Raw genomic sequence first — 58,633 nt, 5'->3', positions numbered from 1 at the left:
CAATTAATACTGAGGGGGAATGGGGAGCCCCACGACAGGTGAAGAGGCAGGAGCAGGGCTGCTCTCACCCCAACGAGTTAAAGCAGCCCTGGTTTTACACGTGCTTTGGGCCACGCATTCCTGCACATACACTCTTGCAGAGCCAGCTACAGCCCCCAGTTTCCCAGAAGAGAGCAGCCTACAAAGCCTTGCCCCCCAGACTTGACAGCAGCTGCCATCCAAGCCAGCCCTCTTCCTTTGCCATAAGCTAGTGGGTTGGTTACAACGTGGTGATCTTAGTGCCAGCAGGAGCACTCGATCTCACCCTTACAGGCCTCTGCTAGGATATGCTTTGAGCTCAGCTTGGAACCCAGAGTCCTGCATAGGACAGTTCAGCAACCAGGTGAAACGAGGACCAGCAGTCAGAGCAAGGCCACACTCAGCCCAGAGGCCTCAGCCCTGCCAGGTGTGAATATGGCACAGTATGCTTTAACATTTGCCACAGGAGGCCCTGCCTGCAACACACTCAGGTGACAAAGCTTCACAGTCCCAAGTGAGTCAGGATGCAGAGTACTTCACAGAACACGTCTTTGCAGGAAGACAGTGCCTCTCCCAACTATGGATGTGCAATTAAAAGAATAACTAGAACAGTCTCAGACCAAGCACAGTCTGAGCAAGATTCATTCCTTCCAAGTGTGCAGATAAAAGTGCAAATATGCATTTGATGTTTCTTTTCTAGTGAGGAAGCTCTGGTGCATTTAGCTGCCAACATCTTGAAGACCAGACCAAGAAAAAGCTTCCAGAGAGTCAGCTTCACTTTTGCTACATGGTACCTTAAAGTCACAGTTCTCTTGCTTACTGCCTGCAGCTGTAGGCTCAGTCCTGCTTACAGCTGCAGCAGGTAGTGGAATGTTTGTCAATGAATTAGATGCTTCAGGGAAGAAGGAAAGAGAAAACCAGGTTACAATCCTATACATGAATGCCACTTCTGGGAAGAAAGGGACCTCGCAGCCTCTTCAGTTCTGTGGTGCAGGGTATGAGCTATGGTGATTATTCATCTCCGAGCCGCCCGCGGCAAAGAGCAAGGGGGCACTGTCTGTAGCGGTTCCGCCGAGATGGGGACCCACCGTGTAGCTGTCATTCCCGGCCAGGGACCCATAGCAGCCAGAGGACTGAGGGGTGGCCAAGCTGGGAGGAGAGACAGAAAAAACAGACATGGACTCTTAGAAATAATTTGGCTGCAGCTAGTCTCCACTGCTAGGAAAGACTTCTGCTCCCAGCACTGCTCGGGGTGTCCAAGCCTGCAGAAGCAGGCTATGACATGCAGGCACAGCATCTCCAAGGAACCTGGCTTTGACAAAACAGGTACAAGAGTACCAGGCCCTACAACACTGATTGAAGAGCCAGAACCTCTGAACCTCTCATTAACCCCTGGGCAGGCACTGGCCTTTCAGGTTTCCCTGTCCATTTTGCTGGGGATACCTGACCATTCTCCCCCACACCAGGCATTCCTGCAGCGCTCTGCCCAGTTGGCTCCCAGGGGTCATGTCCCACCACCTCTCACTTTCCAGTGGAGAAGCTCCTCTGGGGGACACATAAGAGCCCTCTGCCCCCACAGCTGAGGGAGGATCCTAGTGAGATCAGCCATCCTGGATGAGGCCTCCTGTCTGTAGCCACTGCATATTTCTACCTCTGAGCACCCAGTGCAATATCGATCTCAGAGCTGGTCACTCCTGTCTAATAAATACAGCTCCTTGGGAGCTGCAGAAGGGAACAAACAAGCTCAGTCAGGAGGCTCCCTGCCCCATCCACCTTGCCCAAGCTGCCTCTTATAATACCAAATTTTTTTTCTTAAGAGCAGAAACCAAGAGCTTTGTTGCTTCCACACAGGACAGCAGAATGGCAGCTGTGCTTTCCCATGCCCAATACAATGCTTACCCTCCTTCTCTGGCCCCAAGCCGTGACAAGTCATCATCGCTGTCGTAGCGCCTCGGATTGTCAAAGAAGTAGGCTCTGGAGCTGTAACTGTGACTGTTGACCATCCCCGCTGGAGTCTGTGACAGAGAAAGGAGTTAGGCCAGAAGTGAGATATTTTGGACAGTCTTCCTAAAGGCCTGCCCCCCCCTCCCAGCCCTTCAGAGCTCCTCCTGGGGTACTCACTACAGGGCTACTCAAGCTACAGCAGCTTGCTCAGGCCTACCAAGTTCTGACTCCGTCTCTGAGCCCGGAAGAACAGCACCACAAAAGTCGTTGGCACCAGCTCCCAGAGGAAGAGGACCACTCCAAACACCACATACTCCTCACTGCTCACTTCCATGTGCACCTGTGGACACACATTAGAGGTATCTGTATAATCCTGGCCATCAGCAGGGCTACACAGTTCCCAAAGCTGGGCACAGCACACAGCTTGGAACTAGGAATGCAGAGAAACTCCTATGAAGGCAGGAGTCCCTAAACCAGTCTAGTGATCCTTACCTGACTGCTGCTACTGGTTTTAGTGAGATAGTTCTCTTCAGCATGGTACCAGGGTACTTCTAGCTCCCTCCCCACACCATCAACTCTCCCTTGCAGACAGCCATGCCTTATTAAGCATTGCTTTTCTGCTCCAGTTGACTTGTTCCTCCTCTCCCCCAAAAGAAGAGTTGGCAGGCTACAACTGAAGAGCACAACAGGGAATCCCTGCCGAAGAAGTAGCCACCAGATGAGGAAGATTCAGGTTTGCTTTGAGGGAGACAGCAACTAGGGCTTCTGAAAGCAGAAAGCCAGCTCATCCAGGAATTCAGCTAAACAGACACCCCCACATAGACTCTCCTTTTCCCCTACACATGCCCTCACAGGACATTAGAGTAACTGCCTCTCACTTTACTAGCTCTGATGGGGGGCACCGACACTTACCTTGTCTGAAAGGTTGTCCCAGCCATAGTTAAAAGGACCAGGAACATTGTCTGGAGATATGGCCACAGCTACCAGGTTATAGCAAGCCCTTGAGGAATACAGAAGAGCGACTACAGATCCCACAAGAATAGCCTGGCAGACAGATGTTCCCTAGGAGAGGAAAAAAACCTCAGCTTTAATACAGACCTTCCTACAGAGCTGCAATTCCCCCCCCTTAAATGCACGAGAAGCTGCACAGGCAAGAGTGACCTACAACATTTGCATGTTGTTGCTAAAATATTCAGAGCTGGTTAAGAGCTTCCTTGTGTGATGAGTTCACTGCAGAGCTACACAGCCAGCATCGCCAGGGAAGACTCAAGGCACAGGACTGTCATTCTCAGGATCTTTCCAGTTGCTTCACACTGCTAGTCCAGAGATGCTATCCCACTCACCGCCCTTCTGTGGCAGTCTCCAGAAGGCCAGCCAACAACCATTAAAAAAAGAAGTCATCTTGCTGTTTCTACACCCTGATCAGTCTCTACAGCAGAGATGTCCACCCAGCTCATTCACTCTGCAGCACTGTGGCACCCCTAACATTGAGCACAATGTTTGTCTAGGAAAGAAGGCCAAATATTTGGGGTGGGCAACTGAGAACAGGCAGAAAGACCCAGCACCTGAACTCCAGCACTGCTGTGGGACAAACCAGGCTTTGCTGTGCACAGAGCAGTGTACTAAAGGGTGGCTAGATGTTGCAGGACCTCTGCCTCCTGCTAGCTGCCCTGTGCTGGTGAAGAGCTGCTGCTTTCTCCACAATGTTTCAGATGCAATGCTGTCAGAGGGATAGCTGCACGAGGTACCTAAAGGTACCTTTCCTGGACAGCTAGCCAGTAGAGAAGCAGCTACTTTTAGATCTACAAGTGTCTCCATTTCTTTGCTAAATACACCCATGAAGACTTTTAATAGGTACTAATAACCACAGCAGAAGCCAGTGGTAAGTAAGTGGGCAAACACACCACAGCAGCTGACTTGCTTTTGCATTTAGAGAGACAGTCTGCTCAGGAAGCTCATCTCATTGACCTGCCCCACATCCAAGCTACAGGTACACGAGCTCTGTTTTCCTAGCTTTACAGCACTTGCTCAAGACAGCATCTTGGAAGAGAAAGCATGAAGTGCTGCTAACAGACAAGTCCCTGTGACATCACTGAAGTACAAGAACACAGCCTGCTCTAGCACCGTTAGCTGAGCCCTTGGTATTTACAACAGCAGAATAAGAGGCAGAAAGGCAAGTGAAGCAAGTCTCCAGCTGACAAGGACCATGGTGTAGGATCTGGCAGCAGCTCACTAGCACAGCCTCCTTCTCAAGTGTCAAATGGCTCAAGCCTTCCTACCTTCCTTGGATGCAGCAGCCTCACCCAGCCCCTCCAGCCTAGCTGTATTGCTTTGAGTCAGCAGGTTCACATCTGGAGTTCAGGAGACAGGACAACCTTTTCAGGCATTTGTGTAACACTTCAGCTCATCCCCACCCTATTTTTGCAGCTCCTCCACAACACAGTCAGAGGATGCCTCCAAGGCAGGGAAGGGAGACAGCATTTGAATGCAGGAGACCTTTACCAGACAGTCAGGCTGAGTATTCAACCCCAGAGCAGGCTTCTCTAGAGCATGTTGTACAAGAGCAGAGCCCCACAGGCAGCCTCGGGTGTGTAACCAGAGGAACTTACCGCATTCATAAACTACTGCTGGGTGAACCTGATAAGTTAATAGTGTCCAGAGCCAGTCAGAGCTGGATACCTGGCCCATTCAAGCAGGATGTGAGCAGGTTCTCAGCTTAGTCACAGCTCCTGTCTCAGTTCAGATCACCTGGCTGCAACTGGCAGCCTCCACGGGACAGCTCTCATCTGAGCCAGGCATGGCAGTGGCTTACACCCATATAGATTCACCTGATTGAGGGCACATTGGAAATAAAATCTCTGCAGGAGGCCAGAGCCCCACCTTCTTCCCCCTGGAAAGAGGTGATTCAGAGCACACAAGGTGAGGAGCTGTATTGCTGGGAAAAGGCAGTAGCTCAAGAGTACCAGAGCCAGGCAGCTGGCTTCCCTGAGCCTGACTATGCTCAGGAGCTCAAGTTTTTCTATAGGTGTTTCCAGGCTCATCAAGAGACTGCTGTCTGCCTTTCTCAACAGGCCAGGGACTCACCCTGGGATCACTGCCTTTGATAGGGGCCATATGGCTTCCCAGAGGAAGAGGAGGCAGCTCAAGTGCACACTTAATTGCAGCCTACTGCTATACTAAGATAAGACTGCTGGTGGCTTATCAGCTTTCTTACCTGCTTGAGAAGAGCTGTGTATGTTCAGACCCTCACCTATCCTTCTGCCTTGGGGCAGAACATCAGCAACTTCTCCCCTTCTAAGATGCTCATCTCAACCAGGAGAAGTGAGCACTGTTTGGCTCAAGCAAGCAGGCAGCTAAAGCTAGATTGCTGGGGGGATCCCCTTTGCAGGGAATCATCAGGCATCTGCCAGAGGTAACAATATGCTGCAGACTTCACTGTCCTTAGTGACAATATACTGCAGAAACTGCATCTGCTACTCTTAGAAAGCCCTCTCCCAGTCAAACCCTAAATGATACTTCTAAACCTGAAAAAGCATAAGCAGCTCTTAAGTCTCCTGCTGTGCCAGCAAAGCTGCAGACAGTGTATTCCCCTAAAACATGCAGGGTGCTTCATTCCTACAGCAGGAGCATGCATTTCTGGAGGGAGGAGTCACCTCCACACTGGAAGGAATATTTCAGCAAGAGTAGCTCAGGTGCCACCAGGCCAGCATTGCTCTGAGTAAGCACACACAGATCCAGTTGAGAATCCAACTGATGATTGTGCAGCTCTAGCTTAGATGACAAAGCATTTACCTACCTTAGACTCGAGGTAGACATTCGCTGAAGACATCTTTCCCAGTTTGCACATGCAGCAAGCCAGCGAGATGGCACAGAGGATGAAGAGGCTGTCGTTGACTAGGGCGCGGGCAAGGACTGTCCACCTCAGCTGGTTCTCCGGGACCTCACCATGGATTAACATTGCACAAGTTAAGTTCACAACTAAGAAGAGGAGGCTGGTAAATATGGAGCCCAAATACAACAGGACCCTGGAGAGATGGGGGGGGGGGGAAAAATGGAGTTCAAGTCAGACAATTCTGCACAGCCTCCTGTCTCATCGGGCAAGAGAACCTCCCAGCATGCCCACTGCTCTGCTTGCCATGAAGATCAGACATTCCAGCAAGTTTCAGTGGTTGTATTGACAGCCCAAGTCTGCAGAGTATTTGTTTGAGCTGCTCTCATAATGCATGAGCAGTGTAAGTAGTCATGAGTTACAAGACTCATCTTCTGACAGTCAGGTTCTTATCTTGCAGATTTTAAGTGTTGCTCTAGCTCTGCATTAACTTCAGTCAATAAGCTATGAGTCATCACAACCACTGCAACTTCTTTATTGAAAGCCACTGGAGCTTGCATTGTCCGTTGTGGGTTTCCCTGGAAATGGGCTGGAAGCACATAGGCTGGAAGCACATAGGCTGCACAAACACAGGTCTCACCTATTGCTCAAGCCTTACCCTGCAGATCTTTTCTGGGGGTAGGGCAGCTCAGAATGACCTCAAGAGTTCAGCTAGTTTGCTAGCAGCACCAGTATTGGGATGCTGATGACATGCATGGAGGCACGCAGCATATGCTTTAGCTTCCTCAGTACCCTTGAAGTTCCCAGTCCTGCTCCAAGGCACACCACTGATCCTGCTGTCAGAGCACAGCTAGGTAGGGCATGAGCTCTGTTCAGTCTTTGTCGTCTGACGTTCCCATTCCGAGCACTGCAGCATGAATTCAGACCTTAAGCCAGCTTTTAAGGTAGCATTAGAAAATATCACTTACTTGTACTTGTTGAATTCAGCTGCACACTTCACTTTGAATATGACCTAGAAGAAAGATTTGCACAGCATTATTTCACATGACCCACAGCTCTCCTTTAAACTTAGTAAAGATATATACAACCAGGAAGCCAGCATCCACTTGGACATCTTGAAGGACTCTAAATTATCTGTTAGCACCAGTCTTGCACTGGACCCACTTGCAAGAAAGACCAGTATTCTTTTTCCTGCAAGAGCCAAGCCCAAATGTAGGTGTCCAATAAGCACAGAGTCATAGAATCATTTAGGTCAGAAAAGACCTTTAAGATCATCAAGTCCAACTGTCCACCCAACACTGCCAAGTCCACCACTAAACCATGTCCCTATAAACACATTTAACATCCCATATGTGACAAGGACTTTAATACATCAGACCTAAGGACTTCAAGAAAAAAGCCAGGAGTTCAGCACTCAGTAATCACTAAGAACATTCAAAAATACATCTACTTTGCCTAGTGTTCTGTGCTGCATATTTTAGGACCTCAATCATGCTTGATTTCCCTGTTAGAAAAGGCCACTTCAGCTGCTGTGCTTTAGCAAGACAAATAGCTGATCTAAAATAGCCCTCTGGTATTGGATTATGGACCTGCAGGCTGTAACACGCATTTGGAGCTCACAGCTCCTCCACCTGTAAGAAGTTGGTATGCCAAATACACCTGAGAAGTAACTCTGAGATGGCAGGAAGACCTCCATGGGTAGAAGGCCCAGCATGCCAAACTGCATGGCACACTCGACAGACAAGTGTCTTAGTCTGCAAATAAGAGACTGTCATCTATTTCACTCTTCAAAGCAACACACACTCTGTCCAAGAGTGGATCTGGGTTCTGTGAATCTCCTTACCGCACAAGGTATTAGGAGACTCAAGCTGAAAGTTGCACAGGAAGGACCAGCGCTTCAAAGCAAAGGGTTATAAGCCTCTCCTCAGACCGCAGGTTCCGCACCCCTACCTGCACCCCCAGCCATTTGGGGTGCATAACAGCTCAGATGTTACTTGTCCTGCTCCAAGGGGACAGCTAACCATGCTCACACACAGTCAGGATAAACAGCAGAAAGCAGCATGCTGGCAGAGCTACACGGAGCTCGCTTGTCACACACTGACTGCACAGCCGTGGCAGGAACTGGGTTTTGTCCTGTGAAAGATGCAGATCCTGGTACAGACCCCACCAGGAAGGATCCCAGAGCTGAGGTCACAGCCTCAGACAAAGCTCGTGTCCTGACTACAGACTTTGAAGAACTTGGGAAGAGGTAGAAAGCCATCTACCCAGATCCAGCAGACATGTACTTGTGGTCAACACAAGACCACTGTGGGATCACCACACAGACATAGAGGTTTAGTTTCACTGCTTCTGCAAGGAGCCCTCCCTGTCAGCTTCCAGGCTGTGGCTGCAGTGAAGGATCACTCATCTCTTACAAGACACCCTTAGTCAGCTTTTTCCTGATGGAACGACTTCGCTCCCACCTTCCAGTCAGCACCGAGGTAGCAATGGCACTCTGAAGCTTCAGAAGTCAGGCTCCTGTCAACAGGACTTCCAGAGACATTTCAGGATTTGAGGGTTGTCTGATCCATTATAGTAGTTTTAAGCATTTGAAAGCCTTCCTACAGGGCATCAGGACAGCTTCAGCAACCCTGTTCCAAAAGCTAGTTTCACTGCCTGGCTCCTCTCACCCAGTCTGAGCAAGGATGAACTCAAGAAACACTTAGAAGCAGGGAATAATACATGGTACATCAGCAGAGGGAGGTACCCAGCCCTCATGGCTGAAGGGCACAGCACTACAAGCCATCTCTGTAGCCCTCTACCCTGTTGTCCTGGCCTATATCAGCCCAGAGAAATACAGAACTGTGGCATAATCCACACTGAGCCTCAAAGCTCATCTGAGTTACAGGAAACCTGGGCCTTGGAAGGACCATGTGGTAACTTCACAACAGAAAAAACCCTGAATCCTCCTGTCCTTAGTTTGCCTGTAGGCTACATTCAAACACTTTGCAAGTGTCAAAACAGACATCAAGGACATCCAGCTGGGAAACCTCTTGGTTCAGGACCCACTTGCACAGCATAGAAATCCATCTGAGGTATGTGCAACTTCTGCTCTGACTCCCAGAAGAGCAGTCTGTAACCACAGCCTCTGAACAGCAGTGCTAAGGGAGTCCCTGGCTTGTGTTCCAGCTGATTCCCCCAGGTGAGAACAGCCCCTCAGCTGAGCAGGGAAATGCCACTGGCTAACAGAAAAAAGATGCTGGCTTCTGCAGCAGCCCTGTGCAAGGCAGTCTCCCAAGACCTTCGGCCCTGGGGACTAAGGCACACAAAGCTGTCTCAGGGTTAAGAGTGCAATGGCAACCTGAGACTCACACTTGGACTGCTGCCACAAAAAGCAGAGGGAGACCATGGCACCTGCCTTACACTTTTATTAGCCCCCCAGCTATTTAGTCCTATAACTTCAGGAAAAGAACAAGCATTGCTCAGTTTACAGTGGTTTTAGTTATTAGACATGATAACTTATCTGAAGGTTGCTTTTCCCCCCCCCCCACAGAGGCTGGGTCAGGAGGTGACACCAGTAGTGTTCAGGATGCACCTTTGGGTTCCTATCCTTGAGACAATCTTGCAAGCCTTTCAGCACTGGACTATCTCTGTTGCTTTTGAAGCTCAAGGACAGCTGATGCAGAGGGTTCTGCTGTGAAAAAAAATAGCAGAGAGCTCAGGAGTAGTCCTATTCATAAAAATAGGGAATAGACTCCTGCCCTCAAACAGGTGCATTATGCCAAGTTGCTAGTAGCAGCCCTTGCAAACTGAACAGTTCTAGGGGAGAGGCCAGCCCCAGAAGTCATGCAGTTGCCTACTGACAGCAAGGAACAGGGGTCCCTGCTAGCCCAGAGCAGCAAGGCTTGAGAACATTTACTCCTAAGCAAGCCTTTTAGAACAGTTAGGCAATAGTCAGTTGTCTTTCTGGAGCCACAAGTCCTTTGAGCACTTCATATCAGCCACAGACTTGGGAGGGAGGCAAGGCCAAGAAGAGCTGCAGCCTCGAAGTCCCCTGTGATGCTGGAGGCTTTTGGTTTTGTGAAATATATCCACTCATCACAAAAGTGAATACCTTGTTCACATCACTGAGCCCAGAAAGTAAACTTGCTAAGGGTATGTTCTCAGAGCATTGTTTAAGAAACACACCCCTTCTTAGAAGGTTTACTGGAGGTGTCACAGCTGCTAAGAGAAGGTGACAAGTGACAGACACCATATCCCTCAGATAGCTCTAAGGACCACGTTCAGCACTTGTACAAGCCAGGACCTTAGCCCTAACATTGAGCCTCAGATAGCACTTGAGCTTGGTTTTGGTACAGCTGTCCACAACAGATCTGAAAAATCCGGGAGAGCCAGAAAGTTGTTATTGTTTGATGGAATCAAAATCTCTTTTGCTCCATAAAGAAATCATGGGTTTGGGCTCTCCAGATACAAGGCAATCACATCCTGCCTTGACATGAACACAGCCCTCTCAGTTGCAAGAGCACCCACAGAGATTCCTTTTTCACCACAGTCATTCAGTAGCAAGCATCAGAGCAGAGCACAGACTATTTTGGGACAACACCCCATAACAAATGTTCAAGGCCCCCCCACCCCACCCCAGAGAAAAAGTTGGAACTATCTGTGAGGAGGATCTCTCACCATCTCCACTAATACTGAGATCATCCTATGCCACTGTGAACACAGGGTACAACTACATGTACCCTCATTTCCTAGAATAGCTGGTTGCTGGCATGGCCACCTGCTCATTCAGGAACCATGGGGCCCATTGGAATCATCAGCTATGGGATGGAGTAGTTTTGAGTTTAAGTGACCCCTTACCAGCTGTCCCTCTGAGGCAGAGGGCACAGGCTAGGTGTCTGCTAGACAAGCAAGGTAGAAGAGTGCAAGAATGGATGGAGGCTTTTCCAGTTTCCCATCTGAGAAGGCAGGAAGATACAAGACAGCAAGGGCAAACAGCTCCCAGGTTGGATGCTCCTTCCATGCATGTCTGCTCCAGTGCAATTAGAGCAGCAAGGGATGAAAAAGGCTGATGTCATCTAGTCAGATGGAGCACTTAACGAAACCCAGACAGGTTAAGGGTTATGGCCACAGCAGTCTGGCAGAGCAGCCCGTCAGAGCCTCACCACTCCAGCAGAAGGCCTTACTCATTGTTGCACACAGTTGCTGACTCCCAAGTGAGACAGGGATGCCAAGTGCTCAAAATTGTCTTTGAAAGGGTAAAGATGGAGGTTGTGGCTACATTTCCACATGCTATGCTCCTGACAATGACCTGGGGAAAAGCAGGAATTGGCAGACCCTTGGGAAAGGTAACATTACTCAAGCAGATGTCTAGCTGGCAGCAGAGGAGCTATTTGAAAAGCAAGGCAGAAGCACCCTGGATTGGATATCTGAGCCATTGTTCTGCCCATTTCAGGCAAGAGTGGGAGTGGATCTAAGGAATTCTGACCCGATGCACCGTGAACTCCAGAACTGCTAGAAAGGAACTCGTTCTGTTACAAGCTGAAGCAGAAAGGAAGACATGCTCCCAAGCATTACACCTTTTGATGTTTCAGGTGGAAATAAGGCAGTGACAAAAAGAAACTGTCACCACCAAATAAGCATTCCACACACATTTTGTCAGGCCTTCACATCCCCTCAGGAATCGCAGGGTCAGGAGGAAATAGGAAGAGGACAGCCTCTCCCCAAAAAACAGAGGAACACTAGCAGTCTCACTAGTTTGAATTTCAGCCCCAGAACAGCCTGAGTGCAAAATAATGCTAGCTCTCCACGGGTATTTGTTGTTTCCTGGAGCTCTTTCCCCACCCAGCACCATTTCATTCTCAGCTTGTACACAGCCTGAGGAACTCCTTAAATCAAGCAAGATTAGCTCAAATAACAGCACAAGTCACATTTTCTTCCACTGCTTAGACAGATGCCATTTCTCCAGCATCTCCACAAAGGAGGCACTGTGTACAAAGACAATTAGCCAGGCCTTCAGCACAGAAGCAGCCTATGCTTTTATCTGAGGACATACGAGACCAGGATGACACCCTCCAAGTAGCAGAAGCCCAATGCCCTTCTACAGGTTGCTGCCAACTGGCCTTTAAGAACTGGGAACGGATAGGCCCACCACAGCAGGTTCTGCTTGAAATCACACTCAAACATACCAGTCATCTCTAGATCGTGAGCCACTTCAGCTTAACTACTGTGGTTCCACTGTAGCTTCTCTCCTTCTTCCAGGCACTAATAATTCGTGTTTAATTACACCCTAAGCCCCCTTAACACAGCTCCTCCTGGGCTTTAAGAGAAGCACTGAACACAGTCAAGGCAGGCACACCTCAGGTGGCTACCAGCACATGGCACCCTTCTGTTCAGAGAAGGATGGGCTAATTTTACCAGCCTGTTGCCCAAGCAGATGAGGCCCAATATCACTACTCAGCATCATTTCTTTTGTTAGAAGCCAGAAAAGCACCAAAGGCTTTCAGTCCACCTAGCTGCACTTTCTCCAAACCTCAGGAGCTACAGCTCTTCACCACTTATCACCACTGCGAGATCACCCACAAACACCACCACGTGCTGGACACCCGTTCTGCTTGCAACAGCCAAGTGTCAAACCCTCTCTGTAGCTAAGCATGCACACCCATTTTAATAAGTCATTTTATCCTTCCCCACTCTAGATTCTGAGCTCTTATTTCTTCAGACAGGATTCCCTTTGGCTCTAGGTCTTCAAGGAGAAAGAAATGGAGTATATTCAGCCAGACTCCACTGCAAAACAGATAGTGGGAGGAAGGGAAGCCTCAACCTATGTGAATTTACTTTGCTGTTCTTTAAAGGAACCTTTTAACAAGCCTGCAAAGAGGCAAGTCTGCTGTCAAGTCCAGTGACTTAAAGGAAAACAGAAATCCAGCCACTTTGTGGTACTGGAACACAGGATCCCTTCCTCATCTTGCCTTTCAGGGAACACACAAACACCTACTGGCTGGAGCAATTGGGAGGTCAGGCTCCCTTTAACAGACAAGATGGATTATGCACACTATGCACCATTTGTTATTTTGCTGCCACTTGATCGGCAGCATATCTAACACCAACAGCTTTTGCAATGGACAGTTTGCCCCAGCTTCCAGGTGTTTGTGTCGGAGGGGAAAGAACCAAAACAGCTGAATAACCCAAATGCTCCAAATCTCACATTATCATGTGAATGTTGATGTCCTCGGGAAAATGAAATCATAACTCCCATTGGTGACACATCGGAGCGATGGAGCGATTTCGCTGTGTGTTAGCGATTCCTTTGTGAGGCTGGTGAACAGCTGAGAGCTGCACAGCAAAGAATCTGAACAACAACAACAAAGCTGGAAGGAAAGTACTGCCTATTTATGAAACAAGTCACCAAACTGGAAGGCAGGCAAGCAAAGGGCTGCTCACGAGAAACTGGAGCAGAAACAAAATATTCCAACGAGGAAGGGGAGGGGAGAGCTAAGGCTTTAAGAGATAAAGACAAGTGAAAGGATGAGAAAAAAAATATCACAAAACAAGTGATGGGAAACCCAGAAAAGGAGGAATATGTAGCTCAGCAACAATAACAAGCAGCTCTGCACTGTCCCAGTAGCGATCATTGTCTGAGGAAGGGGCCCACCTCACCAGCCCCAGGCTGTTGTCTGGGGAGGCAGAGAGATCTCGGGGTTTTTGTCTGACAACAAGCTGCAGAACAACAAGCCCAGTTCACAGCGGAGCGGAGAGATGGAGAGAAGGAGGGAGCGCAGCAACAATAGCAGAAGAGGCTCTAGCTGGTGACGTAATGGTTGGCATCACTCCAGGCCAGAGCAGCCCCTGCTGCTGCCACTTTCTGGTCCCCTTTACAGAAGGGGAATCAATTAAAAAAGATGCAAAACAGTCCTTCAAGAGGCCCCCATAGCACTGCCACCCCTCATAGGGCTGCAAAGGGGAAAGCCCCACCCAGGAGCAGGGCACATCTCTACACCCCCAAACCCCAGATTCAGGGCATGTGCCTGTCCCCTCCCCATGCCACTCCACAGAGTCTGCATTCCAGGCACTCCCTGCACCCCACCATCCTGACACTAGCATTCAGGGCACACTTTTTACTCACGCACACCCCCCCCCCCCCCATCCTTCCCCACCCCCAAGCCTGGATTCAGGACATAATCTCCATGCCTGCCCCCAAGCCTGGATTCAGGGCACACCCCTGCATCTCCCCAACCTGCCCCAAAGCCTAACTGAGGGCAGACCTCTCAGCACCCTCTCCCACCCAGCCAGGTAAGGGTACACCTCCGCACACACCCCCCTGCATCCCACCCCAAAGCCCGCCTTCAGGGCACACCTCTGTGCACCTCCAAGTTTGGGGGGGGTGGCTGAAGGGGAGCCTTTAGCCCCAGCGTCCTGCAGGGTGGGGGTTTGGTGTGTCCCTGCCCCCTCCAGAAAAAAAAAAAAAAAAACAAACCAAAACTTACCTCAGCGAAATAGAGGTTGAGGAGGCAGAGGCTGGAGAAGAGCAGGCAGCCGGGCAGGCAGTAGAGGAGCCAGTGGGCGAAGGGCTGCTGGAGGCGGAGGGCCTGCAGGGAGTTCTGCAGGTAGAAGGAGAAGAGGGTGGTCCTGAGGGCTGCCCAGAGCAGGCAGAGGAAGAGGCAAAGCGTGTGGTAGCTCAACCGCCGCTCCCGGTAGTAGAGCAGCAGCCAGAGCTGCAGGTAGGCGAAGAGGAAGACGGCGGCGTAGAGCGCCGTGTGGAGCACGGTCAGCCCCAGCTCCACCGCGTAGGGCACGGCGGGCCCCTCAGTCAGGGCCGCCCCCTCAGCGAGGGCCGCCGCCGCCGCCGCCGTCGCGCTCATGGGGCAGCGGGAGGCAACGGCCCGCCAACGGTCGCCGCGCGCGCCCGCCCCGCCCCTCAGCCCCGGCTGGACACCCCCATGCAACAAAGGGGAGCGCGCCCACCCCCCCCCCCCTCCCGCCCCTTCCCCTTCTCGCTCGCTCGCTCGCTCGCCCGCCCTCCTGGCTGCGCCGCGCTCCCGCCCGCCGCCAAACAACTCTCTGCCGGGGACAATCAGCTGAGCCCGATTATTTGAGGCGCTCGCTCCTGACAGCGCGCGCTCCCCATTGGCTCCTCGCCGGCCCGCCCCCACCGCGCCCATCCGCCGCGCCGAGTGGTCCCCGTCACCTGTCACTCAACGGCCTCCCCCGCTGAGCGCCTCTTGCTTCTTGGGTTGCCGCCGCCGCCCGCCTTCCCCTCTTTCCCCGCCCCGCCTAACTTCGAGGGGCGGGCGGAGGCACCGCCTCCCGCACTCGCGGTACCGCCCCCTCGCGCCCTCCCGGCGGTGGGGCGGAGCGCGAGCGGCGGGGCTGGGGCTCGCGCCGCGGGGCGCGCGCGGTTGCCGGAGCCTACGGGGCCGGTTACGGGGTGCGCCCTGTAACGGGGTGCAAACAGCTCCAGGGGCGGCCCTGGGGAGCCCCCAGCACCTGCGGACAGCTCTGGGGGTCCCCGCAGCAGGAGGGGCGGCGGGCGGCGAACCTTGTGGGCTCGGCTCTAGCAGCGCTCCACCTCCGGCGGCAGGTCCGGGGTGTCTGTAGGAAGCAGGGGAGCTTTCCCAGAGGGGTCCCTGGGGCTGTCCGGGGGGGGGGGGGGGGGAATCCGGGCACCCCCAGCGGCCTGCGTGGGTGTGCGGGAGGGAGCCCCACTGCTGTAGGTGCAGGTTGGGCCTCCGGTGTTGTCTCTTCGCCATGGCTGTAGGGAAAGCGAGGGGTCATTAGCAGCCCCGGGGAGCAGCTGAGAGACCCCCGCTACCAAGAGATCTCAGCCCCGGTCTCAGGGATCCCACCGCTGGCAGGGCCGGGCCGCCGCTGACCTGCCGGCTTTAGTTTTGGCATCCCATTGCCGCTCCCAGATTCTCCAGCCGGACCTCAGGGGACTGCTGGGGCCGAGGGGAGACCTTGAGGTGTGATGCTCTCCTAGCAGCCGCGGCGGAGGGACAAGGACTTCGGCTCAGGACACCAAGGTAGGTGACATCCCTGAGCCGTCCTGGGGGCAGCTCAGCAACGTCCGTCGTCACAGTGCCGGCTGCTCTCCAGGGACTTTTGGGGGGCTGGTCCCCAGAGACAGACTAAACGGGGGCAGCGGTGCAGCAGCAGCGGGTGATGCTGCGGGCTGGCTGCTCTGCGCAGGCGTCGAAGCGCTTCTCTCCCGGTGCGGCCGGAGGGAAAGGCTACAGCGTGTCCCTCCCGCAGCCTTAGCTAGCAAGCAAGGCCCAGCAGGGCTACTGGGTGCTGCTGGGAAGTGAGACCTGGAAGTGAAAATGAAAGCGAAACTCTCCGGGAAGTGGCAGGAGCATCACTGCAAAAACCCCAGCGTGGGCAACAGGCTGGGGTACGCTTTGATGCCGATGTGTTTCCTACCTCTGCTGCTGATCCTTGAGAAGGATCCCTGCGCTGCGAGATGCTGCTCCCGCAGCTCACCGCAGCCGCCCCCGTGGGCACGCTCGTCCCCTGACTGCAGGCCCCTATCTTGTATTTACACCGCAAATCAGACGCGGCTGGTGCAGGGGTCAGAGGCTGGGGGAGAGGCGGCGGCGGCGTGGAGAGGAGCTCCGTTATCATCCGACATGGCGTGCCAGATGTGCCTCCGGTCTCGTGAGCTGCCCCAGCTCGGATTTGCACGGCGGGCTGATTACGCAGCAATCTGCAACGTCCTTAAAACGCCGCCGGTTGAAAAGTGCGCCTGCCTGTACGCAAAAGGCCTGGCAGCGCTCCGCCTTGAAGCCGTTTGTGGATGAACACAGGATAAATCCCTCTGCAGCGAAGCTCTGGTTTCTGGCTGGAAGCAGTGCATGAATCTGCTGTGGGTCCCGACATCATCCAGCACGGGTGGAAACATCTTCCCGCAGCCGTAGGGTCACGGCCGCGGCAGCACACGATGAGGGGGGGACCGGCTGTAGGGACCTCGAAGTCGCAGGTTGCAACCCCTGCCTCCTCCGCAGGCTGCTGGGGAGAAGGGACGGGTAGGAAGGGCCAGCAGGTCTTTCCCTCCCATGATTTCGGACCCATCCTGAAGCGGTGGAGAACAATCTCAACGCCGTCCCGGCTTTAAACGTTGAGGAACTGCAGTTTTTTGACCTTGTTGAAGTCATCCGGATCAAAGAATTTGCTTTTGGGAAATTTGAAAGCTGGCTGATGAGCCGTTTGTTCCAGTAAAATGGGGTGGTGATAATTAACCTGACTTGTCTGCTGCTTAGGAGAGGGTTGGTGCTGGCCACTTTTTCAAAGGTGAGCAGGGAAGGGGAGTGTGTAGTGAAAAATAGGCAAAATAATGCAATATCTGGTAAGGAAGTGAGGTTATTGCTGGGCAGCCATAGGATTCCATAAAACTAACACATAACCTCACCCAGGGGAAAAAAAAAAAAAAAAAGACTTAAATATTGCTTGACATAAGCAATATTTCAACAGTTGTCAGCAGTATATGTCAACAGTTGTCAGGCACGTGACTTGGGGCTGCATGGTGTTTTGATGAATTAAAAACCCGCAGGCGGTGACACGGCCACAGGGTGACAGTTTCACATCGCGCGTTGTCACCGGAGGGTCAGCGTCATCCAGATACACTTCGGTGGGATCCCAAGGATGCTTTCTTTGGCCCTGAAGAGCCAATTTATCATCTCTTCAGGAGAAAAGAAATTTGCAGACAATAAAGCTGTTGGGACAGCTTCCGTCTTCGGACGAGGTGCCTGCAAGCGAGTTGGATGCGTTTGGGAAGGGCTTGCTGATCGGGCTGGAGGGATTCACGTGGATCTGGAGAGCAGGAGGCTGGAACAAACAGCTTTTCAGGGAATTTTTTTGGATCCCCTGAAGGAAACCTGTGTGCACAGTCCAAAGTGCAAGAAGAGCCGTCAGCGTTACGCTCTGCCTTGCATTTTGCAGCAGCAGCAGGTATATTTGTGCTGGGGCATCCAGCCGGCACGGGGATGGGTGGAGCAGCACGGGGTGAATGTCCTGCTGCACCAAAAGGCCTGATTTGTGTCGATCGTCACAGGAGTGGTGAAGTGACTCCATGTGGCAGCATCCTAAATGCTCCTGGTTTACGAGCATCTACCTAGGGATTTAAAACTTGCCAACTGAGGGCTCTGCAGGCTGGAAGATACTGACATAATGAGGTAAAACCATGGGGAAGCAACAGTGTAACACAGTTGGACCAGACATAAAGCGTAAGTTTTTTGCAAGAAGGTTGGTGGTGGTTCTCCTGGGTTCAGGGAGGTCCATGGATGGTGAAGATGGTACCCAGCTGGCTGTGCAGTCCGTGATTCCAGTAGGAAAGTTGTTCTTCGTTGTCTTGTGAAACTTAAAAACTATCCGACATCATCCTCTGTTGAAAGAAATGTCCTGTAGCTTCATAGACTCGTAGAATCCCAGACTGGTTTGGGTGGGAAGGGACCTCAAAGATCGTCTAGTCCCAAACCCTCTGCCATGGGCAGGGACACCCTCCACTAGCCCAGGTTGCCCAAAGCCCCATCCAACCTGGCCTTGAACACTGCCAGGGAGCCAGGGGCAGCCACAGCTTCTCTGGGCACCCTGTGCCAGGGCCTCAGCACCCTCACAGGGAAGGATTTCTGCCTCACATCCCATCTCCATCTCCCCTCCTGCAGCTTCAGGCCATTCCCCTTGGCCTGTCACTCCCTGCCCTTGTCACCAGTCCCTCTCCAGCTTTCCTGGAGCCCCTTCAGGGACTGGAAGGGGCTCGAAGGTCTCCCCGGAGCCTTCTCTTCTCCAGGCCGAACAACCCCAACTCTCTCAGCCTGTCTCCATAGCAGAGGTGCTCCAGTCCTCAGACCATCTCCGTGGCCTCCTCTGGACTCTCTCCAACAGCTCCATGTCCTTCTTGTCCTGGGGACCCCCGAGCTGGACGCAGCACTGCAGGGGGGTCTCCCCAGAGCGGAGCAGAGGGGCAGAATCCCCTCCCTCGACCTGCTGGTCACGCTGCTGGACACGCAGCCCAGGACACGGTTGGCTTTCTGGGCTGCCAGCGCACATTGCCGTTATTCCTCATAATAAATATTGGCAGGCAAGGACTCTGTGAGGCAAGGTGTCCGGGAAGGCAGTGGAGATCACCGAGGTGATGCTGGGATCGCAGAGGTGATGCTGGGATCCCGGCCCATGGTTACCGCTGCAGGATTCCTGCAGAACTGCCGTGACACGAACAATTTATGCCAACACAAGAGTTTGCGCTGGGTGTCTCTGGTGTATTTGGTTTAGTTTTAGGTCATCTGCAGTAGACTTAACCACCTTGCCTGGCTCTGTCTTGGAAGTATGACCCTGAAAACATGAACCAGGTCTTGCATACCATCCGTGCCGTGCTGGGCTGCCCCGTGGCCCATGGCTTAAGGGTTTCCCAGCAGTGACACAAAGCTGGTTCACGCATCCCTGGTATTTTCACACATCTCTGGTAATCCTGCAAGTGGCTGCGGTACAGGGTTCTGGCTCTTTCCAGCCCCACGGTGTTAATTTTCCGTTGATGGAAAAGAGGTGACAGAGGAAATGACCTAAAAGCTGAATATTGGAGTCTGGATTGATGGGGCACAGAGGGAAGCTGCTGGGCAGGACGGAGTAATTGAGGAGGTGAGAGGACGGGAGTAGGGAAGGGATGAGCACACAGTTTGGTGTGAAGGGCGAGAAAAACGTGGGGAGGAGCGGGGCTGAGGGTGGTGGGACAGAGCGAGGGGCCGTGGCGGGGCAGAGGGGCAAGGAGAAGAACGGCAGAAGTCACACAGGGGTGTGAAATGCTGTGAAATCTTTGAGTCGTCAGAGGCTGCTCCTCTTGCCTCCTTGACGGTAAGCTCTTCCATTTGTCCCGGGCTGGTTCCCACATGCCAGGATTGAGTTTATTTTTCCATTCTGCTGTAGCCAAGTTTGTCATTTAATAAACATCGGCCCCCCCCACCCCGATCTCTGTCCCCTCTGTAAGCCAGAGGAACAGATGGGAGGGCAAAGGACCAGAAATGCCTGGCACTTCCCAGAGCTGGAAGGGAGAGAACCAAAGATTTTTTAGATTAAAAAAAATAAAAATAAAATCATGCCTTTCTCAGCTCTGTCTTTGTTCCTTTGTGCCGTTCGATCCTGATCCCAACGCCTCACCTGCATGGGAGCGAGCCTGTGAAGGGTGAGCGTGCCTGGCTGTCACCACCTCCTGGCTCTTGGAGCAAGGCAGAGGGACTTTGCCCGCTTGTTTTTGAGCATTTGAGTCTGGGTTCATCACAGAGCAGCGATAGTAAGCTGACAGCATCTGACAGGGTGTTGGAGGGGATGACAGTCTATGGACACAGGGGCATTTGTTAACGAAAACAGCTGCAGCTCATGATGCAAAGCAAACAGCTTCTACATGGCTTCAATTCCAGCTTTGTCTCTTTGTTGACCAGGGACCAGCCATGCTCCGGCACACTCAGCAGCAAAGACCAATACCTGAGGGGCAGGCTGCGAAGGAACCCGCTATTAAACAGGGGAATGAAGTGAGCGGAAGGTGTTTTCTCATCCTGTAGTGGTTGTCCACCCGAAGCTCTCCTGAGCCCCTCAGTCTGAGCAAGAAGAGTTAAACGCAGCGGCAGGGCAGCCTGGGGAGGGCTGCTGGTGAACCCTGGCAGCAGGCTTGCACGCTTGGTCTTTGCCCTGTTCTCTGAAGCATCTCACAAATTTCCTTGGCTCCTCTCCTAACCAGCTCCACGTGAAGACCCGGTGTGGAAGGGAGACTGCTGCCGGGACTGCCCCGCAGCCTGGTGCCGCTCGTGGGGTTTGGCTCCCGTGCCACCGATGTCACGTGAGGCTGGACCGAGCGAGGCGTGACGAGCCGGAGGAGTTTGCAATAACCCTTCTCCCGTTTGGTGCGGCTGAAACCTCGAACGGCGGAGAGGTGGGGCAGGCACTAGACGACCAGCCGTGTGTTCTGACAGTGCTGAGCCTTCCACCCCTGTAAAAGTCAACTTATTTGCATGCTAACGCAACAGCGTCCGAACATAACCGCTCTCTTGCTTGTCAGAGCAAGAGATGAAAAGTTCAGAAGTGGAGCCTGTGTTTGGTGGCACAGATCCTTTCCTTTGCAACTGACTGTAATTTCCTGGAGGAAGACTACGAAGTTGAACCAATTGATGCTTATTATGCTGAGCTATTTCCCCACCCTGGAACTGATTTTCTAAACAAGGAGTTACGGCAGTGCTGGAGAGGGGGAAGCGCACGTCAAGGAGAGCTCGGTGCGACGGTAACGGGTTTGGTTGAACGCTAAGAGATTTTGTGTTTGGTTTTTGTGAAAATCACCCAGCAGTTAACCGATTCCTGTAATGCTTACCTATAGAAAATGGAGTTTGTGATCAGCCTGTGAGAATTCTCCCACCTTTTCTACATTTGTCGTCACTAGTGGTTGCATATTCCCATCTTCTGGCAGAAGGATTTATGAAGCAAGTGGCTTTGCATTCTTATATTCAGAGAAGGACAGTCCCTGTAGCGAACCACCAGCTTCTTCCCAACCATGGTGGCAAAAAAAGCGTGGTTTATTTCCAGGATCTTAAATCGATTCGTTAACTGCGATGCTGTGACGAGCGCTCTTGAACCTCCCCGCATCGTTTGAAGTGAGCAATATGGCCCGTCTCTTTGTGAACACCACCTTCCGTAGCACATATAATGCTAGTGGCATCCTCAAAGCTTTTTAACAAAAATTCAAACAGTTTGGGTGAGGGTTTTTTTGTGCGATACGGCCACTGCTTTCTTCCTGCGCTTGTAATTTCTGTTTGACTCAGAAGGAAGAGAAAGGAGGGAAGGAAAGCAGCCCTGCACTGAAAGCACCGAGGGTCCGTGCACTTGCAGATACCGCTCGGAGGAAAGGGAATCGCCTTTGCTGTCATCTTTACAGGTGTCTGAATCACCTGCTGTTCTAGTGACTAATTCATGACGTTCTCGAGATATTTGTGTCACACCTGGAAATTACAGTCACGCTGCACCTACCTAAACAGCAGACACTCTTGTATATATTTGTGCGTATATGTATCTGGTTTTGATTTTTTTTTTTTCCCCCCCCAACTGTGACTCTCCCGTGCCTGTAGCTGATAACGACCATGTCGGCCCCAAAGGACGGATGGGTTTCTTCCTTCTCTTTCCTGCTCTTCTGTGCTTCCTCCATCCCGACGTGGGGAAGTGCGAGTCTGCTGCAGGAGCTGAGCCCCCAGGAGTATTTCAGTAGCCTGCAAGCGGGCAGAGCATCCCTGGCTTATTTCAGCCGTAATGGTATGTATTTAACAGTATGCATTTCTGTCAGCCCGGGTTTTCAGCAAAGGGTGGGTGTGAAAGTGGAACAAAGAAGAAGCAATTCTTGAGATTTTTAAACCCAAAGAGATTTTGGCAAATTTGAGTTTGCAGAGCCCTGAGTGCTTCCAAGCGTCAGGGACATGTTGGGTTGGATCTTTCCTGGCTGTGTCCCCAGGCACACTCTTTCAAGCCTCTTCATTCATTTTCTGGATTATTTTCTGGATGTACCATGGAAGAGAAACCCAGCCTGGTAAGGAGTTGTCTCCTCAAAGGGACTGGGTTTCTCTTCCATGGTACCTCCCTGGGAGAGGGGGATCCCTGGCATACGGGGGAACTAAGGGCTGCCAAGAATTACGGGGAGATCCTTGACCTTGCCTCTCTTGTCCTGCTCCATCGTGAGCCCCAGGTATGGTTTCCCAGAGACATCTGGGACCAACGCAGTTCCCATGTCAGCACTGAAGGCTGGCTGTGTTAGAAAGGAAGGTGGGCGGTCCCTGGCCATTTGTGTTGTTGCCCATAGTTAGTTTTATTTCAGTAAATACCTTGTTTTTTGAGTAAGAGCAAGTCCATATTGTGTCAAGCGCTGTCTCAGCGCGTGGCAGGAGGATGCTCGTGACTCTGAGGACCTGCAGCCCAGCCCAGCAGCACCCGTCTGACAAAACCAGTCCCAGACCCTGTGTCCCCGCCAGCCGCGTCCCCGCAGGCACCTCCGCCAGCAGCACGCCGCGGCTCCCCGTTTGCCCTGCTCGGGTCTGCTCAGATGTCCCAGGGGTGTTTGCATGGGGACCTTAGCGTGCTGTTACCCTGAAGGTACTCGCATCTGCCTCAGCCGTAAGGGGAAGGGATGGAAACCAGCGGGTTTTGTTGTTGTTTCAGTTTCTCCTGGTGCCCAGCCCTTCTTGGAGCAGATTGGGAACTCGGCCGAGGCCCTCCAGGACTACGGCATTTCGGTGGTGAAGGTAACTGGGGATGAGGAGCAGGACGGGCTATTTCTGCAGATTATTTCTGTAGGACTTCTCTCACCCCGCTTTGGGGACTGACAGCAGTGGGACCCCACCAGAAAGCAGGTATTGGCAGACCAGGACATCCCATTTTATCCCTTGCCCTGGCCTTACATCTGCTGCCTGTGGGTTGCGTCACCCTTTTTGCCTACGGGACACGAGCAGGCTCCTGTGTCCGGGAAAGGCTCGATGTTGTGCCTGTGTCTCCAAACAGTGAAGCAGAAGACTGGCAGTGCCCTGAGCTGCTCCTGGCCTCCCAGTTCAGTCTCAGTAGATGAACCCATGGGCTTCATGTGCATTCACGGGTTGAGGGGACGTTCAGCTTCTCGCATTTTTTCCCGCAGATCGGTCTTTTTCATGGGCTACCCCACGGTTCAGGTGTAGCCGGCTGATCTAGTCTGGCCTCCCAGCAGCTGCACGGGGCGCGTGGAGTTGCCCGGCCGTTGCTGTGTGCCCACAGGCACGGCGCAGGGGACGGTACGATCGCCAGCGCGCTGCACAGGACGGCATCAGCCCTCGGTCTCAGTCACAAGGTGGGATTTACCCCACTGCCTCCCTTTTTCATATTTCGTATGAAGGGGGTTTTAGCTGAAGTTTTACACAGATTTAGGTGAGGGAATTACAAATTCAGGCAAGTGTAATTAGATTATAAGAAGTGCTTACGTATACGCGTGCATGTATTTAATTTCCACCAGATACAGGCTGAGTTTAATAAGCAAGCGGCGATCTGTCCCTTTGAATATGCCGGGCAGATCCTAAGATCTCTTGATCCCGTCTGACCCAACTGAAGCACAAACTCCAGTCCACAGCTCTGGACTCCATTTTGTTGTGTTTTCTCTCCCAGCAGGTTTGGAAAGGCTGTATTTACACTCTGGAATGGAAGAAAACCATAGTGCTGTATGTTTGTAGTCATTTGTGGAGCTGAATGTCTAATTACGTGCTTTCAATGTCTAGGTTAATTGTCCCAAAGAGGATGTCTCAAGATATTGTGGAAAAGAAAATGCATTAAGGAAAGCCTACCTGTTCAGGTGAGGCGAGGGCTTTCTGGGCACCACACTGTGATTACTCCCCAGTCCAAACGTTGGGGGAAACGCTGTCGGTGATCAGAGAGATGTCTGCACAGGGAGAGAGGAGCCACGAGGACAGCAGTGACATACAGAGTTTAGCAAAAAATACCCCCAAAAGGTCCAACACAGACAAAGTAGGTGCTTTGTCCTCATTGTGAAAGCTCCCATGCTGCCCCACGTTCCTCTGAGCGGCAGAGGGTTGTGCCGCTACGTGAAACCATGAGAGAAATCCTCCGTCGGCGTTATTCTGTCCCTGTGGGCTCCCACCACCGGGTCCTCCGGAGTTGCACTCAGTCCACCGGGTTTTGGATCTACTCTTAGAAAGAAACACTCTTTGGTGCTCTTCCTGTTGGTGTGGTTAGCTCATCTGCCCTGGATGAGAAGGTTTAGCTCTTGGTCTCTCCATGGGTCGTCAGCTGGAAGCTTCTCCTTGCATCAGCTCAGTTCTCACTGACATGTCTCTCGTTGGACATGTCCCACAGAAACATTTCCTCTGGTGGTAAGGGTCTACAGGATGATGCTTGGTATATAGAGACCTTCTGTCAGTCTGTGCTAGGCTTCTCATCAACAGAGTGAAACGGCGCTGACAGAGGTGACTTCACTAAAACAGCATTGCCTGGACGCCAAGTCCTACAAAATCCCCAAATTCAATCCTGACATTTTCTTTCCAGCCATACCTGCCAGCAGACATCTGGAGGTATTCGGCAGAATGAAAATTAATTTAGCTAATCTTTCGTCATTTCTTTGGTGATACTCTTTCTTCCCTCCGCAGAGGTAACATGCTGATCAGAGAGTTCCCCACCGATGCCTTGTTTGACGTGAACTCCATTGTTGCTAACGTTTTGTTGTAAGTACAGACCAGATGCATCTCTGGGAAATCATTTCCTTTCCATTTTCACTTGTTGATACAAAGTTTTGCATAAATACGAACCTCACGTATTCCAGAGGCTGCTCTCAGCCAAGCAGAAGGCTGCTCCTCTCTTTGCTATGGTTTGACCCTGTTACATCTATGCCCTTGAGATGACTCACCAGCACACATCTGGGCAGCTGTATTTGGCTGTGAATCTTCAATCTGCCAGCAAGAAGCTGGAATTTTACCTTGTTTTTCCCATCATGGTTATGTGGCTGCAAATTCACTCTTAAAACAGTTGCTAATGAGGTTTTTTCTGACTCCTCAGTGCCCTGCTCTTTAATGAAGTTAAATACGTTGAAACACTGGCGGATCTTCAGAACATTGAAAATACGCTGAAGGGGAGGTCGAACATGGTCTTTGCCTATGTACCAGCTACCGGGACAGCAGGTATTAGCACTCAGCTTTTCATCTTTTCTCTCCTCCCAGCGCTTTTTTTACTAAGGTGGAAGGGAGCTGGGTTTCTGACCCAAACCCCTGCAAAGGGACAATCAAGGAAACCTGAAAGGGCCACCTAGACCCAAGTTCTCCACCTCTGTCTGCTTTGCTGTGTTTCCAAAGGGATGAGGTGCACCAGAAAAGTTTTGCTGGGAGCACACAAACTTTTGGAAATGGACTTGAGAGGGAAAGGAAGCCAGCGGTTGCTGTCTTAATAAATAATTAGACCCATTGGTAGGTCTCTGGTTATGCAGTAGCATGGGTTCACTTAGACCACGTGTGTGTGGATCAGCAACTGGGTTCAGCTCCAGTTACTCAGTTACCTTCACAGTGAGTGTCTTCAGACAGCTGTGACTTTTTACTGAGAGTTTCTGAGAGCCTGGGCATTGATATCTGCAACTGGGAAGGATGAAGAGGGAGATGTGGAGGGAACTGAGATGAGTTCATCTTGCCTTTTTCTTTCCAGAGCACAGAGCCGTGATGGAGGTGGCTTTTGTCTATGGGACTGTCCACCAGTTTGTTCTGACAACTGAGGCAACGCTGTTGAAAGACACTGGGTATGTCCAAACCGCACACACACGTGCAGCAGGTACAGCTTCTCCCCTGCACTGTTTGCTCTATTCTTGGTTTCTCAGCTTCCCAGACCAAATCTGGGATGGTATTAGGATGTTATGCCAAGGGTGGACACTCAGATCTGTTTTGCTTTTCCAAAACCAGTTGCTGCTTGTGTTTCTAGACTTGGACTAGCCATGCCATTTGTGACTGTTCATTGAATGGGATTTAACAGGAGAAGAGCCCTCTGGCTCCTTTCCATAGCTGATGGATCAAACCTCAGCCGTGGGTTTTCAGGGGGGCTGATACAGCTGATGTTACAGTCTTCAAACACTTGGCCTTGTGCGTTGGTGAGCACGTCTGGCCAGCTGAGAAGGGTTAGGACTGTTATGGTGGGTCAGCGCAAAGGCCACCCAGCTCCGTATCTTACCTCTGCAGTGGCCATAGGTGCTTACCAAGGGGTATGAGGGTATGGATGTATGTTGCCTGCAGCCTCCCATCTTCTGGCAATCAGAGGTTTCAGGACTCTGAGAGATGGGAGCTGAACCTGCATCATGGTGTTAACAGCCACCAGAAGTTTTTAAACACATTTTTATTTTTCATCTCAGCAACTTCAGGCAGCAGTGAGTTCTGCAGTTGGGCTGCATGAGGCGCTGCTGCCTGGAGTGTTGCATTTGGGACTTCCCACCCCATGGCTTCACTGGAGCTGGTCAGCTCGGGCCATCCCCTTTCCGCACAGGAGGACCTGCATTAAAAGGGCAGATCCTTCAATGTGACCCGCTGCAGTCGGGAAGCTGAGAGGGAGGAAGGTGGGAAGACCACTTTGCAACTTCAGCAAAGCATTTATGCAAGGATCTGCCTGCTTTCACAGCGGTCCTTCCCTGAGGTGCCATCCCATCCTTGCAGGACCAGGATTGTGATCGGGGATAGCATTTTGTGGCTGCCACTAGATGGCACGGTTGTCATTTGGACAGGAATTGGCTTCATTCTGCTTAAAACAGAGAGGACACCAGCAAGCCATCTCTTTAGCTGATGAAATGGTGGTAGCTTCACCAACATGAACAGCTTTCAGCCAACCGGGGCGTCAGGCTTTGGGGTCTTAATACTACACACAGCTCTTCCACAGAGAGGTCTTAAAGCCTTTACAAAGAAGGTGATCCCTGTTTTAGAGGTGGGGAATGGGTGCGTAGGAAAAGAAATGTGACCTCCCAAAGCTGACCAGTGATGGTGTCAAAGCAGGAACCACTAACCAGGGAACCATCCAAGCAACTCGATCTCGCTGCGTCCTTTGGCACAGCCAAAACCAATGCTGTTCAAAAGGTGGAATATTCCTTATATGGTCTGTAAGATGTCATTGGTGAGGTAAAAGACATGAGCAAAGCTGTAGACATCAGCTCTCCTCCTCCTGCCAGGGTCTCCACTGCAGTGGCTTGGCTGATCCCACTGAGAAAAGCTTAATTTGTGTCCTTCTCGAGCTGGGTCAACTGTTCTGGGGTTGGAGTCATTTACACCTGGTGAGCCAGGCTCTTCATTAGATGTTCAGCACAGTTCTGAAAGGTACCTGGACACAATTGTACCCATCAGTAGTAGGGCTCTTGAAGAGGTCCCACAAGCCTGCCAAACCCTGAACTTGAGGATCACCTGACCTGTAAAACATGTCAACGAACATGAGTCATCCCATCAGGGCGTTTTAAAACCTGGCAGTAGATCCCTAGCTCACCATGGTTTTTGTTTTCTCTCTCACAGCAATGATGAGCTTGATGTGTCATCTGCTCGGCTGTTGTTCTGCCACTGCCAGCAGGCCACAGACCTGGCACAGCCCTGCAGGAGGACAGCCATGGAGCAGGCTCTGACGATGCTCAACATCCACAGGCACCTCAAGCTCATGGGGGCTCCTCTGGTGGTATGACTGGGGAAGAGGAGCCACTTGGGCTGCGGGCATGAGGGCAGTTGGGGTGGATGTGAGGATGAAGGAGGTGTGAGTGGAAGGTGAGAATCTGCCCCTTCCCTATGAGGTTAATGACGGAGCTCCCAGGATGGGTCCAAGCAAGGAACGGGCATGGGGCTGGACAGGAGCGACACTGCATTGCACTGCTCAGCTTGCTTAGACCTTTCCAGGGAGCCCTGGCACCAATGTATGCTCCTCCAGTTGTCTGTGAGCACCATGAGTGGGAATGGGGTGGAGGTGTCCCTTGGACTTCACTGGGATATATAGAATAGCATAGTATAGAATAGAATGGATGGAATATTTCAGTTGGAAGGAACCTACAGTCTGGTCCAACTGCTTGACCACTCCAGGGCTGACCAAAAGTTAAAGCAAATTATTAAGGGCATAGTCCAAATGGCTTTTAAACACTCATGGGCTTGAGGCATCAACCATATCTCTAGGAAGCGTGTTCCAGCATTTGATGACCCCCCCTCTCGGTGAAGAAATGCTTTCTAATGTCCAATCTGAACCTCCCCTGACACAGCTTTGAGCCATTCCCACGTGTCCTGTCACAGGATACCAAGGAGAAGAGATCAGCACCTCCCTCTCCACTTCCTCTCCTCAGGAAGCTGTGGAGAGCCATGAGGTCACCCCTCAGCCTCCTTTTCTCCAAACTAGACAAACCCAAAGCCCTGAGCTGCTCCTCTAGTGTCCCCATGGGAGTCTCAGCACCTTGGGGAGAGGGATATCAGTGATTCATGCCTTGGGGAGCACGGGGAGCAGGAGGCTGCCTCCCATCTCCTCTTCCCACTGGGCAGTGAACTTCAGCAAGCCTTCGGTTCCCACTGGTGACATCTCTGCCCAGCTGGAAGGACGGGTGGATGAGCTGGAAAGTGCCTCCTTCAGCTGGGCTTCTGGGTTAGGCCCATGCAGGGAAGGCACTTCGTTAAGCAGGTCCGTGCTGTCATGAAGCAGCATGTCCAAGGCAGGAAGGGAGAGGATGCCAGCTCTTGCATGTTGTGGCCAAGATTTTCAAACTGCTCTGGGGAATGGGTGCCAGGTAAATAAAAATTAATGGAGATTTGACATCTGGAGTTGCTAAGTCACAAAGAACATGCATAATAAAGCCCAGGTTTTTAACAGGGAGGGTCATGACAGGTTGGGACAGTTTAACCAGGGTTGTGTGGGTTCTGCTTCGATGGATGTTTTAGAATTGAGGTTGGAGGCTTTTTCTTGAGGTTATCCTTATTTCTGTGGCTGCGAAACACATGGTGGCTTGGGCTCTGCAGAAGAACTGAGGCACCTTCAACGGTGTGGAGATGTGCTGCAGTATAACCATGTCTCTTCTCCAGACAGAGGTTGCTGAGGACCCAGAGAAGGTTTCCACTGTTCACTTACAGCTTGGGCTGCCACTTGTGTTCATCCTCAGCCAGAAAGAGACCTACGAGGCTGACAAGAGGACAGCAGAGTTTGTGGCCTGGCAGCTCTTGGGGAAAGCGGGAGTTGCCCTTTTGTCTAGGTATTTGATCTCAGGTGTTTTGGGGTTCTCCTTCCTTTTTCTGATGTTTCCGAACTCGGTTAACCCACAGTCAGTGGGCTTATTCAGATTTGTGTGAGAGGCAGTAAAACTAGGCTATATCCTGCGAGAGGATGTCACATTTAAGGACTTGTCCAGAATCAGGTTAGTTTGGTTTCAGGCTGGCTGGAAGTGTAGAAATGTTTGAATCTCTTGTTGAATTAGAAGTGGAAAAGCAGTCAGACTAAGAGAGATTTTGGAAAGGAATCTTGGCACGGATGGAAGGCTTGTATTTTGCCGTTGCATTAAGGGCAGAAGGAGATCCAGTAAAGGAGGTGGACTGTGGGTGCTGGGATGTGGCAGGGGTCTCCACTTGGTATGTGGTGCCTCCTCAGTCAATGAGGGCTCTCCCAGTTAGACCAGCACACTTGTTCCCCAGGAGGACAGGAGGCACGCTTGTGGCTGGCCATAGGGCAGCTGTGCTGTGGAGATCTGTTGACTTCCTCTGCGGTTGACCACCGGTTACTCATCTCTGCTCCACGGGATCAGGAGCAGCCTGCGTACACCAGGCTGCCTTGTGTTTGCAAATGCTTCCATGATGTCTTGCCAAAGGAGGTGTGTAGCCCCTGTAGGCACGGCTGTACGGCCTTTGGGGATGTCTGCTGGCAGCCGTGCGAGTGGGAGGAGATGGAGGAAGGGTGGGGGTGGGCTTTCTTCTTCCAGCTTTCTGCCACCCTGGTACCTCCCTGTGTGGAGGCACTGCTTGGATGCATGTACTCATGAGCTGAAGTCCACCAGCAGATCAGCTGCGCTGGGATGTGGCTACCAGTGCTTGAGCAAAGACCCAAATCACAGAAAGAGAATCCAAGCCCCTTGCAAAATAGGCACACTATGCAGTGTGGTCCCACCAGAAGGTCACTTGGAGCCTGTTTCTCCCCCACTGACATTGATGGATTCTGGGTTCCTGCAAGTTCTGAGGGACTCTGAAGCACAGCTCCATGAGGACGTGGTGCTGCTGAGAGAGGTGGGCTTGCCAGCCAGGCAGGCTGAATGGAGGGGGTGAACACGCATGTCGTACCAGCTAATGTTCACTTTGTTTTGGAAGGGACCTCGTAGATTTGAACATTCTGCTCCGGTCAAACGTCGCTCTCAAGACGCCGGATGAGGTTAGATGCTGGATTTCTTTATTTCCCTACTGGGGCATGGTGCTCTTCAGAGGTGTTGGGGTGTTGGTCGGCTCCGTTGTATTTGACAGCCTTCCCAGAAGCTCAAGGGAAAATGTCTTTCCCCAGATGCACGCACGGATTTGGAACTGCCTGAGTTCGATACTGCCGAGCAATTGTGCCTGCTTACAGGAGACAAAAGACAGTGTTTATTTTGGGTATAAAATGTAGGGTGACATCTCCAGGACACCTTAAGCCAACACAAGGTTGTGAACTACCTAAAGTAGTAGTCCAAGTGCAAATTCCCAGAAGGTTTGGACTTGTAAAGGCCCTTGCCCCCTTAGGAAGGGCGTTATAAAAGATGGGAGAGGAAATGAATGTGAAACCAAGAGCAAACTAAAGGCAAAGAACTAAAGGTCTGCGCCAAACTGATGTAACCGAGTGCCGCTGGCAGTGATCTGGGAAAAGGGCAGGGTGTCAGTTAAATGAGGCTGATCAAGATGAGCTAAACTCTGGAGGGACCTGACCCAGCTTGTGAGGCAAGATGGAATTCAGCACCGGCAAATGCCAGGGAGCACACGTTGCCCCAGATTACCTGAACTGTCACACTTGTGATCACAAAGATACAGGATCAGACCCGAACCTGAGCATCCCCCGAGGGCTTCCCATGCCCTGGTGAGAGACGTGCATGTTGCGTTTCTCCTCTTAGAGCCAAGAGGAGGTGCCAGCAGTTTGTCATTTCTCTCAGTTCATTAAAAAATTCATTTTCTCTGAAGTGCCTTCTGCTGAGACAGTGCCAGAACTGGTTTTAAGGTCTCATTTCTGAGAAATACATTTTGCTCTTTTCTTTCTGTGGGTTGGCAGCCCATGTACACTTTGGAACACTCTTCTTTGTTGAGCTCCATGAGAGAAAGGATTTTTTGGTGCCAATTTCCCAGGCTGTGATGGGCTGCTCTGACCCAGCCCGACCCCTTTAGAGCAGGGGAAAGCTGAGGGGACCCTGTATCTCACCACTCTCCTTCACTGTTTGACCACTGGGCGTTTTCTTGCAGTGGTGGATCCACGTTAAGATGCTGGGAGGTGGAGCGAGTGTTTGCTCTCACCACTCCAGGCACCGGATCCCGTATAGCCACAATTACTTCCTCGCAAGGACAAGTCAGTCTGGAGTGAGAAAAACTCATGTGCAGGTGAAACTGGGCCAGAGAAACATACCCCAGAAGCTCCCCTGTTTGGCAGCTTGTACCTGAAAATAAGGAGTTGGGTGCTGGTGCCCCATCAGCCTTGAGTTTGGTTTGCGGACAGCATAGGCAAAGGGTGAAGTTTTGCTCCCACTGATTTATTCTGTTTGCTTTAGGGAGTGCCAATCAAATACCTGGTTTTGGAAGACACTGATGAAGTTATAACCCTGGTGGAAGATAAGAACAAGGTTGAGCAAATCCAGGAGGATGATGAGGAGGAGGAAGATGAGGAGGAGAAAGAGAATAACAATCAAGGTGTGCAACTGAAGAGTGGAAAGCTGATTGTCACCGGTTAGGACGTGCAATCAGCATCTGCTAGAGCCAGCAAGCGTATGGTGAAGCGCTAGAGAACACTTTTGTAAATCCGAGGCAAACCGTCACAGTCAGATCACAGTTGTACAAAGCGGCTCTTTTATTCTCTGCATATCACTGGGGTTTTGTGACAGACAGGCATAATTTTTAGGGGAAACACTAGGGAAGGAAATCAGCAGCTGTAAGAGGAACAGTCGCAGAGGTGCTGCGTGAGGGACAGGGATGCTTCTGCTTGAATGCATCCAGCTTCAGGGGCACGAGGGGTTTAAAGTGTACCTGATGCGATCTCCTCTTCCAGCATCAGACAAAGAGCCTCAGAATTATCAGTCCCTTTGGAAAGGTTTGACACAATGTTTTTGTAAGAGTTGTTCCAGACTTGCCTTCCTCAGGGAGAAAACACTGGCCCCTGCAAAGCTTCCTTAAAAACACATTTGTTTTCCATGCAAAATTGGTTTTGTTTTCCAAAAAAAAAAGCAGCACAGGATCCAAGAGGAGCTAACATGCTGAAAGAAGAGTGTTGAAATGAGGGGGCAGAACTGGCGTGAGATGGCATAAGTGCATTTCAGTGAGTTCATATGTCTGTCAGGGAGGGTGTCCGTGCCTTTGCCTCCACGCCTGCATATCACGCAATTACTTACCCCGCTGACAGTCGCCACGTCTCTGCTGAGAGGTGCTGCCTTACCGAAACATGCTGATGGGGTGGCACGGGGGGCTGCCGTTCCCTCTGTCCTGCCTCTGCCTACCCGTGTTCACGCGCGCCTGTGGGTCCCTTGCAGATATTCAGGATGATCAAGTGGTGGAAGCGATTTCCAGGGATAAGAAACGAGAGCTGCCCCTGGAGCAGATCCTTGTCCTGACAGAGGAGACCTTCCACTCGACCCTCCTGGATTCTGCCCGGACGGTGGTGCTGTTTTATGCCAGCTGTGAGTATCAAATGTGGCTTGGCTGTTCCTTCTCTAAGCTTGCGCTGCTCACCACGCTTTCTGTACTATGGCGATCCTGTAGACAAGTTGAAATGATAAATAAGTGCTACATCCTGTCCCACGGGCCTCCACCCATGGTTAGCAATCAGATTAAATCTGTTCCTCTCATTGACTGATACTGCGTGAAGATATCTCTCAGTATAAAAGATATCAATGTTCGTAGGTTTTTAACCTTCATCTTACAGGGACCAAATGTAGGACAAGAGGGGAAATTGTGATAGCATGGGCCCATGGGATAGCCTGGACAACCTAGTTGCTGTCTGCTGCGCAGAAGTATAAAGTCCAATTTTCCTTATTTCTTTCGAGTCCTTCAGAGACTTGAAGGACCTCAGGATGCAGAGAATCATAACTTTGTCAGAGAGCAAGGTGGGGCTGGTCCATCACCTGTATGTCCCTCAGGGCTGTGTCTCTCCTGTGTTTCAGGGGAGGCAGTGTCCCTGACAGTGCTGCGGTCTTACACCGAGGTGGCCGATCTCCTGAAAGGTAAGGTGCCACAGGTCTGAGTGCTTTACAGCTGGCGTGCACCTGCCCTGGCAGTAGGAACCAGGAGACTGTGAAGATATTGGTGGTACCTCACTCCCTCACCCAGGACGTACTCATTTTTCCTTCCCAAACTCTTAAGGAAGGCGTACCCGCATCAGGTTGCTTAGGAAGAGTCCTTTGTTTCTTATTTAGGGATCTTTGCCGTCCATTTGTGCCTCTGTAAAGTCACGGGACTGGGAATGCAGCCTTCTGCAACCACCTTCTGTTGTTGGTGTAAATTGGTACACACCAGCTGCCCAAACTGCCTTGCAGCTGCGATGGCGATGTTGGTGGGCACAGTGACTGCGTGATGAATGGTGGTGATGATGACGGTGGTGGGCAGAGTGACCACGTGATGAATGCCCAGCAGCATGGGGAAGGCCAGGGCAGAGCACCAGCAGCAGTGGGTGACACAGGGTGGGCTTTGGACCAGGGAGGGGCAAACAGCCGGTGCTGCATCATGGAAATGGGGTCCTGTTTGTGCCCCTCGGTTCAAGGAGACATACTACATGCTGCAGAACAAATCAATGTGCTGGGAGGCATATCAGATCTGCCCTTGGAAATACTTGATCTGGAACGGAGCAGCAATTGGCCCTGGTTTTGGTGGAAAGCATGGCAGACAGGTGTGGGCAAGTCCAGATCCACCAAGGTAGGACCGTGTCAGAGGAAGAATTTACAATGATGGTGCCTTCAGGGCCTGGAGACTGGCTTAATTACATGGGAAGTCTTGCAGGCGGCCATAAATACTCCATAAATAACACGTGATGGTGAAGAATCTGCAACACTTAAAGAGCACACACCAGGTAGTCTGGTAGGAAACACAGGAGGGACTGGTCCTTCAAGAAGGTCTGTGATATTTCCTGAGCAGTGTAAGCCCCAATTCAGCTTCATTCAGGGCTTCAGCCCCATCCCTCTCTGTGGTCAGTGGAGAGAGGTGGGTTCTTCTGCACATCCATCAGGCTTACATGAGCTGAATCTCTTCCAGAGGTGCCTCTTTTTTTGCCTGTCTGCAGGGAACACTCAGTTGGCTTCATCCCCAACTCATGTCAGCACAGTGGGGAAGTCGCATGGCTCTGGGCCAGAGCTGTTCTGGCACCCCTGGGAGTGGCTGGTGTCTTCTCTTGGTTTTTTTTTTCTTCATCAAGGCTCATTTGTCCTAGCGATGGCACTCCCCGGGGACTGGGCACAGAGTACAAGCAGGATTCAGGCTGAGCTTTCAGCAGAAGAGACATTTATAGAGTCTGCAGAGCACCCAGCCAGCTTTCTGGGAAGCAGATGCAGTGGGAGTTGCTTACAAGAAACCCTCCTGGGAACGCTGCGGACAGTGCTGTGGTTTGGATGAAAGCAGTTCTGCACTTACAATTTGCATGAAGGGAAAGTCACCAGCAGCTTTGATCTGGACTGAAATCCCGGGAATAAACAGCAAAGCTCAGGGAGGGTTGTTGTTGTTAGAGATGTTATGGCTGTTGATGGTTTGGGGTTTCTTTTAGACTCCCCAGCAGTCAGACCAGCTAGAGAAGCAACCTGGGAGAGTCAGTGGATGAAACCCTGCTTCTTCCTGAGCCACTGGCCAAACCTTGGCTGGTTGTGCGCGGCCAAGCTTTCACCATGTTTTTCTTGAGTCATTTGATAACAATCTCAGTACGTGGAAGAGCAACGGGCAGATTCTCAACACAGATGAGGAACTGATTGGGGTCAGGGCCTTTCCTCTGCAATCAGCGAGGTCCCACCAAAGACTCCCAGGCCAGATGTGACCTGTGGAATGACTCCAGCCTGCTTTTCTTTCTCCGGCCTAAGAGAGGATGGAGAACGGCTGTGTTAGTGGATCTGGAGATCCGGAGATTTGGAGATCTGGAGATCCTTTGTCTCTGCTGCTGAGGGAGCCTCAGTTGCAGGCAGGGCTACAAGGGGAGCTGGAAGACCTAAAATGATGGGGGTCCCCAGGCCCTCAGTTATGGCCAGGATGAGGGAAGATACACCAGTGCAAGAGGAAGAAGCCGGGATCAGCAAGAAGAGCTTGATCTGTGCAGGACTGAGAATAAAACATCCGATATGGCTTTGGGGCAATCTCTCAGCTCCCCCAGAAGTGCGGGTATTCCTGTCTGCTCTCTGGGCTGGAGCTCTCTTCCTGAGGGCTGAGAAGCCAAGACCAGCTGTCTGAGGCATGAATCACCTGCTCTAGAGGCACATTTTGAGTTGCAGAACCAGGTCCCACTTTTGATGCCAATTCTCCGTGCTGAGAATAGGCCATATGAGATCAAGCGCAAGGCAACGGAGGAGGTTGGAGTCTGGAATGGGCCCATGAATCATCCTGTAACAGATGTTCAGCAGATCATCACAAAATTAAGTTTATAGCCCCCCAAGAGTTTTCCCTTTGTTGCGAGAGCCAGTCTAGCGTGAGATAAAGAGAAGCAGCTCTGTCTTGCTGCTGAACGGAGAACATTTTCTGCTCTTGCAGCAAGTGCCATTCTCACTGCCACTGGGGCTAACTGCTGGAGCTCCTGTTTTCTTCTGCAAGGTGTGAATTTCTGGGGCAGGAGAAGAGGATCTGAAGGTGAGACAGTGCTGAGCATTTCTTAGGTGTGTCATTGGCCTTTTTTTTTTACAAAGAAGAGAGGAAACCAGTATCTTAGAAGAGCACTATACTGTGACAAAAAACAGTTCTGCTTCCCTTTTTTGTGCTTGTGGAGTCGTCTTTACCAATGACTTCCAAAGACAAGGTTCTGAAGGTGTAGTTCAAAGCATGAAAATCACTTGCATGATTTAGCAATGTATATTCAAGGATTCAAGGAACCTAAATCTGAAGTAAGGGTTTAAGAGCCCGTTGTGTGATGCCATCCTGGTAGTCGTTTCCCATTCTGTATTGGATTCCTCCTCTTGAAGTGCAGCACTTCAAACATAACTTACTTCTCCTTCATGTTGTAGCCTTTGGACCAGCTCTTCAAGTCAGCTGTTTCTAATGCCAGTCCTGCCCTCCAAAGAATTAGAAGTTTAAGGGATTCTTGATTTTTCTTGTTCCTTACAGCCTTGGTGATTTGTCTTGTCCTGGTTTTCTAAGACCCCTAGGACAGAGGTTTTCACTGTTGCTGGTTTTAGTAGCACCTAAAATCACAGAACAATAGGATCTTGTGTTTCTCTCTCACCTTTTTTCCCATCCAGCAGCTCAACAGTCACCACAGGGCTGAAGAGTCTGTTGCTGAGTTACTCAACTCCTGAAACTGCTGCTTGTCCAGTAATTAATAATTAATATGGTGCAGCTTGGGATAGGAGAGCGATCGTCCTGTACAACGCATTCCTCAGGCCAAGTGGGGCTCCCTTGGAGATCACGGTCACGTTTGCTACGTAATCCCCCAAGGCAGTATCCAAATACCGAAACTCATATTTAAGGGACCTTAGAGCAGCCTTGCAACTCGATTTTAACAAGACATCAAAGCCCTCTTTCTGTGTCGTTATTTTTCAGAGTTGGGCAAGACACCAGATTATGTGGTAACAGATGATGAGAACCAGTTACACTGAATCAGAGGTGTGAAATAAATCCAGGGGCAGGCTTTTAATTTGAGATGTTATTTCAGAACCTGGAGAATGACACAAACCATTTCTGCTCTTGTGGAGTGTTTTGACAGCTCCTGACTGAGTAGAATTGCAGACCTTTAGCTCCGTGCTGCCGCTTGCTTTTTCTGTACATGTGTTTGACACAAGGCAGACCAGCAGCGAACTCCTCGTGTGAAAGAGCTGCAAAGCAGAACCTAAAATGAGGGTTGCAGAAAATGGTCCAGTGGGATGCCAAGGAAAAGGGGATGGGAACAGAAGAGAAGGTCACCTCTGCCTGCGGGGATGCCTTGGCCATCCCTGGCAGGCACGTTTCTAACCTGTGATTAAAACCCTTCCACAGCTTCTCTGCCAAAAAGACTCAGCTGTGCTTGGTTCTCAGTAGTTTGTTTTAATATTTGGTCAAACCTCCCTATGTGGGAATGGGTTGTTGCTTGTCCTTGCCCAGCTGGCAACAGACAGTGATCTCTCTCACTGTTGCCTCCAGAGCAGACTTTACGTATTGTTAGGTTTTATTGTTTCTTTCTTCCAGGCAGTTTCCCATCAAAAGAAACCCAGTTCCCTCAGGAGACATGTCTTCCAAACATCTCCCATCTCCAGATTCTCTCTCATCTGCTTACACATCTCCAAAATGACGTTTCCCAGCCTGACTTGCTGGACTCCTCAGATGTCTCACCGGGACAGAAGAGCATCATTTTCCTCCCATGTCTTGCAGACTCTGTTGAGAGTCCATCCCAGAATGAGCTTTGCCCTTTTCTGCAGCACTGATGATATCTCTGCACCCTGCTTCTCGTTACAGAACGCAGCTGTTATAACGCTTTGGCCTTTAAATTGCTTTCTGCCCCTCTGGGCTTGGGCTCATTTGCAGATTGGATGTGTGTGTTTTATTCCATCAGCCACGCATTTAATGAAAATAGTGATCAGAATCAAACCTGGGACAGGCAGAGAAGAAAGTTTGGCTGTTTTGATCTACCGTACTCTTGAGAAATCCTCATCACCTGCCCTGACCCTGGTTTCTGAAGGACACTTTGCGATGGTCTGCCTCCATACTTGTCTCTAGGTTTCATCCCATCTTTCCCATGTAACTCTTGAATCCTGTTCAAACAAATTTAGGGAAGGCATGAAGATTTCTGAGATAGGGCATTCCTGCAGCGGGCATGGATGAGGTACAGCCTGAGGACTGTACCCAGCCCTGCTGTCCTCGGTCAAGCCTGCAAGTAGGTAGGAGGCAGGTTAGGCGAGGCTGGCAACCAAGGGGTGGTGGCTAGTGAAGCTGGTGATGATGGTTCACCTGCCAGCTGGTTAGCACACACTTAGCCATGGACCAGCAGCAGCGCATGCTGGTCATCACCCAACCTGCAGATGGAGGAAAGGCTGATAAGGACGCTGTGTCTTGGGCTCAGCAATGGAAGGAACCAATCTTCATTTGTCTCACTGCTTATGAATCCCTTGAATTTATTGCTTTGGTGAGACCTGTAAAAAGCTTTTTTGTACCAGGAACCAAAGTTGGACTGACCATTCTGTAATTCCCAAGTGCTTTCCCTTTCCCTCTCCCTTACCTGTGGGATCCCAGTCTCTTTCTTAAGGTCCTAAAGGTACCTGCTGGTGGCTTGGGGATGAGCAGCTTGCGTAGGCAGGAGGGGGTGAATGCCGTCAGACTGCCAGCCTCTATTACACCTGTCCTGTTTATGTGACCGTTACCTCCTCCTTACAGGAGCTTTAGGTAGAACAGACACTTTTCAATACTGGGCACCTTAATAAATGAAGAAGTCTTGAATGCATCAGCATCCTCCACCCAAGCTTTATCTTTCCTCTTTCCTGTAAGCGAAGGCCTGCATCGTTTCTTTGTCTTGGCCTTATTCCTAAGGTATTTCCAGTACCTTCCCTTTCTGCTTTTTATGCTTCTGGACAGTCGCCTCAGGGTTTCATGGCATTCCTTTGAGTAACCAGCCAGATAGGAATGTCTCTGGGAGTTTCCTTCTGAGAAGTGCAGCCTAACCAATTTCCCAAGTTTATTCTCTCCATGGTCTGTTGTTTGTATCAATCCATACCTTCTGGGGTATTTAATACACTCACAGGCTGGAAATAGTTACTATTATGCTCAAAATTGTAAGGCATATCCATGAATGATTTCAAGAGGGAGATAGCCTGTACTCAAAGGGGTTGTGTATTCGGGGCTGGATTTTGACATCCTGCCCACACAAAGCAGGATTTGACTCCAGGAATGATCCAGCAACTTCTCAGTGGTAGCCCACCTGGGCTCGCTCCTTGTGCATGCCATGTGTTAGGATCCAGCCCTGTAGGATGCACACCAAAGAAAATAGGACTTCTGGCAGCATTAATACAAATATATGTGATAATATCCAAAGAAGCTGACAAAAAATTCTCTTTTCCAACCATTTCTTTTTTTTTTTTTCCCATATTATTTGTACATATTTGTTTTCCACTCTAGGAACTCGAGGGGTTTTGCTGTCTCGGGTAAACTGCTGGGACTGGCCTGGCATTTGCACCAAGGAGAACGTCACTCAGTTTCCTACCATCAGGATTTACGAGAAGGGAGAGCGATCAGTGATGTACAATGGCATGTGGGGAACCGAAGAACTGACCAGCTTCATCATGCTGTAAGTGTCTGTTAACGACTCCCCGTGCAGCAAGATTGGAACATCTGCAGGGTGATGTTCTGGATACTTCATGGCCTGCATAATGGAACTCTGTTTTGGAAAAATAATGTCAGATTTGGTTGAAGACCTGGTTTGGAAATTAGCTTAATAACTTCTCGTGCTTTTCAAGGTCAGGGAACATCTATTCTTTCACAATGTGTTCAATCTGTTGTCCCTGTCCCTCTCTCTTTGCTGGAATTCCTTCTCTGTTGTTTTTAGCGGGGATCCCAAGGATCTCAGAGCAGCCAGTTTGGCTCAGGGCTGTCTTCTCTTCCCCATAGCCAGTCCTTTCTGTGACTAGGCATTGCCCTTCCTTCCCAGGCAACCAATTTTTGTTTCTAATGCGGCATAACGGTTGTCATATCGGGGTGGGGTGTTGTTAGTATAGTAAGGATTGAGGTTGCCCTGTTGTCTCCTCACCCCAAAAAGTGCAGAAGAAGGCAGCCCGTGTTGTTTCTCTGCCTTTCTGTAGGAGCCGAGTTTCCTGCCCTCTGAAGCTGGCCACGATTGAGGAAGCAGAAGGATATTTAAGAGGAGAGTTTCCATCTGAGCTGTCCTCCTACCACCACACTTCTGTTCTAGGAGTATTTAGCACAGCCACTACTGAAGGTTAGTGTGGTACGTGTGGATTAAACACTCAGTTTCGTTCCTGATGGGAGAGGGATGGTTCCAGGTGCTTGGAAGTTCTTCCGTGTTTCATTTTCTCTAAGTGTGTTTGCTCATATCACAGCCCGCCTGGCACCACCCTTTTTATTTTTGCAAGTAGAAGACTGTGGGTGATTCCAGATGTGGGACCTAAGGTCCCTTTCCTGGCTCGGAGGACATCCAGCTGCCCGGCGTCTTTCCTACACCCGGCGTGGTACCACTGAGACGTCGTGCTTGGCGCAGTACAAAACAAGAATGCCCTGGGCGACCTGTCTCTGCAAAGAAATTTTTGCAGATGTCCTATGTGAACTTACCAAGCCACAATTTGTGCCTTTTGTCCCCGTTGTATCTCCTGCCTCTTACCGTGAAGACTTTGTCCTCTTTAGAAGTCCCCTTCAAAGTAGTTGTAGGCTGCCATTAAATCCCCTCTTAGCCTCTGACTGAACAAGCTCAGATCCGTCAGCCTCTTCTTGTAGACCGTGTACAACATATCACAACACTCTTTCTTAAAGAAAGCCCTTTTCTCTATTGCACTGATAGTTATCTTCCTGACTTCTTCTTCTGCAAACGTGGTAGTCCCGGTCCTTGCAACCAATGCACAATCTGAAACCTTTTTTTTTTTAAAAAAAGCAAAGCAGCAATAAGGTAAAATATAAATTTTTAACATCAAAAGGAATGAAATGCAAATAACTCAATAAAATCCACATTGAAGTAGGTGGGCAAAGCCCCCAGAGCGGTGGGCATCACCTAGAAGTTAAGCAAAGGTGCTGGAAGGAGTGTTCTGAACTTGTTTGAATTTGTCTCGCTTTGTATTCTTGACCAGTATAGTCCTGGCCAGTGCTGGGACAGCAGAGTGGCTGAAATTCGGAGCCGTCGTGCTCTCCCTCCCCTGCCTGCTGCCTAGGGTGCTGTTAGTCACTCCGATGCTGCTCCGGAATCATTCCTTGCATGCCATAGCTGTGTTCCAGCATCCATTGGGTTTCCACAGCCTTTCTGAAAGAGGGAGAAATGGCCCCAAGAGCTATGGTGGTTTTTCATGTGGCAATCGTATGTGTTAACAAGGGCGACGGAATAAAGTCAGTCTGGGAAGGGAACATCATGTCATGCTTCTGTCAAATCCACAGTGGAGAGCTAGGACCTACAACCCGACGGTCTCTCAGTTACCAGCTACCCCTGGGAATTGCTGCATTCAAAAAAGGAGAATTTTCTGATCTTTCTTCAGATCAACATTTCAGACTGTTTTTCATTTTGAAGCTCCGTTGGGGCTGTAAACTTCGGTTCAATGCAAACCAAGCTGCTTTCTCACATGAGGAGATCCAGAGGGAATCCACTGTGCTCAGAGGTAAGAACAAAATCACACGTCTGGACCCAACCGGAAAACACTTGGGCTGTGTTCACCAAGCCGGCTGCCAGCTAATCCGCCTGCCTTCTTCTGGAGGGTCTGTTAAATACAGCAGATAATCTTACTGATCTCAAAAAAAAAAAAAAAATCTTTAGCCCATTTCTCCCTGGTTTTCATCAGCTGAGCTCCAAAATCTCCCCTCTATCTCTTATATTCCACTCTCTGCGGTGGTGGAGACTGGATTAGCCCTATGGTAGGACCTTGGACAACGTGGGGATGGTGAGAGGGGTTCATGGAAGGAACCTGCCTGGATCCGGCTGGAGGTGTGAGCTCAGACTCATAGAATCATAGAATGATTTGGGTTGGAAAGGACCTCAAAGATCATCTGGTTCCAACCTCCCTGCCGTTCTTCATGGGACCTCTTAGAAATCACTGATGCTAACTGCCCTTCTTGCTGCACTGTAATTAAAGAATGCTCTAGCAAGTTTGTTTGAATTTTTTTCTTTTGCAACATAAAAGTCTTAAGAAAACTGAGAAGACTTGAGTAGTTCATTTCCTTCTGTGCAAACAAGAGTCTTGGAGGTTTCCAGACGTCTCTTTGTGGAGCCCGCAAGATTGCCTCTTCCCTCGGGGCACGCTCAGTCTGCAATCTGGAATGGCATCCGCAGTCTGGGGTAACTCAGCCGCAGATGCCAAGGCAGATGAAATACGGGATGCTTTCACCGCCCGTAACCTGAGGGGTGTTCAAGCCTGATGCAGAGCAACCTGAGGGAGCAGAAAGCTGGAGCCAGCTGTTCTGGCACCAAACCCAAGCCAGAATCAGGGAAACCACATTGCTGCTCTTATCAGCCTGCAAACTTATCTGGAATTTCCAATGATTTTCTCACAGCAAAAATTCCTGCTCTAACCTGAACCAGCAATGCACTGTGTCATTGCCATTTCTAGTTAACTGAAACAGAGCAAGGAGATGTCCAGTTAAATAAAGCCTTGGATTTTTTCCAGCACTTAACGTCAGAACTATGTTAGGAAGCTCTTCAGCAGGTCTAATCTAAAAGAGGCTCGTCGGAAAAATCATAATTAAAATTTATTACAAGGAGGTGAATGGTATTACTAGGGCAACGAATGAGCGTTTTCCTGGAAACTTGGAGAACTTATAGGAGAGAAATTGGTTTGCTATGCAGAAATGGGAAGCATGCTTGGAAGTAAGACTCTGTCCTAAACCGTGCAGCAAATGTTTTAAAATCCACCTGTGTTCTGCAAAGCTCTGGTAACATCGTAGTGCTTTGCCAGCATTGGTGTAAGCCAAGTGAAGGCGGCGTGCAACGATACTACAGGTGCTGCTGGAGTGCATGGTTTCATGAGATGCCTTCTGGTAGAGGGATAAAGGGTGATGCTCAGATCCTGCGTCCGAAAACTCTGCAGGAGCTGTAGACCCTTCCTCATCTGGCAGTTTTATTCCTTCCTTTTCCCAAATCCTGCGGTGAAGCTGGGATTGTGCAATTCACAGCGCTCTGTTGTGGAAGGCAGCTGGGATTCCGGCTCGAGGCATGTGCTGCAGCGGATGATCAAACCTTGCAGGGAATTAAAACCGTGTTCTCAGGAGGGACTAATTTTCTAGGAAATATTTGGATAGCATCTTTGGAAATGCTTCGTGTCTGTTCTGGGGCTGTGTGAATTTAGGGTGTTTCTTGCACAGGGCTAAGAGACGGTTGCTGTGAGCTGTCGAGAAGCGAAGGCTGTGTGCGGCTCTGGGTCTGGCACAGCCCCAAAATACGGAAACATTTGGAAAGATCTCATCAGGAATGACCCTGATCAAAGGAATAAGCCTGGGCTCTGCTGAACGTTGTCCTGATTTAGGAGAGAATTCCTGCGGCCAGGGACGCTGCGGGGCAGCACTTCGACGCAGGCTTATGTCTCAAGTGAGGGCTTAAAATCAAAGTGCTGTCCCGAGGAGGTCTGGATGTGAGCCTGCTGTGTCCTTTAGAGCCTGATGGCATGGGACATGTTCAATCTTCCCCATGACCTTTTCTCCAGGAGCTGGGCAAGTTCATAAGAAGTTTGTTGGTGAAGTTCTCTATGTTCCTTATCAGCTGGTCCTGTGGGTTGCTTTTCTTTCAACGCTGATAAAATCAAGTAACCAAAGAGCTGGAAGCCAACGTCAAACCCATCCAACAGTGGTTTCTGTGTATCAGAGGAAGAACCAGCCAAGCTGTGTCACCAGCTTTGTTGTATGCGTGTTGTTTCCTGAACTCTCAACCAGCCACTCCTTTAAGGATCTAAGCTTCCATCTGGAAAAGAAAATGCTGTAAAGTTTGTGGTCCCTGTGGTTCCAGGGAAACAATGGAAAATACGGCTTTGAGCGTAGCAGCAAAGCAGGAGGCAAAGAACCAAAAAGTGACCAGTTGTGAGCCAGCCTCGGTCTATCAAGGTCTGAGTCAGTGGTCCCAAGAGCTTGGGCTGGGCCACTTGTGATACAACGGTGAACGTTACGAGGAACGCTAAGCAGTATCTGAATGAGATTTTACTTAAATTATAAAGCAACACATATCAGGGCTGTATCTGAGATATAACCTTAATTCTTGGGAAAACCTGACTTCTCCAAAGCGTGTAATTTCTCACTCTCCGTAAGTCAGAAGAGCCTGTTTTGTTACTTTCAATTGCTCAATACAAAAGAGGAGGGGTGGTGGTGTTGAAATCCACCCCGTTTTCACCCTACCTTTGGCAGCAGCAGTTTTGATCTGTGATCTATAACTACAAGCTCACGCACTATGACTTGCATGTTCTCACAAAGCTTGCCTCTCCCATGGATCCAGCTGTCTAAAAGTGAGCCTGTTTTACAAGGGCATAAACCAGCTCTGGAGTCAGCTTCATTTCGGGGCTCTGCTCTCAGTCTCTCAGCACAGATTCATAGAATCATCGAATCCCAGACTGGTTCAGGTGGGAAGGGACCTCAAAGCCCACCCAGTCCCAACCCCCTGCCATGGGCAGGGACACCCTCCACTAGCCCAGGTTGCCCAAAGCCCCATCCAACCTGGCCTTGAACACTGCCAGGGAGCCAGGGGCAGCCACAGCTTCTCTGGGCAACCTGTGCCAGGGCCTCACCACCCTCACAGGGAAGGATTTCTGCCTCACATCTCATCTCCATCTCCCCTCCTGCAGCTTCAGGCCATTCCCCCTTGTCCTGTCACTCCCTGCCCTTGTCACCAGTCCCTCTCCAGCTTTCCTGGAGCCCCTTCAGGGACTGGAAGGGGCTCTAAGGTCTCCCCGCAGCCTTCTCTTCTCCAGGCCGAACAACCCCACCTCTCTCAGCCTGTCTCCATAGCAGAGGTGCTCCAGCCCTCGGACCATCTCCGTGGCCTCCTCTGGACTCTCTCCAACAGCTCCATGTCCTTCTTGTCCTGGGGCCCCCCGAGCTGGACGCAGCACTGCAGGGGGGTCTCCCCAGAGGGGAGCAGAGGGGCAGAATCCCCTCCCTCGACCTGCTGGTCACGCTGCTGGACACGCAGCCCAGGACACGGTTGGCTTTCTGGGCTGCCAGCGCACATTGCTGGGTCACGTTGAGCTTCTCGTCCACCAACACCCTCAAGTCCTTCTCCTCAGGGCTGCTCTCCATCCATTCCCCGCCCAGCCTGTAGCTGTGATGCAATGGATCAAGAGAACCCCAACCTGGTCTTTTCCTCCCTGTCCTCTACCTGACCTCACACATGGGTTTGTGCTGAGCTGTGACAGTGGAGGTGCTGCCCTCTCTTTGCAGCTGCACAGAGCGGTGGAGCACGCTGTGTCTGCAAGGCATTTAGCTTTTTAGATCCTCCCTGCCCTAGCTGGAGGCCTGTAACAGACACTGCTTGCTCGGAGGAACTGGATAAAACCGAAAGACACTTGGGGGAGAGGTTGGTTTATCTGCTGCGCTCTTAGCACTACTCCAGTTAAGTCATCATCAGTCATTTCCAAAAGGTCACTGGTATTTATAAGATTTCTATTTAGATTTATAATTGGACTCCTGTTTCTAAGAACACTTATGGACTGTAAGTCCTTAAAGACATTTCATTTTCCATCAGCGCCTCTGTCTTGTAGATCCTGGAAATTCAGTGCTGGTGGCTAAAGAGTGTATACTGTTCTCATAATAGGAACTTCCCTTCTGATCCTTGCCCCACTGCCAACTCCTCCTCCCATAGCCTGCAGCCATGAGACGCAACCATTTCTCATGAGCCTCTAATCGTTGTTTTGTTCCCAACTGACAGTTTGCTGTGGGAGGCTGTTATGTATGCAGACAGCAATTTGGTTTCCAGGAGGAAGCTGACACTTCTCTTATTGTTTGTTTTTGTATATTTGTCTTTTTTTTGTCTTTTTTTTTTCTTTTTTTTTTTTTTTTACAGCCGGGGAAGCTTTCAAAGAGGCAGGAAACATCTTAAGTGGCCACGTAACCATGGGGATGTATTTTGAAGATGATGCCTTGGCTTTGTAAGTTGTTTCTCTTTTTCTTTGGAGGGAATTCAAGCCGATCTGAATTTAATGAAAGCCAATGCCTAGAGCAAGCATCACTGGCCCCGCTGAGTGTTTAGCAGCAGCCCCAAACAGCTACGAGTGACTTAGTCCTGTAGAGAGATTGGTCAGGACTCAGCCAAAGGGAGGTGTAGCCCTGGCTCTGCCACTGATTTGCAACATGTCCATGGTCAACTCATCTAGCCCTGTTGAACTGAACGGTCATCTCCCTTCTGGCTGTTCAAGTTCACTCTGGGTATTGTCAGTCCTCCAGCCCTGCCAGTCCCCATGCATCTCTTGGGTTCCTCATACAAGCAGGACCAAACTTTTATGGAGGAAAAAACAGGCTGGAAAAATGATACCCTCTAGCCAGGATCAGTGTGTGAGGAAGGCAAAACAGTTCTGCCCTTCTTTTTCCATCAGGAAGAAGTGATGAATTGTTACTGGTCTTCCTCCTTCTGCGGTCCCTTCGCCGCCTTGTCTCCTCTTCCTTGCCCTAATGCTGTGAAAGTGCCTGCTGAGGGATGGGGAAGGGGACCGTAAGGGGATTGTTGCAAAGCCAGCAGTGTAAATGTCAGTCTTACTCTGATGGTTGCCCCCCGTTGCCAAGAGCAGCCAAAACAGAGGTGGTTTGTGACTACCTGCAGGCTTTCTTGGCTAGCAGTGGAGTGGGGATGGTGTCTGGGTGCTGGAAAGTGGTTTGAAAGCCCTGAAATAAATGCTGTGTTTCCATGGAGCTGCCTTGGTGTGCAGCACTGTGAAAGGCGTTAAATCCCTTTGGTCTCATCCAGCTTCCCGGTGGGCGCTTGCATCTGGCTGTGAGATGTTTGCATCTGCCAAGGATGGGGAAGAACCTACCTCTATCATTTCACCCGTTAATCTTACCGTGGATGTTTTTTTCTTGAAAGAGGTGACCTCCTGTTTCCCTCCCCTTGGTGAGAGCAAGCCATTATTACCATTTCCAGGCAGCTTCGGGGAGGTGCACCCTCTTTCTGGAGGAAGAGTCCCAGAAGAATATAGCAGCCTTCCTCCTGCAAATATGGTAAAGGCGATGTCAAGGCTTCCTTGGTCAGTTCTTGATTGAATAAGAGGATAATCGCAGCCCTAACTTTAAGCCAAATTGGAGCTAATGGGATCTGAGCATGTATCAGTCCATGCACCTAACTGTGTCATTAAGACTCACGCCAGAAGGGGCAAAGTGCTTTGGATTAGGCTGTGAGAGATGCTTCAGTGCCTATAAATGCAGCTAGATCCAAGGGGAACCTTCAGCTTGTCCTGGCATCTCATTTCCATCAGGAACTAGCTATCAAGGCAGAGTTAAAAATCCCAGAAGGTCCTTGGCTTGTTTTCCAGGTGTGGGTTAACAGCCAGTAATGCAACAGGGAATTATTTTCACTAGTCTCTTACAGATGCGATGCATCTCTAGCACGTCTGATGAGACATGGGCATTTTTGTGGTATGCACGGAAAATAAACATGTAAATATCTTGGTAGTACATCTCTATTATAACCAAACTGTGCTTCAAGCACCAGCCGCGGTTGGGTCTTAGAAGCGAGGCAGTGCCAGGCTTGTTCATTGCTGGGGTGGGAGACCAGTGGGCGATGGCAGGTACAGAAGTCACAACCAGCGTCATCAGGGTGCAAAACCTGGCCCTGACCTAAAAGTCTTTTCTCCCCTGAGGATCTCAGCCCAGCTGATAGAAGGGAAAAAACCCCCAAAGGAGGGCAGGGAGATCTTACAAAACAAGATACGAATAGAAAATGCCTGTGTTCTCTCAGCAACGAGAATACACCTCCATCCTCCTGCTCCAGCCACGGTCTGCAGTGTGCTCCTGTTTACTTGGAATAGTTAATACAGTTTACATACATATTCATTCTGCCAAGTTTGGATTTTGGCTGTGATTTGTGGGTGAAGCTACTGTAGATGGTCATCTTCTCAACTGTAAGTAGAAAGTAAACACTTACAGGAATTCCTTATGCAAGAGCCGGGCTCACTTCCCTTCTTAAGCAAAGAAAAGCTATTCTTCTGCTGAAGGCTCAAGGAGGAAATGTTTGTGGCTGCCAGGTCAGGGAGAAGAAGGTATACAAAATACACAAAGAATGTTGTTAGCAAAACTGTTTGCTCAGCAAGCACCTGCTCAGTTGGTAACTAATGAAAAACAAAAAAAAAAAGCAGTAAGAAATGCTTTGAATGAAGTCGTTATTTATTTCTCAAATACTTAGATGTCATAGGTTCCTGCCAAGTATTTGTTCGCAGATGTTTTCGATTTAAATGCAAGTCTCGTGTTACCCATCGTATGCCCCTGCTACATAAATAGAAAGCTGTCGTAAGCAACAATACAACCACTTGGTACCAGTAAGATGAGAAGTGATTTCAGGGCAGGCTCTAGCTATTAGATGGGGAATTTGTTGGTTTTCTGGCAGTACCTAAGAAATATATCCTTATCAGAGGCTGCTGACAAGTTGATCTGTTGAGGCCTGGGGAGCAAGAGTCCTTACCTCCTCTGAGAACTGATCGAGCCAGAGAGTCTCTTTAAGAACTGTGGAAGTTGAAGAAGTTAAAAAATCCCTGAATTCAAAAATTTTCTAGGGTTTTACCGTTCTTAATTGATGGCAAATACAGATTGATTTGAAAAACGACAAAGATGAGAGTTAAAGACCTTCCTAATAGATCAAAGGACTCCCAGCCATGACCAGAGGTGTGAGACTCAACTTCTTTGAGTAGCAGAGCTTGGGAGTCCAGACGGAAAGGGGAAAGCTTAGCTCAGGGCTGGATTTACAAAGAGAAATCAAAAAAAGCAGAAGATACCGTAAAATGAAACTGAAATGGCTCGGATAAATCCAAGAACAGGTTAGCAATGGAGTCACAACATCTGAAGGCCTGGGGGAAGTTCGCAGTCAGTCATTACTGCTGCTCTTTATCAAGACATCAGGGCAGGTCTTGGGTGCCCCTGAGAAATTTGCAGTGGGTGTATTATTTCCAGACAAATAAGTGTGTGATGGGGGAAGTGAAAGACCTACGTATGAGCTGAACATCATGGAAATGTGTTATCTGCAGTTACCTCCACTTGCTTCGCTATTGATCACCTAAAACACCAAACACCGAGATTTTTAAACCCAGTTTGACCAAATCTCCATCCCGTTCAGAACGGCTAAAATAAGCGTCCAAACCGAACTGGCCTGGGCAAACCACAGAGGAAAGTGCAATTGGTTGTAACATGACTTTTCTATGAGCTGCCTTTGCAGTAGGCTGAGTTTGTGTCATGTTTTCTCCGATGGAGAAAAAAAAGAGATGGACCAGATTACTTTTGAAAAGGAAACCAAAGGCTTTCCACATCCCCACCTCCCCGGCCCAAAATGTCCTTACACCTCACTCACTTCCCCAGCAATTCTGGTGTCACAGCCTCTGAAAAATTACCAGCAGCCTTTTAAAAATGAACTACAGATGCCCCCAAAAAAGCCTGTAGAGACAGCTGACTTCCCCCCCGTCGCACCCTTCCTCTGGGCACTGACATCTGGAGCCTTCGGGACTCAAGTTCCTCAAACTTCCAGAAAATTGCTCTCCCGTCTTGGTGTACCCTCTGCCCTTTCATTGCTCGGACTTCTCCTATTTTTTGCTCTTTCCACTTTCTCAGCTTTTCTTTAAATACCCTTGAACCCTCTTACGAGAAGAACGTTGGGGAACAGAGGATGAGCTGGCTTCTCCACCAAGCGTATACGTGTGCAGTCTGTGCGCGTTGCTCTAACGTGGGGCTGAACTTCAGCAAAATTGCCCGTGTTCACCAAGCCAAAAATCAGATCCCCTGGAGCCTAGCTCCTGTAGGTTGGTGTCCCTCGGATGGAGTCTAAGACCTTCCGTTTGCCTTGGCTTGGGAGGCAGAGTGAAGCTCTGGGTGGGTATTTGCACCACCTAACCTAGGTGTGAAGATGAAAAAGAAGTGGCAGCAAATAGTTTAGATGGTGGTGGTTTGGATTTTCCCTATTATTTAGCTGCTGATGTCTTTTTGCAGAAGAAAGCGCTGTTTGTGTGTGCGTGTGTGTGTTTAGCGCCTGGTGCGAGCTGGGTAAGTTCTTGTTTGAGAAGGGGATGAGGGAACACGTCAGCCCCGTCTCTCCCTGTTGGCTCAAGTCAGGACGGTGCAGGGACTGGAGAGGGGGGGACATGATGCGCAGGGGAGGCAGCTCAGGACCCTTTTATTCCACGCCTCTAACAGCAGCCTTTCCCTTCCCTCCGTCCCTGTCCCCACTTTCCACCACGAGGATGCCAGCTCCGCGTGCGGCAGATTTAGTTTGTGGCAAATCCCCCGGCCAGTTCTAGTTACCATCCCTCTTTTTTCAGATCCCGTAAATACGCGGTGTCTCCCCCAGCCCTCCTCCTTGCCAGGAGCGGAGGTCGGAGCGTGGAAGGCATCACTTTGGTCAAACAGAGCGCGCAGGACATGGTGCAGATGATCAGATACGAATTGCTGGAAGTTTTTGTAAGTAAAAAAGAAAAAAAAAAAAAATGTCCTTTTTCCATTGCACTCATTTGCAGAAGTGCTGATTATAGCACGGAGCTGTGCAAAGTAAGTATGTTTGCTCTTAATCATGCTGAATTACGTTTGGTTTTAGATTTTATGGCTTGGGTCAGACAGTCTGGACAGAAATTTGTTGTTTGCTGAGTGGCCTCGTGGGAGGAGACCCTGGGAGTCGATGGTCTGGCTTGTGCCGGTCACAGACCCGCTGCTGCGGTGCCTTGGGTCTGCTCCCTGCCTCTGGCAGATGCCTTCAGAGACTGGTTGTAACCACAACACGCGGAGCTGGGCTGAGCTGGCCTTGCTTCCGCCTGCTCTGCTCGCACCGGCGCGGCTGTTCGGGCAGGCTTGGTTTGCCATGGGCAGGGTCGGGCGTAGACATCTCCAACGCGCACCGCTATCCCAGCACCCACGCTTGTTTTCGAGCTGCTTGCATCCAACAGCCTCGCTGTTGGATCCAACAGCGAGGCATCCAACAGCCTTGCTTAGCCCCTGGACCTCTCGCGTAAGGACAGAAAGTCTAATTTTGTCCTGTTCTCTCCTCCCTGTAAACCCCAACTTCTTGTTTTGATGACTTGCAGCCAGAAATCACCGTGCAAAATCTGCCCCGCTACTTGCAACTCAGAAAGCCCTTCCTCATCTTGTTCAGCGATGGTGTCATCGGGCAAATGGAAAGCGAGGAAATGCTGAAGCTGGCAAAAGGAAGACCCTGGCAAGCGTTTGTGGCTTGCTGGTTGAACTTGTAAGTGTATAAAAACCTCTTTTCTTCTTTCCATTAGCTCACTCTTAGCATTTCAGGGGGGAAAAAAAAAGGAAACACTATCTAGCTGGTAAATGTGATTCTTCCGTCTGAAGTCATCCTGAGTTGGGAGGTCAAATCATTTAGCAATGATTCAGTACGAGTTCTGGGCAGCTGCAAAATTGCACGACAAAAAGTAAAATTAGTAAATGTTTAATTGATTGCAGGAATAATTTTCAGTAGAGTAAAATGTTCTCAAAGGTATCACATAGTAGTTTGACCCTCGCTCTGGTGTTATATGCATTTTTGTTGCATGTGGTAGAAAAAAGTAAATTTGCCCTCCTGGAGTGTCTGATTTTTCCATCGGAAATTAGAGGGATGCACAACAGGGCAGTTACTGGTTGTCAACTCGGGGGAAAGAAAGTTTTCAGAAGAAGGGATGGCCAGAAGAAGCCCCGTAAGACAAACTTAAAAATATTCAAGAAACGAAATGAATCTAGGAGCAAGAAATAGAAAGTTGTAGGAGAGGGGATTTTTTTTTAATCCTCCCCTCCCTAGTTACGTTTTCAATTTTTAGCCTCTGTTTGTTTTGCCCGAGCCCAGAGACACCTCACTGTCTTAATCATAACTCGCTTTGAAGTCTGGGAAGCGCCTCGCAGCGTGGGCTGAAGTTTAGCTAGTGGGGAACGCACATGTTTTCAAAGAGAAGGCGATTCGTTTGCCAGTAATGCACAAGACACGAGAGCCCGTGGAACTTCCCCACCTACACATCTGCCTTTGCTCTGAGAAAGAGCGAGCTGTCCTTTGTCAGAGCAAAAGCGCAGTGCCACAAAAGAGGGCAGAATGTGGCCATTGGATCGGAAAAAGTAGCATAGTCCTAGAAAGAGGACCTCATTCCCAGGGCGAGAGCCAGCTCAGCCCTCGAGCATCGCTCGCAGCCTGGAAATAGCGCTGGAAGCACTCAGCGTCTTCATGGCCCTGCTGTCCCTCCATCTCAATGTCCTCTTTTCCCTCTCTCTGTGCCGCTTGGGGATGTTGCAATCCCGGCTCCTCGGGCTGTGGGGAAGCACCCGGCAGCTGCCCAGGGGCTGGACCGCCCGAGCACAGCCCTCTGCATCAGCTCCTGCCTTTCCATCCCCTGCGGACTTGCTGCAGCCACGGGGTGATGGCAGCAACAGGGCTGGAGGGAGCTGGTAGCTCCTCCAAACAGGGACTAACCACGGGGGGCTGCAGGATTTGTCCCCCTCCTCTCTCACCTCTTCTTAAAAACTTCGGGGGGAGAACATTTCACACCCTCCTGCAGAGTTTGCCCCAGCTCCTCCTGCTCGAGGGTTTCTTCACACATCTAATTTGCTGTTGGCTCCCTCTCCGTCGGACCCTAAAGGCTTGCTTAAGGCATTGAGCTTATAAATAACGCGGTGAGCTTCTACAGCTGTCCCACAGGCAAAACTGTGTGCTTTGCTGGATGTGGCCCAAGGGCTTTGGTGCTTGTTCACCTCTCCGTCCTGTTGTGCTGCCAAACCGCTGGTGAGCAATTAGAATCTCCTCTTCCCAACAGGAAGAAGACTCCGGTGGGACGCGGGGTCCTGAAGACTTACTTTGCCACCATGCCTTCGCTGCCTGTTCTTGTCTGGGTGAACCTTCATGCCGGAGGTCAGGTATTCAAGTTCCCATCAGAACAGGCCATCACTGAAATGAACATCTTGTCTTGGCTGGAGAAGCTAAAAGCAGGACTAGAGATTCCCAGCAGTAAGTGGACACACGTTTGTAACGTTCCTAAGCACACACTGTTAGCTCCGGTCTATTTATGAGAAGATGCTACGTGCAATAAATTGTCTGCCCTGGAATTTAATGATGGAAAAACTAGCTATGCTAGTTTGAGTTGGAGAAGTACAAATAGTCCGGGCAGAAGAGAATACCCGCACTCACGAGTTTGCTTTGGGACTGTTTAATGTTCGGAGCCAAGCGTGAATAGTTCTGAATCGACATCTTTTCCCCGTGATAATCCCCAAACCTGGCTGTGCTCTCCGGTTGCTGCGACCAGACCTTCTGAAACACAGCTTGCTAATAAAAACATCTCCTGGCTCCCAGCTGTCAGCATAAGAAATAGCTGCTCTTTAGGCGCCTTCCAGCATTTTTTTTTTGGACAGGAAAGGATAAGGAAGCTGGTGCTTTGCTGTGGTCTTTGGGACATAAAGGGTTGGCTTGTACCGTGGAGCTTTTCAGTGTGTCCCCCCTGCTTTGATCAGCCCGCTGAAGCTTTGGAGGAAGGCAGCGCAGACGTGCCTTTCTCACGTGTTATGTGTAGCCATAGGTGATGCAGGGATCTTGGGAACTGCCGGCTGCCAGCCTGCTCCGTGCTCCGGAAAGGCGATGGGTTTGACTCCGCTTGATCCCTATGAATTGTAAAATGAGCTTTTCCAAAGCGAGTGTTTCCAAAAGCTGGCGTCAGCCTGGTGAGGTGGGATGTGTAGGCTCTCTCCGGAGCTGAGGACACCATTTCTGTCCCAGCAATCGCTGGGAGAACCCGGTGAGCCAGCCGTCCCCCCCGCACCTCTTTCCATCGCCACCTAAAGGCACCTACACCACCGTGTAGGTCTCTAGGTAGGGACCTTCGTTTTTAGGGGTGTCAGAGGGGTGAGCTGATGGCCGAGCAGCTCGCTGCGTGGCCAAGGGCTGTGCCAGCCATCACAGCCTCCGTCCTCAGGCTTTTAAGTGCTACGAACCACGTGATCACTCTTAAAAGCATAAATTAAAGAGCATCCTCATGCAATGGGACTGCTTCCTCCCCATGTAGACAGCAGTCTCCCCTCGCTCCTAACGACGTGTCGGTAACGCGCAGTCGTTAACGCAGCGATCTGGGGCCTGAATGGTGAAACATCCACCCGCCAGTGGACAGACGCCGAGTGTGACCTGTGCGGTGGGGGTGTCTGAGGACAGAGGGGACCCCACGGCCTGGGCCAGCTCCGGTAAATATGAACGCACACTTGGCTGGTTTAATTTGGCTGGTGTAATTAGTTTTGGAGGAAAGAGGATGATCTTTAAGAAATGATCTTTAATTTTGCTTTCACCAGAAGAGCAAAAAAAAGCCGTAATTCCTTTGAAAGGGAATGATGAAGGGGAACTGTGTGGAGCGGGGCTGCCTACCTCTCAGCTCATTAACATGGGACTGTCTTTCTTTGCTTCTCAGGCACCTTGTCTGAGGAAGGCTGGAAACCTCCTCTCCCTGCTTACGACTTCCTCCAGATGATGGAGACGGCCATGCCCGAGCTCCCCCCACACACCTCCCACCGCCGTGGGGACGTGCCGGAGCGGTGCCCACCCGAAAGCCCTGGAGGGGACACTGCTGTCCGGGAGGAGCCGTCCCAGGAGACCAAGGCAGAGAAAGTCGGGTCCCCTGGGAGGGACCTGCGGGGCACAGCCCCGAGGCTGGCAGCGAGGGAGAAGCAGGGCAAGAGACACAGCGAGCTCTGAGAGCTGGACATCCCCCTGCCCGGTGCAATGACAGATGTGGAACGGTACCCAGAAAAACCTTCTCGCTTTCCCGCCCCTCCGTGAGCCTTTGCACCAAAGGGAGGAGTGCTTTCAGCTCTAAATTAATGGTGAAGGGACAAACCAGCCCCCAAGTCTCAGCGTGAGTTCCCTGCTGCAGCGTGCTGGTCGTTCCGCTGTGGTTTCCGATGCCAGAAATGTATCCGTATGCCCCGCACCGTGCCCCCCGCCCCCGGCTGCTGTCGGGCTGACATTTCACAGCAGATCTGCAGGGAGGATGCTGCGGGGGAGCTCAGCCCACCCCATAGCTGGGGTCGAGACGGGGTGTGCTCACCACGCGCCGGAGGCTCGCCCGCACAACGAACTACGCTGGAAAAGTCGAATCAACACAACCCTGCTCTATAGTTTCTATATGTCTCACGTAGGCACCTCAGTTGCTGCCAAGCAGGAAGAGGTGAGTGATTCCAGGATAAAAAGCACATTTCTTTCCCCACCAGTTGCGGTAGCGGCTCTGCTGATGTGTGTCAGCAAGCCCCGCTCTCAGAAAGCGACTACATCTGCAGTGTGACCACGTGGAGCTGGGAGGGCAAGCGTGCCACCCGCTCCAGGGCTGCTTAAACCGGCACCAGCTTGCGTGTACACGTGACTTGTGAACCGAACTCGTGAGCACGTTCATCCTCGGGGGTAACAGAAGTATCTGGTTAAAGCAGTTTTATTACGAAGGCCAGAGCTCAGGTCATCACAACAGCTGCAAATAGCTGGGGACAAAAATTTGCCAGCGAATCCCAAGGGCAGGCAGGTTGGAAGATGGCTTTGCTCAGTGCTGGCATTTTCTTGGTTACAAGCCCGGGAGGTTATTTGCAGCCTCGATTCTTTTTTTGCTGGTGCCTCCTGAGCTGGGAACAATGCGGGGAGTGAGGTCTGCAGAAAGATTTTGGAAACGAGGGGAGGGAGATGAAGGGCAAGGCTGGCAGTGCTGGGGACAGACCCTGCCGAGGTGGGATGGAGCTGCTTCACATCCATATCTGGGTGGGGAGACGCAGGACCTGGGGAAGTGGCTTTCCAGCCTCTGCCCATCTCCTGGGGACAGCAAAAGCTCTGTCGTTCCTTGCTGGAGGACGTGAGCCTGCAGGACAGCTTGGGATGTGGGCTGGGGAGAGCCGTGTGTTTGGGGGGAGCTTTGTCTAATCCCACCCATGCCACGACGATCTCCCCTTCAATAAACATCTGCTCCCTTCCGCAGCACCGCTGAGATGTGCCGGGAGGGTCGGATCCTCCTCCTTATGGCTCAGAAGTTACGGGGAAGGGGAAAAATTGATGGTAAGGAGCTGCTGAGAGCATTGTAAAGTATTTCTGTATTTCTCATCCTGCAAGCAGCCCACATGGTTGGGAGTATTTTGAAATGCCCAGAAATAAACCATTAGTCCTGGGCTCTCCTTGAAGCCCTTAATTGAAACAGCCCATTTTTGGACTTAAGGACAGGCTTAGAGCCTAAATGTATGTATTTAAAGAAATAAACTGTAGCGTGCAGATCAGAGCCTGCCATGCAGCTGAGTATTCCCAAGGGAAGGGGTAGGTCAGGGTGCGAACAGATCCTCCGTGAGTTCCCGGCATTCCTCTGCTGTATAAGGTCGTTACGCTGCCAGGCTCTACGAGCTGTACGTCGGTCGTTTCCCGTCCTGTCCCTAATGACGCCACTGCTGCGGTTACAGCATCGCTCTCCCGCTTGGTGCAGGTGAAGTGCGATATTTGGACTTGTCATTGATGTCTTAAATAAAATCCTTCTCCGGTACAATAAATCTGCATCTGTCTTGGGCGCAGCGCGGTGAGCGGAGGGGCTGGTGTCCTGGGGTGGCAGGGCTGGGATGTATCCCTATGGGAATGCTGCCCCAGCCTGCCGAGCCCTGCAGCAGGAGGATCCCTTCCTTCTGCAGGGTTTGTGCAAGACGAGGAGCGTTCCCGCATCCCCGCTCTTCTTGGCCGCGCGTCCCTTTTCGATCGCAGCCCTTCCCTTGCGCAGCATCGGGCCGGGAGCTTGTCACTAGGGGTCAGTGCCACATCTCGCTTATGGCCGCAAAAATTGCTGCCTCTCCCGGAGCGCTGCTTAACTGATGCTGGAGCATTGCCACCGAAGCGATGGGGGGTCGGGAACAGCCATCTGCTGGGGTCCTGGGGGGGTGCTGGTGGCTGAGGGACCGTGTGCTCCAGGGACAGTGGCTGGCGAGTCCCAACTCTACAGGCTTCAGCCCCCACATCAAGGGGATCCATCAGCCCGAGCCTCCGGGCTGGGGTTGGGGGTGCCAGGAGGGTCCCTGCAGCTGGCACCACAGGTACCTGCGGTGACACGGGCAAGGGACGTGCTTGTCCATCTCCCACCGCTGCTAGCATCCAACTGGGTCTGCAGCAACGTTTGCCAGAGCTGCTGACTGTGAGCGTGGGTGTTGGTCGGGGTCCTGGACCACATCAGGGTGCACGGGCCTGGCTTTGAGTTTGTTGGTTTTTTTAAAAAATACAAAGTGTCTTATTCGTTGCATAGCACAAGCAGGCATTTAGGAAAATCTATCAAGGCGTATATGTGCCAGGATACGTATGGGAGGGAGAAAATGTAAAGGGATGTTGGGGACAGTTTGATTGTGCATCCCACAGCGCGCCCATTCGCTGAAGGAAACGTTCCTGCACTAGGTTGTTTTTAATAGCTACGGCTCTGGGGACAGACCGGTGTGAAAAGAAATATTCAGTGGGTGTTTATGGCCTCGAACGAGAAGCAAGTCGGAGAAAGGTGAGCTCTGGACCTGGGGGGCAGCTGCGAGGGACAGAGAGCATCCCACCGGGCTTGAGGAACGGGATGCCGTCCTGCACGCACCGCTCGGCAAAGACGTGGAAGGCAGCCCGCGATCGCCGGGGGACCACGTGTATCCACCACCTCTCTGTGTCTCAGCATGTACTGAACGCGAGTGAGGCAAGATCACAATGAACGCTGATGCTATCAGCTCCTTTTTCAACAATTTAAAGCTAAAAGACATGTCTATTTGGGTAAACCACAGATCTGGCTCTCTAGATGAAGCTAGTGAGGCGCACACCAAGCTGAAAAGATGATAGATTTCCTGACAGATACGGTATTGTCTATTTACGGCTTCAGACCACTCTTGTTCTGATGGTACTTTATTTCAGCGCTATGCCAAAGGTAGATGTTTGCATGTACTTTGTGCACCTTGGAGGGTGTTAAAATATCGGTGGTTGATCAGAAGATAAAATGATGATACACAAAAAAAAAAGAAAAGAAAAAAGGATTATGGGCTCCTCCTAGAGAGCAAAACAATTTACATTATTGTCCAAAACAACAGGAAATTCTCCATGCGCTGTGATCTGATTGATTTTTTGCCTCGATGAGTTCTGCAGAGCCATCATCATCAGTTAGGAGGGAGGAAGGCTTGCAGCAGCAGTGCTCACTGCAGGGCAGAGGGAAGATTAAGGATGCGCGTTGCATTTTCCATGTTCAAAGAGCTTTTAGAAGAA

General features: G+C 50.7%; 2 protein-coding genes across 5 annotated transcripts in view; one reads left to right on the top strand and one right to left on the bottom strand.

The window, feature by feature from the left end:
• Positions 1-14,835, bottom strand: part of GPR137C (G protein-coupled receptor 137C) — a 16,041-nt gene extending 1,206 nt beyond the window's left edge. The window contains exons 1-7 of one of the 2 annotated variants that reach the window (XM_075753202.1): positions 14,257-14,835; positions 6,760-6,803; positions 5,759-5,987; positions 2,875-3,024; positions 2,180-2,302; positions 1,918-2,033; positions 1-1,167 (exon numbers count right to left, since the gene is read on the bottom strand). The exon at positions 1-1,167 is cut by the window's left edge and continues 1,206 nt beyond it. In XM_075753202.1, coding sequence (XP_075609317.1) covers positions 996-1,167; positions 1,918-2,033; positions 2,180-2,302; positions 2,875-3,024; positions 5,759-5,987; positions 6,760-6,803; positions 14,257-14,631 — 1,209 coding nt within the window. In that variant the 5' untranslated portion in view covers positions 14,632-14,835 and the 3' untranslated portion in view covers positions 1-995. The remainder of the gene's footprint in view (positions 1,168-1,917; positions 2,034-2,179; positions 2,303-2,874; positions 3,025-5,758; positions 5,988-6,759; positions 6,804-14,256) is intronic. The other variant, XM_075753203.1, reaches the window with a different exon arrangement.
• Positions 14,836-21,842: 7,007 nt separating this feature from the next.
• Positions 21,843-56,916, top strand: TXNDC16 (thioredoxin domain containing 16). 3 transcript variants are annotated; one of them, XM_075753195.1, is made up of 19 exons: positions 21,843-22,045; positions 22,943-23,025; positions 24,022-24,095; positions 24,907-24,981; positions 25,313-25,434; positions 25,949-26,039; positions 27,781-27,937; positions 29,314-29,480; positions 30,583-30,643; positions 31,995-32,133; positions 32,967-33,113; positions 33,597-33,656; positions 39,697-39,865; positions 40,377-40,513; positions 46,268-46,352; positions 50,712-50,850; positions 51,468-51,628; positions 53,184-53,374; positions 54,816-56,916. In XM_075753195.1, the coding sequence occupies exons 1-19, from the start codon at positions 21,877-21,879 to the stop codon at positions 55,097-55,099; spliced, it is 2,511 nt and encodes an 836-aa protein (XP_075609310.1). In that variant the 5' UTR covers positions 21,843-21,876; the 3' UTR covers positions 55,100-56,916. The 3 variants fall into 3 exon arrangements, with proteins under 3 accessions (XP_075609310.1, XP_075609312.1, XP_075609311.1); XM_075753197.1 differs by lacking the exon at positions 53,184-53,374 and having other exon boundaries at positions 54,816-54,976; XM_075753196.1 differs by lacking the exons at positions 21,843-22,045; positions 22,943-23,025 and adding an exon at positions 23,336-23,600.
• Positions 56,917-58,633: the final 1,717 nt, after the last annotated feature.

Source organism: Balearica regulorum, chromosome 5, assembly GCF_011004875.1.
Source record: "Balearica regulorum gibbericeps isolate bBalReg1 chromosome 5, bBalReg1.pri, whole genome shotgun sequence".
NCBI lineage: Eukaryota > Metazoa > Chordata > Aves > Gruiformes > Gruidae > Balearica > Balearica regulorum.
The sequence above is the reverse complement of the archived record's forward strand: the minus strand, read 5'-3'. Positions and strand labels throughout refer to the sequence as shown.

Bases quoted from the DNA above. Each gene is read 5' to 3' on its own strand.
- TXNDC16 (XM_075753195.1), top strand. From the start codon at position 21,877: ATGTCGGCCCCAAAGGACGGATGGGTTTCTTCCTTCTCTTTCCTGCTC. The intron at 39,866-40,376 runs GTAAGTGTCTGT...GCCTTTCTGTAG, and splicing joins CTGACCAGCTTCATCATGCT to GAGCCGAGTTTCCTGCCCTC. The intron at 51,629-53,183 runs GTAAGTGTATAA...TCTTCCCAACAG, and splicing joins GTGGCTTGCTGGTTGAACTT to GAAGAAGACTCCGGTGGGAC.